Genomic DNA, 72,089 nt, shown 5'->3' with positions numbered 1-72,089 from the left:
GATTAGTAAAAAAAAAATAAAAAAAAAAATTAGTCTACATGTGAGTTAAGCATCTAAGCTCTTGTAGTCACATAAGATCTAGTTAATACAAAATGAAAGACTGCTCTATTCAGCTGACTCTCAAGTGATCACCTAATTTCGTCAGCTCAGTGGATCTGATCTCCATTGACTAAGTTCATTACCTACCCAAGTCAGAGAAACATTGCCTAAGAATTGACATCTAGAGACATTTTAGATACCTTTGAACTTCAGTAGTACTTGTGTCACATTTTCCATTCCAACATGAACACTATGGATATCTCAGGGTGTTTCAAGTGACATTAAAGTGGCGTATTTTCAAGCAATCATCACAGTATAAGTGTCAATATTAATGTGGAAATCCGACCATAGGACCAGCATTTTGCAAGACATTGCCCTTGTTTTGAAGGGTTCATATTGAATTACAGGAAATAAGTAGTGATGTGAGAAGAGGAGATTAATGTGACTTGTCAATAGCAGGGATAAGTACTTTCAAGCTACACAGAGCTATGCATATTTCTTACTATTTGTCCCTTTCTTCTCCTACCCCTATTTGCTTAGCAATTGTTGCTGAATGCAAGCTGAGCAATGATTAACATGACCACAGGATCCTCTTTCTCAGAAGCAATGTATAAATGTCTCAAGGCATCGCACTTCACTTCTATGGGTCAACTCTGCTGAAGGTGGATCTCTGGCTCATTTGTTTCTCACACGTAGATCAGTTATGTTATCATTGCTTCTAATGGTTGAGCATCCATTTTTGACTGGATGCAGCAACCATGCAACCATGATGAGTCACCAACAAAAGCTGGTTATGCCTAGCCTTTAGTACAGCAGTGAGTGTTTCAAAAGTAATTTCTTTCCAGTTTTTCTTTTTTTTATTTTACCCTCCTTGTTAAGTAAAAACAACCTGAGGAGAGAAATAGCTGTGCAGGTCTGTGTTTTCCCATTGAGAAAGTAGGTCCTGCAAAACTTTGTTGTATTGGTTGAAGTCAGATAGGAATATCAAGCGACATTTTCTTTCTTGTCTCCATGCAGCTTTCAGAGGGAATCAATGCAGGCCAAGGACTAGGTATCGAAATCATTGCTACCTTCCAGTTGGTGTTGTGTGTCCTTGCCACCACAGACAGGAGGAGGAATGATGTCTCGGGATCAGCACCTTTGGCCATTGGTCTCTCTGTTGCCTTGGGACATCTTCTTGCTGTAAGTTTTAACTCTCACAGTTGAAATCTGCAATATTATCCCACCTCAGGATGGGCCAGTGAGGGCAGGAACATGATTGGCAGATGATAATTTCTCCCTTCTTCCACTTCAGAGAATAACTTTTTTTCTGCAACATTCTTATTTGGGCCATGTGGCTATGCCAATAAGCGATGATGTTGCACACCTGGGAGGAATCACTGCAGTAGGACTTGTTTCCTTGGTGGGACAGGACAGATGCATGGAAAACAGTCTTTCCCCCTTTTTCTGAGGGAGAGTGGGTGGGATGAATAAAACTGTTGTGAACATCTGAACCATGCTGTAGGCAGCTGCTTGCTCTCCTGCGCAATGAAGGTGCCACATGTGCATCAGTGCTTCACCACTGTCTCTCTTTCCACCTCCTAGATTGATTACACTGGTTGTGGAATTAACCCAGCCAGATCTTTTGGCTCAGCACTGATTGCCAACAACTTTGAAAATCACTGGGTAAGTTGAATAACTTTGTTTAGCTTACGTTATTCTGCATATGCATAGTCTACAAGATCAAAAACCATTTGAAACACATACCATCAGCACCAAGTCAGTGAATTGTCATTTCAGTTTCATTTAACAATCATCCCTTTTTGCTCCTGAACAGCCTCAGGGGATCACAATATCCTCAAGCTGAGTATGTATGTTCAAAATATGACAGCAGATTTTCTGTGGTTATTTCCTTTTATGTTTATTTATTTCAAATATTTTAAATGTTAAAGCCTCATTACACAGAACCCTGTATTGAGTATTTATTGTTTAAACTGAGTTTGTAAAGTACTACTGCTTAATCTGGGAAGACCTAATTTAGGAAGATTCTTAAGCAGGTTTATAAACTGAAATGGATGATACAACATCTGGAAGCTAATAAAATGTCCATCTAAACGTTCTATGTCAGCTTATGTGCTTTCATGGATAAGTGTTCTGGAAACACTATAAACTTTAGACTATTCTCTGTGGTTAAATGTGGCTAAAATTAGAAACTTTATGAAAGTTTACTTATTTCACAAAAGTTCAATAAAGACGGCTGGTATAAAAGCCCTAAATGAGTATGTGTTCTTTAATACTTAAAGTGTAGCTTGTTCCAACTCTCCTACTTAACGATTTTGGCAGACAGTTGCGGAGGCATTCGTCAAAATTTGATGGTAGTGCAATAGGTTGTGAAAATGTTGGACATGAGTATAGTTTTACTCTAAACACCTAAAAGAAGGACACTGGCAAAATTTTGCCATTATCTCCTACTTAAATATTACATAGGATACTAAGGTAATATAACTAAGCTAGTAACTAGCATTTTCAGAATTTAATAGAAAATTATATTTTGTTGTACAGTGAAGAATTAAAGGTAATAATTCATATTCAACCACTGATACTGATGAATAAAATAAAATGTGTTTTCAGACTCAGGAAATTTTTGGCCACCCCAAGCCCTCAACATCATCTACTATTTCTAATAAAATCAGCCTGTCTTCTAAAACACTTTTATTACTTCTCTTTCCAGACCTTACTTGCCTTAAGAAATTAGACGAGTACAATTTTAGCAATATCACAGGCTACATAGCGGCCAGCAGCAAATTAAGCCCCTTATTAGGTCCTTACTAAGTATTACTTTCTAATTCATCTGTCACTGAAAGTTAGTGGAAAAATGGAATCTAACACCCTTGTTGCTTTTAGAAATAATCTTCCCCTGCTAAAACTATCTGGAGAAACAGTGATGTTTTACCAGTAGATTCCTAATTTTAAATATCAGAACTTGACAACATACAGTTACTAATCCCTGGGGCTGTTGCCAATTCATGGTGAGAAATTCTTGGTTTCTTGTCCTGTGGTTAAGTAAATAATCAGGTGATAGACTGTAATTTTAATGTTTTCACTGTAAATTTCATGGTGGAATAATACCTGATGTATTAACTCGGCTGGGAACTGTGTTTCAGATCTTCTGGGTTGGCCCAATCATTGGAGGAGCAAGTGCTGCCTTGATTTATGACTTCATTCTGGCTCCCAGAAGCAGCGACCTGACTGACCGCATGAAGGTGTGGACCAGCGGTCAAGTAGAAGAGTATGATCTGGAAGGAGATGATATGAACTCCAGGGTTGAAATGAAGCCAAAATAAAGAAACACAAGGAAAAAAAGAAAAAAAAAAAAAAAAGCACATTGGTTTCAGAAGATTTTATCAGTGTTATAGACTCTTTGTAAACCTGCAAGCAGAACTTTGTTTTTTAATTCAATATGGTTTTTCATTTTTTGCCCCAATCTTTATAGCATTTTTATATCTGGGGTTTTTCAATTACAAAATCTGCAGGCCAAAAAGTCGTTAGACACTTTTGCATAGGCTAAATAATTTGGGCTGAAATTTAACCTCTTCCTCACAACAAAATTTTCTGGTGCATTAAGCATATGGGGTTCTCCCAGCACCTCACTCAGTAATGAGAAGTAGTTCAACTGACTGGTCTGTCTGCTGAAAGAATAGACTCCAAGGGCAGAGAACCATCTGCACCAGTAATAAGGGCCTTATGCCAGAAAAATTATTTATACAAATATGCAAGGCTGGTATCAAATGCCAGCAGTGCGCGTGAAAAACTATCTATCTCAAATCATTGCCCAGAAGCACCTTTTGGAAGAAAAGGCCACTAAAAATTACTTGTTATGTAGAATTAACCATATTTTTTTAAATGATTTATAATCTCTGAGGAAGAGGGTCAGAAAAGTTAAACTGGACAAGAATGTCCAGAGTCCCAGGATCCATTTAGGTTTTCTAGTGTTTCATTCTCCCTGAACCTACATCCAGTTTATTGTGAGAATATATGACGAAAAATGTGTAGATATATTAATTCCTGGGAAGTAATAACTAGAAGTCAAGTTGGAGAGTAGTATTAACAATGGCAACAAGAACATGGTGCCAATATATAAACAGGATCTGATTGTTCCTGTGACTACTCTGCTTTTGTTAATCTTATGTAATTTAAGTGTATGTTTTAAAGCAAAGCAGGAAAAAAAAAGAAAGCCCCTTTTTTCCTGAGCCCCATGCTAGTTGACACTGCTGTGACATTCAGGGACAATGAATAAATATACACACAGTATATTTTTTAACGAGGGACAAATATGTACTTGTGTGTAAGTCCATTCTGGGGTTGTTGCTTTGTTTTTTTTTTATATATATATATATATAAATGTTTATATATATGTTTTATACAGAAAGCCTAGTATACTGTTTTGTAAGAAAATAAGAGCATAAGACAAGTGTAAAGACTTGCAGCAGTGCTTAGCATAATTAATGACACTGGAAACTAAAGAAAATTAACACTCTCAACAATATGGAAAACTATTTTCTGTTTTCATTTTTGTGTGCGTGCTACTTATGATTTCCCAAGTAACTCAAAGCATTAGCTGGTCTTACCTACTAACTATAGAGTATAGTTAAACCAGATACATGCTCTTATACTTGTTCTGCCCTAAACAGTTTTACATAAGAAATGAGGCCCAGGGAACCTACATAAAAAGCTGCGCACTTTATCATTCAGACAATCACTCCAGAGGTAATAGGATGTCTCCTCTTAGAGAGACAGTGTGGAGTTGAGAGAGGGTCAACATGGGAATCCATGTAGGTTGGATCATTTCATGAAGTTGAGCAGATGTATAGTGGAAAAGATATAAAAAGGAAAATCACCAGCAAAATAAAGCAGTGCATATCTTTCTTGTCTACATTTGGTGTGCTATCCCATGTATTGGCTATGTACGTACAGCATGATTTTTGGGGTGGTATAAAAATAAACAAATCCAGTTGTGCTAATACGTGGAATGTTCATGATTGATTCTTGATTTTTAGTTTGCCTTGTAACACAATGCGATTTCATTTTCTACACCATTCTTCAGGTGCTCACCTGTAAGACTGAGAGAATTTCCATGTTTCTAGTTCTGGCTGCTCCTTTGATTTGATGCTAGCCTTGCAGAAAAGAAGCTTCTTTCTTTGTATGGCAGGCAAAGCAGACCCTCACCTAGAAGCAAGCTCTATCTAGACTACACTTAGAAATGAAGCAGGATATCACAAACTTGTTCTTACTTTCCAGAATCCTTTTTTTTTAAAAAAAAAACAACTTTATTTGCTGGTACCCAATGCATCCATTGACCCGATATTAACCCTTTTTTGCCTTACAAAATCAATGAGCCAGAACTCAAGTTGCAAGTTGCCCAGAGTTTGTTTTCACAAGCTTGACAAGCTGAAGTTACCTCAAATTGATACCTCTATAGTGATAGAGAAAATGTGAGATTTACAATTTGTTCCTTAGTCTACACCCTCCAAAGAGCACTATATTGCTCTATTTCCTATGCTTCTACTTTGAAGAAAGCAATACAGCCTTTCCTTTTGGTGTGGAAGAGGACTACATCATGTTAGCTGCTCTAGCTGCTGCTTACATTTACTACAATAATAAATAAAATTGATGAAAGGTGTACAAAAACTGTTTGTTAATGAAGAAGCAAAGAACAGGTAAAAGTAAATGATACATAATTTGTTGGTGTATTTATTCATGGTGAAAATGTTTAAACAATTTACAGCAAAATAAGTGAAAATGTATTTCAAAGGAATTTCAGGCATAACTACCTCACTTCTTAAAAAAGGAAAACCTTAGTGGTATATTTAAGGTGTTTTTGTAGTACTTAGATCCTGAGCTCAGAACAACAGGTTCTAAGCAAAAACCAGAGCTGCTAGTGGTCTCCTCACTCCTGGCACAAATGGTTTCGCTTTGTGCTCGACAAGCACGCTTAAAAGTTATCATCATCTCATTAGACTATTTGGAAGATACCCAGAAAAGGAACTGAAGCATGAAACAGCAACTACTGAAACCCATTAGCAAATGTCAAGTGGGAAAATATATTTACTTGCCTGTGGTTACCCAGAAACTCAAGAAAATCTCCCAAACATCAAGAGGAAGTTTAGAACACAGCTGTTTAAAACAACTCCCATAATGTATGTACTAATAGATCCCAACCTATGGACAAATAGATCATGTCTGTGCTCTGGTGATTCCCAGTGACAAACCTCTACATTTATCACACATTCTAATAGGAAAATATGATAAGGGGTAGATGCTTTCATAGATTACCTAGGGACTCTAACATGGTCTCTGTAGCCACCTTGTTGGGTAGCTCACATCTTACCAAAACCCCACAGAAAACGGCTATACACTAGTAAATGTAAAAGCACAGGGCAATATTCCCGAGTTCAGCAACACAAAGTTGTCAGTGTCTGTATGGCCCATCCCAGCTAAAGTACTCCCAAACCTTTTGTGAGTAAAACCGAGCAATGCAAAGATGAACCACTTTTGTCTGGGGGCCAGTTGTAGATGGACTCACTCTGTCGTTTAGACAGCTGACAAAGTGCTGCCTCATGTTTCCATACATGAGCACAAGACAACTTAGCAGAAGCCTGAGGAAGGTACTTTCAATTCTTTCCTGGAGAAACCCCTGCCTCTGCATTGATTCTATAGTCAGTCTAAGGAGATACGGGTCCTAACTTAAGACATCTATCTTTAGAAGTAAATACATGTTCTGCTTCCCCATTGTAATTCTGGCAATTTAATTTTAGATTTCATGCTGGTAGACTCTACATAGTCTTCTAACATGTGCAAGGAAAGAAAGGCGATTGAAACACAACATAATGACAGCCAATAAGCCAGGAAGCTTCCATTGTCTTTCCACATCCACCACCTGCTCCAGTCACAATTCACAGCTTAATGTTTATAAAAAATTAAAATAACACAATGATGTTAATAAAGAGTTTCTCATAGTACTTCAATGTTTTCCCTCCTTTTACGCAGCTGAAGTTTGGATGTGACAAGAGTCACACAATAAAATTATATTAAGAATATGGCTGTTACGATTCAGTTGAAGCCTTACCTCTAACAAACATCTGTGTCAAGAATGGTTCTGGGTTTCATTTTACTGAAGCCTGATGTCCTTAAAAGGACTGTATTTTTTTGTATAGAAACTTTCTGATATTACAGAAATTGCTTAGCACAGAATTCCTTCTGGGAATAAATCCATTATCTTATAGACTTCCCAAAGCTAAATTATGAAATCAAACCTCTGTTTAAAGAGGTTCATTGATAAGTAGACATAAGCCATCTATGAGATCACACTGCTTTAGGTTCTTGAAATCATATGCCACATAGGGCTCTGAATAATGTTCTCGAGAATGCACAATTCCTGTTTTCTTCAAGATTCCCTTGTGCTTTTGTGAAAATCTAATGCATTCAGATTTACAAAGAGAGTTACACTCAATTCTGACATGGCTTAGGATGTCTGCCCACTGCTATTCCTTTTCTTCTACACTATCTCTAGTCCTGCAGGGAGATATAAGCAGGTAATAGCTATTATCAGAACCAGTTACCTACCTCAGCTATAATGGAGTTTAGATGTGGACATCAGCCCTATTGCCTGTAATACTGTGATAAATTGTTGTGTTCTTCAGAATTTGGTGAAAATACTGACAACTAAATAAACACAGGAATGAAGAACAGATGGAGGGATATGTCCCACCACTGATTTGTGGATTTTATTAGTATTCAAAAGGATTCATTCTCCTTTCATGTTGTAGGGAACTGTACACCCTACTGCCCTTGAGACATGCCTGTTTGAGCAAAAGGTCTTTGACTTTTTCAGTCATTGTGTTATGAGATTTATACATTTTTATAAAAAAAGAACCCAGAAACTCAATACACTCCCTTTTTCATGATCTCCTGAACTTCCTGACCTGCCATGCTCTAATATTTGCCATGAATTGCCCTCATTGTGCCATTTCCTCTTCTTTGTTTCTATTCTTGTCTTAGAGCAGGAATTAAGAAGCTGGTGGAAAATTATCAATATAGTGATGCTATTTGCCTATTTTGGTATCATTTCTAGTAATTTCTTTCCTTTTCTTCCCCTTTACACTTAATTTTCAAGGTCATGAGAAGGAGTACTAACAGTTAAAGGTGATCCCTCCATTTAATCTCTTTTCCCTTTAGCTTGTGGCTAGTTCCCTTTTCTAAGGGATGTAAATTTACTCCTAGTCAAAAACCTGGAGGGACCGTTTATGAATTTATTTTTTTTGTTCTCATTGAAAACAAGCAAAACAATGTTCCCTGAAAGCATGGGAGCCAAACAGAAACTCTTTGCCAAAGAGTGGCTGTTAAGTGCAATTGCTGGAAACAGTCATGCCTCTTTTTTTCTTTTTTTTTTTATTTTCCTGAAAAGTAAATGGAACACTTGCAGGTATAAATCTATCCAAAATACAGACGTGACTATGAAAACTACAACATACAGCACACACTTGGTTTCCCTTAGGGGTTTCCAACTTTTTCGTGTTTCACAATTGTGCATAATTACTTAATCACAAAGAACCTGGCATGAATTAAAGGGAAGAAGGGAAAGTGATGGTCCTGCCTGATTTTATATCCTATAAGTGCTGCGTGGGAAGAGAGGTCACTTGTACTGTGACTGTATTTTCTGTCTTGGAGCCAGATCTGATTTACTCAGAAATGTTTCAGCATTGTTCAGGGAGTGAAAGAAGAGCCAAATTATATTCCTATCTGGCTTCACAGTGTTTTGTGTTGTCATGGTAGTGTAAAATGTTGTGATACTAGGGAGTGGACACTAGGACTTCCATGTCTGCTATAAGAGATCTGATATCAGCTCTGTCTGATCATTAGCCAGGCATGGGAGTGAATCTCAAACAGTTATTTCAATCTGTAATAGCTAGAAAGGTCTATGAGGTGCTAATTTGATACACTGCCTTTGTGTCTCAACAGCACTAACTCATCTGCTGCTGGTGGGGAACCCTGAAAAACCCTGACAGCTGTGTGCATTACACAGTGAGACCCTGATTTCTGTGTGTCTTATTCCTTGCTAATCCATGTTAGTTCTTTTCTGTCAATCTTCAAAGTGTACTTCAATAAGCCTTTCTTTGTACAGGTTATTGGTGAAAGAGACATGATCTGACAGAATGAGATTTATTTCCCTAGGTTGTTCCAAACATGTGGTTTGGACAAAGCCACCTTAAAACTGGGAAGAGCAGACTTGTATTGTGACAAATCATATCATACTACTTGCTTTTAGGCCTAGCACACAGTCACTGGATAATTTTATTTACTAATACAAACATCCTGAAATAACTAAGTATGCCTTGGTGACATTTTTAGGATGGAAGTACTTGTTCCCCGTTTTCACTTCTTTCTGTCCACTGAATGCACAGAAATGAGCTTTCAGAAAACTGAAAGCAAACAAGGTGACGGACACCTTTGGTAAGACTCACATCCTCTTGATCTGTATGGAGTACAATACAGAAATTAATGTTTTCAGAGAACTTGGGGAAATTGCTGATTTCTGACTCATGGCAGACTGGAACTGTTCAGAACTTGAACTTCGGTCTTTGAGGGACTAAAGACAACTTAGGCTCTGTGTAGACATCTAAGTTTACTGCTAGGTGTCCCTGCCCATAGCAGGGGGGTTGGAACCTGATGTTCTTAAGGTCCTTTCCAACCCTAACTATTCTATGATTCTAAGTGATTTAGGGACTTAAGTTTTACGTGTTCAAGCTCTCTGTCAAGTACTTTAGCTTGTCACATGAGGACTTCTCACGTGACTTTTCAAGCACTTCGTGCTTCTATTGAATCTGACCTTTTGTCAAAACTTTAAGAGTGGTTAATTATTATGCTAGGGTTTTCACTGTATGAACAATAACCTCTTTCTTTCCTTAAGGGATTGTTTGTCAGTTATTCAGTTTTGCCCAATATTGTTAAGAAGCCTTGACTTTGGCTTCTTGAAAAATAGTAGCTGTTTCCTGAGCCCATTCAAACACTGAAATCATTGTTAAATTTTAATAATGGTCTCAGAAAAACTGTAGGTTTCACCAGTACACATTTATTCAAATACAAATCAGTGTAAATGGTTTCAATGATACCCAGTCCTATGAGCTTAGCTTAATAAATTCACTGGAATATTTTGCACTCATAAAGAAAATTAAATAGAAATGAAAGAAATGCAAGATATGGAGATTTAATTAGTTGGCAATGTATGGGATTCAATGATAGCTGAGGAAAACAGCCTGATCACACACTCTGTTGTGGTAGCTGAACTGTGCCGAGATAAATTCTCTGACTAGTGTGTATAACCTGCATATGGCTCAGTAAAAAGTGAGTATGTGTAGGTGTACAAACTTTTGTGCATGTAGTCATAGAATAGTTAGGGTTGGAAAGGACCTTAAGATCATCAAGTTCCAAACCCCCTGCCATGGGCAGGGACACATCACACTAAACCATATTACCCAAGGCCTCTTCCAACCTGGTCATGAACCCTGCCAGGGAGAGTTACCTAAAATTACTAATGAGTCTGTGTAGAATACGCTTTCCCAACTCCTATTATTCCAGCGAATAAGTAACACAGTTCTTGGGTGACTTTCGATGAAGATTTGGATTGCAGTTCATATTATATTCATAGGAATGATTTGGACAGATCTGTTTTACTGCTTTGATTTGGAATATTTTTGTTTTGTTTGGGGTTTTGGGGGGTTTTAATTCTTGTGCTTTTATGGGGGGGGGATATCTTTTCATATTTTATCCTGCAATGTTTCGAATCACATAATTATTTTAATGATATTGTGATTCAGTTTAATTCTTTTATTCCAGACAAAATTTGTTTTGCCTTGTAAGCCAAGCCATCTAAATTTAAGTCCATGTGTGAGATAATTTTCTAAGCACCTATTGAAGTCACTGCAGGTCTACTGAATTTGGTTAGCAAAACATAGAGCTATTCAGATGACAAAAAAATTAAGATTAGTTGAGCAACTGGAAACTTCCCTGACAATACTGATGAGACCTTGTTTGAGTTTAATAAAGACTAGACTCTTTTGTATATACCTATGCATACATATACAAAGAGAACACCAAGACAGGATACGTAGTTTTAAATAAAAGAAAATAAAAATCCTTTTTTGGACAAAAATAAAAGCGTTTGCAATGCTTGACATTAATCTTTACTGTCCAGTTTTGTACTTACAGCTTAGTTTAACATCCAAAGGGTAAATACATAAATTATCAAAAATTAGATACAATTCCTTGCCAGCATTAATGTGGATCACCAGAGAAGACATTCAATGTAGTCTTGTCAAGAAAGCCTGTCTGATGAAAGAAAAGGTTTTTATATTCAAATGTGTCAACTGCCTTCCAATTGTATCTAGATTTAGATAGATACTATTTACTTATACTGTAAGAGAAATCCAGAAAAACACTAACATTTTAGGTAATAGGCTGTCTGATTAACCTGTGCCTTAGGCTGGTGGGAGCAGTTGATTGCTCTGTAAAGATTTTCAAGATCTGTCTTTCATGTGACACGGAACAGAATAGACAAGTCAAACTTGGGCATTTCCTGGGAATGCTTGAAGCCAAAACCTGCTCTAGTGGAGATGCAAATAGGAAGGGCAGACAGTAGGCTGCTCTACTATAGCAGAAACCTTGAACTTCCTGAATAGACAGCTTTCTCTGTCTATGTCTATAGTCTTCAACAACCACATAAAGCCAAGAAATCTTTCTCTGAAGGTGACACAAAAGTTCCTTTTTTTCCACATCTTCCTTACCCAAATTCAGCTGGCAGTTCACTCAGTTGGTCTAACTGCTGCCTGGTGGCTATGTACTTAAATGTGAAGCGTCCCAGCCCCCTGGAGTTGAGATTTCATACGAATGGCTCTTAAATTAAACATCCTTATTTGCACAAGATCAGTCCTGCCTTCTTTTCTGCTGCACTTCAATCCCTCAGGATTCCAAGGATACTAACAGGGGGGCTTGCTACTTTGTGCAGTTCTGTTTAAGGCAATCCTCAGAGGAGTGGTAGCTAAAGAAAACTGTCTGCAACCTGGAGTCTTAAAAATAGTAGCAGATGGCTGGAACACTGCAACCAGCTGGGCTGCAGTTAGCAAAAGCTCGTGAAAGATTTTAAGGTCAGGCCTGTACTGTGGGAACAAGGAGGCTGTGGTACGTTTGAACTGCAGACTGAAAGATGACCCACAGCGGGAACTGTTCTGATTCTGTTCAGAGAGTTTTAGAAAGGTTGTTCTGCTTTGTTTGCTCCCTTGTTCCCTTCAGTCAAACAGACTGGAGATGGGACTACATTTGCCACATTACGAGTAACATCCCTTGTCAAAATATTACTGCTTTCGCATCTTTTCCTCTTCCCACACCTCATAATATTTCTATTCTTTTTTATTTCAGATCTTCTTCATTAACTTTTACCCCAGTATGATTTGACCCCAGTCCCATTTTTGCTTAGTACGTGGCCCTGATGATGATGTATTTCATAACTGTGTCACTGCCTTAATGGAAATTTGTTCTTCCTGCTCTCCTCACCGAGTTTCAGAGCAGGTGTTCGTTGTTCATCAGCACACCACAAAAATGTGAATTGGGTTACTCAGGGTCTGTCCTTCTTACAGGGCTTCTGGCACCTACTATATTTCAGGGTATAGAATCATAGGATCAGAGAATAGTTAGGATTGGAAAGGACCTTAAGATCATCAAGTTCCAACCCCCCTGCCATGGGCTGGGACACCTCACACTAAACCATATCACCCAAGGCCTCATCCAACCTGGCCTTGAACAACCCCAGGGATGGAGCATTCACATTTCACAACCCATTCCACCACCTCACAACCCTTACAGTAAAGAATTTCCTCCATATATCCAATCTAAACTTCCCCTGTTTAAGTTTTAACCCGTAACCCCTTGTCCTACCACTACAGTCCCTAAGGAAGAGTCCCTCCCCAGCATCCCTCTATGCCCCCTTCAGACACTGGAAGGCTGATATGAGGTCTTCACGCAGACTTCTCTTCTCCAGGCTGAACAGCCCCAACTTTCTCAGCCTATCTTCATACAAGAGATGCTCCAGTCCCCTGATCATCCTCGTGGCCCTCCTCTGGACTTATTCCAACAGTTCCATGTCCTTTTTATGTTGAGGACACCAGAACTGCACACAATACTCCAAGTGAGGTCTCATGAGAGCAGAGTAGAGGGGCAGGATCACCTCCTTCGACCTGCTGGTCACACTCCTTTTGATGGAGACCAGGGCACAGTATCTCCCTTGCACACTCTGTATACTCTGGACTTACTCCATTCTGCATAAAATGCTTTTCTGAAATTGAAGCCTCTTCTCCTTCTTTCTCCTTTTTTTCAAATTCTAATCAAAATAAAAAATAGAATCTCTGACCATCACAGAGACTGGTAATTCCAGCATACTCCTACTTGGCAAAGGACTGGAATATATATTGGATTGAAACCTGGACAGCTGAAAGGAGACATCTGGGAGGAGGGAAAACTAGAAGTCAAACATTAGATTAGGAACCAAAAGGAAGGATAAGGATGGGTGGCACTTCAAGAATCTTGGCCTGAAATACAGCCAGCCTTCATGAAGCAGCCTGATTAGCATAAGAATTCCTAGGTAGCTGGTGACTTGGAGAGGCATATACTTATTTATTTATTTATCTTTACCTTTCTTCCAAGCTCTTTCTTTTAATGTTCTTAATTTGCTGGGTATAATGCACCCCCAGGTTTCTGACTCCAAATTCTCACTAGTCACCTCTATGAGAGATACATGAAGTGATATAAGGGCCTGAGGAGTCCTGGGAAATGAAAGGTGGGACTCATAAAGGGAGACAAGCAGCAGATGGAAAAGTACAGTCTAAATTTGGATTCTGTTGAGGTGTGAAAGAGCAGCATCTGGGACTAACTGGGGTGTAAGGCAGTGCAAATAATTGTCTTGAATCCAGTCTGGTCCCGTTAGGCTAGTTAACATATACTGTCCTTTGAGAAACACCAGTTATTGTCATATAAATGAAAAATGATTTCACCTTACATTTAAGTTGCTGGTTTCTTGGGACCATGGTATAATTTTGTGCTATAATATGGCTATTTCAGCGTGAAAAATCCCTCCTACTTCCTTCCTTCTGGAAAAAAAAAAAAGGTTTTATAAATGCTATCTGATTATTAAAGGTACAAGATGCAGTGGAGAGACAGTGGAGACAAGATGCAGAGGAAAGAGAAATCTAAAAGGAGGAAACTAGACAAACAACCTGCTTTGAAGGCAGGAAGCAAATAACCAAAAGCTTAAATTTGTTTCTCTTAGTTTCTCATGTGTTCCATAGAGCACACAGTACATGCCATCTGAGTCTGCTTTGCTGTAGACATTTTTTGGTGGTCCTATGCATTTATGTGTCCTGGATCAGCCTCCTCTCTCATTTTCCCTGCTGAAAAACCCAGCAGCATTCCCAGATGTACAATTTTGACTAGAACCATAAATAATGGGGTCTTTTTTTAGTTTCTATTATTTCCTTTACACTGTCTTTTGCCACAGAAGAAAGCACCCTTCCTTAAATATATCAGGTTTGAAAAAGATGCCTTAAAACATTACGTATAGCTGCTTTTACTTCTTAATTTTTATCTAGGACTTTTTCACAGCACACTGTAGAAATTGCCAGCCGCTTCACAGGTGGCTGATAATATCTGTATGTCCTGTTCCATTTCTTGCTTTTACCCCGCTATCGTTAGAAATTGAAGCGCCTATCAAAATTAGACTGGTAAACAAACAGAGACATAGCAGAGGTTTAACTACCCAAAGGCAAAGTTCACATCTTGTCCATTGAGTGACAAGCATTCAGTGACATTGTGGTGGTGAAGGACATGCAAGTAAGCCTTTTGCCGATGGAAGTCTGCAGAACATTTTTGTGGAACAAATCCAAAGAGAAAACCACATCCCCAATCTGTCAGGACAGGAATTAAAACCTGTGATTTTTTTGCAGATTGTTACTAATGAAATCTGTGGGCAATAGAAAGGCACACTGTAGGGTGAATAGATTATTTTGTTGCTTGCTGGCAGTATGTGACTGGGGAATACACTTTCTTGTCTGAGCTAAAATTTGAGCAGGAAAACTAAACCCAGTATTTACTCCAGCAAATGCAATCTGCAAACACTTTCTCCTTGGACTGAGTCATTTCAAGGGCTTTTGAACTCGGTACAGCTTTGTCAGTTTAAAAAATCTTTGTCTGACATAGGGCCAAAAGACATGATGACTGCTAGGCTAGGTCACAGGTGTGGCTGAGACGCTGACAATGGTTGAGGTGGGAGAGGAAGGCTGGAAGAATGGGACCAACAGGGAAGTATTTCTGCCCACACAGATAAGTCATTTGATGGGAAAACTTTGTCAAGCGAAGACTTACTGTAGTGGAAAGTGTATTGTATTCAGACTTCATGGCTGCTGTGTGTCCGAGCTCTGAGAGACAACTGATCTCCTGCATCATGGAGGTTTGTTACATTAAGTTCCTTTGGGTGCTTCTTGAAAGCTGTGTGCAGAAGAGGGAAGAACAGAATGTGCTGTGATTCAGCAGAGGAGAAATGCTCTTTGAAGACAATCAGAAAGCATACTGAAGATACTGGGAAGGGATAAAATCTGTAAGGCTTGTCAAGATTAATTACTATGATGTTGGCTCAAGTGTGTTGAACACAGGTGATGTTTCTCCCAGGAGCTCTCCCTGTCCTCCCTGACAAAGTCCAATTCTTAATCTACCAGTGTGACAGAGGCAGTTTTGGGATGGATATTTCCATCCTTCCTCTCCCATGGCTGGCTCCGATGAGGTGCAGAGACCCTTTCACAACTTGACAACTGCTTTCAGTGACATCCAAGAGCATTTCTCAGTTAGGCTCTTCTCTCTCTGAGCAGGGAGGACAGCCAATCTGCTTTACAAAGTGGCTCTGTGTTGTCCCTTTGGCATCCGAAGATACAGCTTTTTACTAGTTTGAAGGGCTCTGTTCTTTAAAATAAAATAGGTTCTGCAAACAAACAGAATAAGGAGACAGTGAGACTCAAGTGACTTGCCAGGATATTTAGGTGGGTGGGATGTACAGTGTGTTTTCTCCACCCCTACTCACAAGAAGTTGGAAAGTAGGGCTGCCTGCCCTTAATAAATATTGTCAGTGAAGAAAGGAGCTGGGGAAGGAAGACTTGTGGTCAAATAAAATTAAAAATAATGATTTTAAAATTTAAAGATTTGGAGCAATTCTCATGTATGAAGTCCCTTAATGCTGGTCTCTGAAAGGCTTTGGTTGCCTCATAGCCACCGAGAGTGGGAACTGGAGTTTCAAAATGAATCAAAGAGGTTTTTACATCTCAAATAAATTTTCAGCTTCCATATGTCTTTCTTCTAGGGATTTTCTAGTCTCCTCTGTCACTGTTATATCTCAGTGCTTGAAATAGCGTGCAGATGTGCGTGTGAGGGTGTATGCTCATGTGTATATAGGAGTGTTTGTATGTGTACCAATCTACAAATATGATTTCCTAGCCAAGACCTAGAGTGCAGACTGCCAGCTTGGTGTTAAGCCAATATTGTCGTGTTCTGGGAAAACACACAACGAGAGCTTGTATTTGGGTTATGATAAGAGTTCGATTTAATCACAACAGAAGCCAAGTCATCCCAAATTACAGCTTAATGCAGACTGTGATAGCAGTGAAGTTGCAGCAAAGAATATGAGCTTTTCAAAGAACATGAGCTAATGTCTAGAAAACAGGAGCGAAGGAAGGGCCCTGGATTTAGATCTGGCCCAGCCATCAATTCTATTTCTGGTATCAAACAAATTATGTTAGGCAATATTTGCTATCCCAAAGGAAAAAGAAGCAATATCCATGTAAGAGCTGGCAAAAAAAAAAAAAAAAAAAGGAAAAAAGAGGATATTTGCAGACATTCAGAGTATGTTAGTGTCAAACTCTAGCACACACCTAAATATAGGTATGGAAGAGCAACATCAAACTTTGATTTTTTTTCCCTTGAGGTGAGACTTTCAAATTGGACTGAATTAGGAACTCAAATCTCAACGCTATTTTCTGGGGAATTCTGTTCCAAATTCACTCATATTTCTGAAAAACTCACTTATGATATGTCATTGCCTCAGTTTCCCTCCCTCTGACTTGGACAGAACCATGCTGAAGCCAAAGTATGCATGTGGAAATCAATTGCCTGTATGTATCCAGTAATTATGACACTAGCAGCAAGCCCCCTTTAATATTTTAATATTAAAACTGCAAAATTAACTTTTTATTACAAAGGTTCTGTGAAGTTTAATTACTTACTGACTTGCAAATACTCTGGGGTACAGTTTTCAAACGATTTTTATTGCCATTATTTTATTGACACAGTTACACAGGATGAAGTTATAGACAGAATTTCTAGTTTAATACCGGTCTCTGGTTTTCAAAATCTAAACATGGTCCCTGTTGCACTGTAGTTCTAAGGGTGGTTTTAATATTCTAAAAAACCTATGACAAATATCAATGCAATGCCTTATCAAGATGTTCATCATACAATATAATGCGTAACTCACTGGAAGAATACTCTGGTGTCCTTCTTGGTCTCTTATTTCCCACCCACATTGGGCAAAATTTATTTAAAAAAAAAAATCAGGTATCTATAATTATTTTTTTCCATTACTCAAAAAGTGTCATGTGTACTGGCTGTAGACAAAAGATCACAACATTTTACTTGCTGAATGTTGCATTAACTCTTCTCGTGAGAGCTATTATTGAGGTAGGGAAAAAAAAAGATACAGTAAAGTGCTGCCTCGAAAAAGTATGTAGCTGACTTACTCCATTTCCTTGTCTGAGCTGGAAAAGAAGGATAGATGTCATATATTTGAGTATTTAAGATTCCTTTCTCTGATAGAAGTGTGATCAGGCACTTCTTCCTTCTTGAAGTCTTTCGAAGATGTATTCAACAACTGTCTCACTTTCATAATGTAGCAAGTGCTTGGAGCAGGTGAAGATACAAGTTATATTGTTTTGTTCTTTTCAAATACATTTTTTTAATTCCAACTCACACATTTTTACAGCTATGATGGGACTGTTCTGATCTCACCAATGGTTTATAATAAACCATGTTGCATAAATAGCTCTCTCTTCTTTCAGCTGTTCCTCTTTACCCTTTTGAGAATTATTGCTCAAACTCTTGACTTTGGTCAGAAGTCTGCCTTTTTGCTAGAGCTGAGTGGAGTGAACTTGTGACCATTTCAAATGCCTAGTAGATCCTGTAGAAAGGGACTTAAGCACAACCAGACACGTTCTTGTGAAATTGGCAGGGTTGCATATTTGTCACCCGGCAATTAGTAATTGCCCACGTATGTACTGTTAGTGTGAATAAGATAAACACATTGAAGGCTGAGTTACCTTGCATTCATAGCTGGTGAGAACAGAGCTACCAGATTGGAGCATGAACCAAAGTCAGTGAGCACAATTACATTTTACGCCATGAACTAGAGCTTAGTATGACAACTGATGTTTGAGAACCTTTTCTGCTAAAAAAATATTGGCTTCCTCTTAATTGGTGACAATTCAAAAAACTCTGTGACTGGGATATTCTGAGATATTCTCAGCCCTTATGATAGAGCTGCGAGTCACTGATAAGAACTAAGAGCAAATTTCCACCTTTTTCTATCAGTGAATGAACACAAAAGCAAGAGGTGTAGCTTATCAGGACAGCAGATGAAAGGTCATCTCTTGCTTTCTTTTAGGGCAAAGGAGATTCCCAGAGAGAGAGGAAAAAAAAAAAAAAGGAAAAGACAAAAAGTTGTTTATTCTATATCAAGTGAAAAATAGGCTTGAAAAATGTCAGTAGTAGTCACATAGACTTTTGAAAAAGGTTCATAAAGTTGTATGGCCAATGTATACTATGATAACATCTCAGCAGAAAAAAAAAAAGAGTATTTCCTTAAAAAAGACAACAAGCCAAAATCCAGCCAAGCCCTTCCTTCTCCTTTGCCCTCCAGAAAAATACTGATTATATATGTACTGAGGGAAAGGAGGAGGGAAAAAAAAAAAACTAGCACCAAAATCAAACACCAAACTCTTCACCTGGAAGTTTTTCGAATTCTATATTGCACATTTTACTACCTGGAGACAACTTCTTTCTCTGATGATACTCAGAATTTGAGTGGTACCAAATGGTCAGAGGCGAGCAGCTGTCTAATAACCATGGTGAGATGCTTGCTGTCAACACCAAGGTCTACACTTCTGGAGACACTCATTCCAGTTAAGACATTCAAGTGTCCTGTCATACTAATAAAGCTGTTGTTGACACTTTACCCTCTTACCTTCATCCAAATTTCAGATCATGTAGTCACTTTGGTGTGATAATTGCATGTAGCTCTTGTGTAAGGACAGAGTGTCAAGAATGATTTCACTGCTTGAAACTTCCCAGGAAATGAAATACAGTACCATTAAGTGAAATGGTGAATCAGTCTAGAGGCAGATTTCTGCTATTTCCTTACTGTTCACATAAAGGGGAAATGTGTTTTTCTTTGCACTCATGAGTAGTACATCTCACTGTAACTACTAGCTGTTCAAAATGCTGTTTATTGTTATGACACAATAAATGCTGAATATTAAATTACTTAATTATCATGTTGATTACCTCACCTCATTGCTATGTGTCATGCAAGACAGATAAATAAGGAAAATTTTGAGCCTCCTTGCTCATCTTCCAATAACATGCCAGAGGAGAATCACAATTGCCACAAGTTCTGCCATCCATATGTCCTATGCCAAAAATTTCCCAGAAGTGAACTAGATTTATAAATGGTTTCCTGATTCTGACAAGACTGAGGTAAGTTTACAACTCTGCTTTGTTTGCAGTTTATTTCTTCCTGTACAAGTCTCTGCCCAAACCCTTGTATGAAGTGGTGTTTTGCTAGCATGTGGGTATCCTGACATAAAGAGAGAGGAACGAGAGAGGGAAATTACTACACTTCCCCCTTTCTGATCAAAGAACAAATGGGAAATTTGATGACTTTTGCTGTTTCAGAGGTCAATTGGTCACACTGTCCATTCCCAGTACTATGGTTCAGTCATTCTCTACCTCTCCTTTTGTCTTCATGAGGAACTCGGAAAACCACAAAATCAAGATAATGCCTGCAGTTTTAACTTCCTTCAGGCTTTTGATCAGATAGAAGAAAGCAATGGTAGAGTCACTTTCTTTACAAAAAATACATAAAATCTTTCCAGACTACATACTGATCTGTAAATCCTGTAGTTCTTACAAATACTGATCACTTCAGTGAGCAGGAGAGACCAGGGAGCTGCATAAAAGCAGGAGGCTTAAATCAGCTGATGGCCATTATGCTACAGGTATGGCCAGCTGACCTGCAGATCTGTTGGCTGCAAGCCCCAGATGTGATAGGGACTGAAATGAGAGAAATTCTTTTTGGTGGAGGATAGAAGCTATAGATCCTACCCAGGCAGGGTCTTTTCAACCACACCTTGCCTGGAGCAGTTAAACTACATCCCAAATCCCTACTGGCATAGACATTGCAGAGTATATGGCATTAAAAGAAATAAACTGAGGCTATATCTTACTTCTTTTTTGAGCATTTAGTCACATTTAAGTCTCAATGAAAAAAACCTTTGACATGATGCTGGGTTTTACATGGCATTCGAAAGAAATTTTGAATTCTGTTTTATTTCCTTTGTGTCACAATATAAACACTACAAGTTTGCTATTAAATAAGAGTGACCAGAGGGAGCTCAGAGAAAGCTGCTGGAATAAAGAAGTTGGGCAAGCAAGGTCCCAGAAAGAAACCTTAAAGAATTGAGTATGCAATTCCAGAGAGAAAGGGAGATAGGTGGTTAACTGAGGATGGCTAAAAAAGATGCTATTTAAGAGACAAGCATAATTTATTCCTTCTCATCATTATGGGCAGAAGAAATGGCTTTACAACAGGGAAGAATTAGATTTAATATTAGGAAAAACTTCATAACTAAAAGAAAAACTAGGCTGTGGAGCTGGTTGCCAAGGGAGGATGTGAATCACTGTGTGGATCTTCATAGTTAAACAGCCATCTGTCACAGAATTAAATCTTCACTGCTGTAGCAATAGATTAGGGTTAAAATACTTAGCTACCTCAGTTGTTATAGCTAGAGCGAGTCTTGCAAAACTGGTACTTGTAGTAATGGATTATCCAAGAAAAACCTAATTTTTTTTTCTTGTTTGAGGTTTTTTATACTGTCTGGGGCTTTTTGCTTTTAATTTTGTTTGTTTGGTTCTGGTTTTTTTTTGTTTTGTCTTTTTGTTATTGTTATTCCCTGCATCTATGAAGGACTGTAATAAAACAACTGTTGTTTTCTGGTTTTCCTCATATTTATCCATCATTCAAAGCCATCAAAATATGGCAAATATAATGGAGTAGATGGAGAATGTATTTTATAATCATTTCAGTAGACCTCCAAAATTTGTTTGCACCCCAGTAAGCTAAGTAAGCTGATACTCCCTTGTAAGGAAAAGAGGTGCAGACAGTCCTTGTTAGTCTAAATGATACTGGAAAGAAGTGTCATGGTGAGGTGTCCCTTCTCTGTTTATCAGCGGTTATCATCTAGTAATGTTCAAATAATCACAGTGTGACACCATCGTAAGAGAGGAAATGTATGTGTGAGATGAAAAAAGGCTGATATGCCTTACATCAATGTGCTAAGATATGATACAAAGAGGCTCATCAGGTGTGGGACAACTAGTTTTTGAGAGATTCACTTAGATGTGACAGTTCAATTTTGTGGAAAAGACACATGGCTTAAAACTTCTCCATGGGCCGATTTATTGAGCTAGTTTCACAAGTATCACTATTTTGAAAGCTATCTCTTCCTTTCTTCTCTGTTGTAAGTATGGATATTTTTTTTCTTTACTCGGTGCTTTAGTCTAGGATGATACATACTTCCGGAAGGTACCAGAAGCTTTGCGGAGTAAGCAATAAGAAGAATATTGACCAAGTCTGATTTTTGAAGATAATCATAAAGAGTGGGAAAATAGAAAATTTGTAAAAAAGCCCTCCCAATTTCTCAACGAGAAAACCTTTGAGTCTTTGTAAAGTCCTGGTTAAATAATGGAACTAGTCTGCGGTCAGACTCAGTATTAGATCACAGATATCCTGAACTCTCTGAAAAGGCTGCAGTGGCTAAAAGAGAGACTTTGTTCATTGGAGTAATCTCATCTTTAGTTTTTCTACTGAGTCCTGAAGATAGCTTCAGCAACCTAAACACAGAGTCTTAAAACTTAAAATAAAACATTGAGCTATCTAGAATGGCAGTTCAAACCTGTATGTGAAAAGACATTGTATCTGATGGCTAGTTAGAAAGCAGTCAGTCAGTTTATTATCAAAAAACCCTTGTAAATTTATTGTAATCATCATAGTTTAACTCATTTGCACCCTCATGTATAGGTATATATATGTATATGTATGTGTATACACTTTTATATGTATATATTTCTTCTTGTTTTCCTTCAGAAGTTATTATGCCAGTACTTTCCTAAGGTGAACAAATTGTCTGAGCTGAGAACTATTTCTACAGTACTTAAGTTTGTGAGGAGAGATTACTTCCATGTTATTATGTCATTTCCTCCAATAAGGAAAGATAGAGTAGTTAATTACGGTTCCCTTTTCTCTTTAGTCATTCCTGAATTACCACATTGTGTAATTACTCAGTTACTACTGTGTAATCAAAATAATAACATGTTTCTTACTTTTCTCATTACTACTGTAACCAGTGTAACCAGAACCCCTACTTTTTGGCCCAACATTTTACAATGTCAAACTGTCTGCAGAATAACCGCAGGAACAGTCTTATCTGTGGTCTGTGGGCCACCAAGAGTGAACACTTAACTCATCTTGTGCTGCTGTTGACACTGCATCATCAACACTGTGTCTGCCACTTGGATATCACTGACTTACCTATTTGACTCTGCCCAAGGCTAGCTCTTCTTCCACTTTGAGCTTCCATTCTACTAGGCATTGTATAAATACGACTAATCATTTCTCAGTCTCTAGAGATTAAGAACTTGGAGCAAGCAGAATAGGTCATTGAACTCACTCAAGGTTTGGCACTTCTTCTGGAGGTGAAATGCTTTCAATTTATTCTAAAGGCAGCATGCCATAAATAGACTTTTAAGTTGGAGTGGTGGGTTGACCCTGGCTGGATGCCAGGTGCCCACCAAAGCTGTTCTATCACTCCCTTCCTCAATGGAACACAGAAGAGAAGATGTAACAAAAGGCTCCTGGGCTGAGGTAAGGACAGGGGGAGATCACTCACCATTTACTGTCATGGGCAAAACAGACTTGACTTGGGGAAATGAATTCAATTTATTACCAATCAAATCAGAATAAGACAGCCATAGAATGGTTTGGGTTGAAATGGACCTTAAAGATCACCTAGTTCCAACATCACTGCCATGGGCAGGGACACTTTCCACTCTACAAGGTTGTTCAAAGCCCCATCCATAATGAGGAATAAAAACTAAGTCTTAAAACCCTAACCCAACCACTCCCTTCTTTCCAGGCTTAACTTCACTCCTGAATTCTCTTGCTCCTTCACCACAATTGCAATTAAAATTACAGAAATTCCCCACTATCATTCCACTTCTCTCTAGCTGCATTCATTCCATGTTTTGCCCATTACCTCTTCCAATTACTGTTTTTATCTCAAATTCCTCATGCCACATGTTTGGCACCAAAAAGAATTGTTCTGAGTTAACCTTGACTGAAGGCCACCCAGCTGCTCTGCCACTAACCATCCTCAGAAGGACAAGGCAGGAGAAAAAATGGAAGAAACCTGTGGGTCAAAATAAATCCAGTTTAGTAACACAAAAGAAAAGGCTGTGCACAGAAGCAAAGGAACACAAAAGATTTATTCCCTATGTCCCATCAGCAGGCCATGTCCAGCCACTTCCCGAGAAAGAGGGCTTCAGTACACGTACCACTTGCTCCAGAATCAAAATGACACTATAAGGAATGCTCCTCCTTTTTTTCTTTTAGCTTTTATTGCTGGGCAGACATCATATGGAATATCCCTTTTGTCAGTTGGGGTCAGCTCTCCTGTCTGTGTCTCCTCCCAGGATCTTGCCTATTGGTGAGAGGGGATGTTGAAGAGACAGCCTTGATGCTGTGGAGCACTGCTCATCAGTAGCCAAAACACTGGGCTGTTCTCAACACCCTTCTAGCTAGCAATACAAAGCACAGCACAATGAGGGCTCCTATGGGCAAAATTAACTCCATCTCAGCCAGATCAAATACATTGAAGGACAAGATCCACACTGAGATTTGGACACCTTATTTTCAGCATCTAAATATACGCATGCAGGAGAATAAAATTCTGACTTCAGTGCTTAATTTAGTTGTCTTAACATGATATCTGTTGACATTTGAAAAATCCCAGGGTACTGAACACACCTATGTTGACAGATCTAGGGAACACCTGTACTATTCCTGCCCAGATGGAAGGATGAGCCAGAACATCTTAGATATCACTAGCCACATATGTTCAGGTAACTGAATCCCATCCCAGATGTCTGAACTCGCATTAAAGTTGATGGAGACCTTTTCAGTGTATCAGGAGGCAACTTTCCATTAGGAAGGGAAAAAAAAAGTTGCTGCCAAAAAATTATATTCAGCTGTCCCTAACAGGCAAGAGCCCAATGACGCTGTTGTTCACTCCAGATCATGAGGCAGCAGTACTCTCTGTGCTTTCAATAAAAAAAGTAAGATTTGTTAATGTGCATCACATAGAGTAAAACAGAACCACATTCTTGCCTTTCCCCACAGCCATGGTTAACTAAATCTGCTTTTGTATGCATAGTACTGAGATTCTGTTCTTTTTCAGATTTACTGATTACCTTAACCTGTGGCTGACTGCAGGATCAAAAGAACATTCAGTGATCTTCCCAAGGCAAAAATAAGCTGTGCAATGGCTCAAATCGAGTTGAAATAATTTTGTAAAAGAATGGGTACTTTACAGTGAAGCTTTAATTGCCAAAACTTTTTCCTAAACAAGAGTAAACAAGAGCAACAACAATCTTTAACAGTGATTAGAGCCTGGTAATGAAATAGCTATTCACCTTTTTAATTAAATGTTAACGCTTCTTCATCACTGATTTTTGCTTATTGCCTGGTCAGGATACCCACAGTTTATTAGGATATACCTAGGGAAAGAATAACTTAACACTGGCTTGTATGAAAATATAAAGGCAAAAAATAGCTGTTTCTGTGGGTTTTTTGTTTGTTATTAACATCTGACTGCTATGATGATTCTCTGTATTGTATGTGACTGTACTAATAATTGTCCTACTCTTTATTAAGCTTTAGCATTCAGTACCTAGAACATCTTCTGTTGTAGGCTCTTCTACCATTATTAACATTAGTCCAAAAAGCCTAATGTAATTATATTTTCTCTAAATATATCTTAATTCTATGGAAAACTGTCTTATTATTTTTCATGTTTTCTATTAATAACATCATATATAAAGGATCAATAAGCCACTTATATTAACACAGAAGTTTCTTCATCATAATGTGACATGGTATCTCCTCTACACTTTTCATGTTCACTATTATTCTCACCACTAAAAAGACGAACAAAGGCACAGATATTTGTGATAGCTGTCTTAGCCCACCATGTAAAGGTTTATGAGTGTAACTGACATTCTTGTTCCCCCTTAACAGCACTTTTTTTCTTCTAGCCAGGAACTGTTTCATTAATTTAGAAGAGTAGCATCATGTTTATAACTTATCCTGATTCCTCTCTTCAGTGAAAATATTTTGTAATTTTTCAAGATATGTAACATTTATACAATGAAGTTCATACTGAAGTTCATCTCAAAGCCATAGGTGGTACTTGCAGCTTTTAATATGCTTTCTAGAAAAAAAACAAATGGAAAAAAAATTTGCTCTTTCTTCCTACTAGCTTTTGAAATTCTTAAAAATAAAAAAAAAAAAAAAGAATTAAAATCTTTGTTGTTTCCAGTTTGATCAGCAAATGAATTAGTGGTGTGGGAAAGAAAATATTATGCCTTCATAAACTGTCTAGTTTCTCTCCTCAAATTCTCATTTGTTTCAAAGGCCATTGACTTTGCCCACCCCTGAAGACAACTCTGTTGGCAGTGCACTTTAAGGATCAATGTCCTGTGACTGTTGTAAGTCCATCAAAGTATAGGGCAACAGGATTTGAAGACACTTCAAGACATCAAACAAGCCAGCCTCAAGGCAGTCTCAGTGACCACTCCCATGGATGTTTGTATGATTTTTTTTCAAAAACTCTTCAAAGACGGGGAAACCACATTTTCTTAATTTGATTTACCAAAGGCTTTACCAATTTTGCCAGAAAGATTTTTCCTGACATCCCATCCACGATTTTCCTCTAGGAGCTTTAGCCAGTGTGTTTTTGTCTTATCTGACATGGGCAAAATTATTCCTGCCTCCTTTCCAAAGATCTTTTTATAATACCAGATGTGTCATATAGCCCCTTCATCTATCTTCTCTTCTGGCCAAATCATTGCTTTCCATCTGACCTTTCCCCTTATGCTGTAGTTTCCTGGCCTCTCCTCAAACCTTCTCCTTGACTCTAGATTATATCTAGCAGATTCAAAGCTTTCTTGAAAAATGCTTGAAAAATAGTTCTCATCATAGACTAGTCAAGTTGTTCTGGCAATCTGACTGGTTACCATCATGAAGTATTGTTCCATGGAGGAAATAAGTAGTACTGTCACTTATGAATCCAGTAATTTTGCCTTTCTCCAGTATTATAATATAATTTGATTTTTTCCATCTCAGTATTGTTTTTTGCAGCTGTTTCTGCTATACTGTACCCATAAATTATTAGTGTGGAAGTGAATTGCTTTCCTTCACTGACGTAAGGCAGTGGTGAAGTATAACCATCAGATAATGATGAATCATGAATGTAAGGACAATTTCAAGATCCCTCAAAGGCTTAATGAGAAAATGATTAAATGAGAATTAAAAAAGAGAGACATTTTGGACCACAGAATAATCAGGTTTCTCATCAGGTGGGAAAAGGAATCAATATATGTTAGAAATGAATGTTCTCTTTAGCTCAGACAACCTTTAATTTAAAAAGGAAATAAAATTTATTCAACTGAAAAATTTCAGAGCATTTAATACTGATTCCAGATGATAAATACCTTTGGAAATTAGTGTTTATTACATTCATCTATTGACGTTAATACCAACTAAAAGAGATCAAGAGAAATTATTAAACAATTCAAGGCAGCAGATATCTCACAGAGGATACCAGAAATCTGGAAATTATTATCTGGAAAACTCATAAGATACATTGAGATGCTTCAAATAACATTCTATTTACCTTTTTGATTAAAATATATTTTATTAAAATTTAAATCAAATGTTTTCATATTTTTTGTGGTATGTTGGACAACCAATGGTGAATATTAGACAATGGCTAATTAATCAAATGATTAATGGAAAAGTCAATCAAACTATCATTCAAAGCCACTTCAGAGAAGAATGTCATTCTCACCTCAAATCCAAAGTAAGACTATTAAAGATGAGCAATGTGTTAATTTCTGTTATTTATACGGCAAGAAAAAACTGAAGTTTTGTTTTATGTTTATGTTCAGTGTGGGTTTTTTTTTTGTTTAAACAAAGTATTTTCATTTTACATGCAACTTAATTTTTGTTTGGGTTTTGGTTTGTTTTGGCATTTGGTTTCTTGTTTGTTTTGTGGTTGTTTTTTTTTTTCCATTTTGCCTTCTCTGAAATAGCAAATCTTCATCCTACAAAATTTCTGTTGTCTGTATTAAAAAAACATAGAAACCCTTTTCCAGCTGTGGGTGATTGTAAGAATGCCTGTTATCTAAATTTTATGAAGTGTGCTTGTATCAGTAAGGACTTTTGTAGACTACCTGGCAAAATAAAAAAATTCTTGTTATGTTACTATATGTATACTAACAGCCCTATCATTGAATTACAGCTTGTTTTTGTAACAAGCAGATGGGAGGAAAACCTTTTTACCTGTAGATAAGGAAATCAAGTCAAATATCAATGATTAAACCTTTGACCATACCAAAGACGAAGTCAGTAAGTGTGCATGAGAGTCCACTTCAATCTATAGTTTTTCAGTAATAGGCTGCCATTAAAAAAACCTAAACAGCTTATTTCGATCATTTGTACAGATCATCTGCATGAGTTTATGTGTTCCTATTTTGGCATGCGAAACGTACTGCTTTTTTTCCTCTTTAAGAGAAGTTTTAAATACAGCACTCAAATGACAAGATACGTGTCTGAAAACATCACCTGATGTTCCCTAGGTAGCCGCAAGACATGGTTTCAGGTTTGTTTCCATGCTGCCTGCCCTCTCCTAAAAATGACCCCAGCTCCTTTACCAGGGGCTGCCTTCTCTGTTACACTGACAGCATTTAGGAGACATGGTGAGGTGGATGGGGTAACTGATTCTCCTGGGGGGAGAAGAATGCTTATTTCTAGCCTGGATCAACTCCCCGCTCCAATTACCCACTATGCCCACAAATAACTCTGGCAGGGAGTAAGCATCCCAAAGAAAGTTGAAAGGGAAAGGAAAGAAGTGCTGAAGCTTGCACTGTGGTCAAGTAGCTGTGCCATAGCTTTATTGCCAAGCTAGAAAATTTATCCCAGTAGAAACAAAATCAATAAAGCACGTTGGTGCAAACTCGTAATATACAAGTGTTTAAACAGATTTAACTTAACATAAACAAGAGTACATTTTGTGCTATGTTTAAACAGATTTAATTAAAATTCATCTACTCATTTCAACGCAGTCAGAGCAAAATGATCACTCTTTTACACTGTGTTGCAAAGAATTCATTCTACTGCATAATTATGTCTCTGCATGTTTCTGATCTTCAGTATTTAAATGATAATTCAAAGCCCCCTTTATAAAACTTTTTAAGATCTGGATTGTCTAAGGTTGCCCTGTTTCAAACATTCAATTTTTCCTCAGAAACTAAACATTTATCTGTCACGTCTGCACAACAACAAAATTTCCTATTCTTGGAGCTGTGGTTAAATGACTTAGACCCAGCCTTCCTCTCCCCATCCCCTCCCACACCTTTCCTTTAAATTTCAATAGTTTTAAAGAATTGTCATGGCAATAAGCCTCTGCTAGAAAACGGTGGGGACTGAAATTTCCCTTTATTCCACAGCAGATTTGCCTTCAATATGTCAAAATTCAGACAGTGTGTGCCTGTGCGTCTGATGTTGATAGACCCCATAAGCAGTCCTGAATCCATTTTCAATTTTAACTCTGCTGACTGGACTAGCAAGTCCAAGACAAAATATTAACTGTAACCCTTTACTCAATTCTGAATTTTAATACATTTTTCTGGTCATGAACCTTGGGAAATATGGAAATATGAAGCTGCGACAACATCATATCAGAAGCTTTGACTATTTAACTCAAATTAGTTAGTTATAACTTCGGAAGCATCCTCTTTTATTTTCGTTTTGCTCTGATTTTATGTCAATGAAATAAGTTGTTGTTATTGTCTTTATTAAGTAATTGCTAAGATTGTGAAATGCTTATTTGTAGTATTAAGGTTTCCTCCAGCTTTCAATCATCGTAAGACATTATTAATAGCTTTGGAAATGTTCTTCATAAATTTTGGACTGTTTTGTGATGGCTAGTGTTTCATATCATAGGTCAAATTTAGCCCTGTCACAACCACCCAGCACCCTGTGTTCTAGGATTAGGTGTCCAGCTGTGCATGTTGCTGGAAGAGACAATTTCCTCTCACCTGTTTACCTGTAACTGTGTTTGCATGGTGGTTAAGGTTAAAGCAGATAGATATAAACCTGAATCTTGTTTAAGGCAAATCAGGTGTATAAAAGCACTAGATTCTCAAGGGTATGAAGAGAGCACAAGGGTTATCTAAAATGATTACACCCTTGCTCTTGTTGCCTGGGGAAATCCAACAACTATTCAGAGAGACCATCTACCTTTGGTAGTTTACATTTATTTTTTGTGCTGATTCACTGTATCGTAACTTCCAGCAATCGAATCAGCTTAATTGGGTCCAAAAAATGAAGATTTCCATAGACATTTTCAAAAGTGGTTTGAATAAAATAAGTAGCCACATTTCATCTGATGTTCATATGATTAAATGTCCTTGTAGCTACAATAATGGAGATCTTCCAGAGAAAGAAAAAGTACTAGGAAAAAAAACAAGAGTTTTAGATAAGTTTTGGGATGCTGTTCTGTGTGTAAGAAGAGTGCAGAAACAGGGCTGGCAGGAGCAACAAGCTATTGTGAAATCAGCCAGTATCTTGCGAACTATGCAAGTTGGTAGCACAAACTAAAAGTATTCTGCAAAGAGCAGCCGGAGAATCCTTGAGAGAGCTGTGAAAATGTCAGGCTTTTTCCTTTGGAGAGCCCACTGGGAGAAGCACATTTCCACTGAATATTCAATCTCTCCTTTGCATCTCTGCTGTCCTAAGGGCAAGCTGCAACCACAAGAAACAACTTGGCAGAGGAGCTGCATGCAATAGGCAGTGCGTTAATCATTGAGGCGATGAGTGGAGAGAAGATGTAGTAATTACTGACCTATCAAGTGCTCAGGTGAAGTGTAGGAGTGGACTTGCACGGGTGTTGGTATTCAAGTCTGAAAAACTAGGATAGAACTGGTAGGAAGTGATAATTTTTTCTGCGCCTGTGGAATACTGGTCTTTCAGATGTACTTTTATGGTGAAACTATGAAGCTCAAAGTTCTGTAAGTTACTGAGGCAACTTTTCAGATTAAATAAAAAAAAATAGTCCTTTTTTAAAGGGAAAAAAAGGACTTATAAGCCCTTTAGACTTGTCTTTTGTCTTAACCACAAACAGCTGGAAATTTACACAGAACAGCGACAATAGGAAGAAACTCATTTTAATGGAATGTCTGTTCTGCAGATTGACAGAATAAGGATGAAAATACAGAAAAGCCAAGTTTTCCAAAATGACTTACGGTCATCAGAGTTCCTGTATGATGGCTTTCAGCATGAGACTCCTCTATACCAATGCTCATTCTCCCTGCGAAATGAAAGCCTTCTCAAATCTCTTGCATAGGGCTCTGCATGTGTTCTAGTACATTGAAATGGTACTGTGGTGAGTAAGTAATGCCTTCTGGTTTTTTTATAAGCATGACTTTAACAGCACTGAATAGACACATATAATGGTTCAGATTGGTGGCTGAAATGGAAAATTCTAGGACATATAGCAAAATCTTACTCATAGGCAACATATTTTTCTAATGCATGTACCAAAAAGTGCACCCCCATGAAATGTGAGGTGTTACTCATGATTCATTTTGAAACTCTAGTTGAAATGGCTGCATAATGCACGATTTTTAGACTATTTGTGGGATAGCTTAAAGACTAGTAACCTCAATAACACTGACACATTACAGGAAACTTGATGTGATACATTACAGGAAACCTGATGCATGCTCAGCCAAAGACTTTGATTTAATCTGGAATCTTTTTGGAAAGCAAAGGGGAGGAAATATGTCCGAGTGCTGTAACACAGCCTCTGCTGGCACGAACTTGTGATGGGAGCACCAGTCGCTATGGCTTTATAAGATTTTCAAGAATATAACAATATTAAGTATTTGTAAGACAGTTGAAACTCCCTGTTGCAGTCTTACTAGTGAAAGCACTTTACTTAGTGTTAAGATTCAGGATGTCTACCTCCTCAAATGGTAATATGAGGTAATCATTAAAACACTGGTAAGAACTGAATACTGTTGCCAGACATAATTTTGAAGGCATGTGGTATGGTGAATTGAAACTCTGTAGATTTAAATTATCTTACCAGCTTTTTTCATAACTTTACCTGCTGAAACAATAAATTTAGCACCATGGGCTGATTTTTTTCCATGTTATACCTCTGTGGGGAGGTATAGCCATCTATCAGTTCTTGGAACTCTATAGCTTCTGAAAAAAAAAAAAAGAAGAGAATTTGTCCATGGTAAGTACACTCATAAGTGTTTATTTACAAGGTCTAGAGCTTCATCCTTCTGAAATAAGATGATGAATATTGGAGGGAATGCAGCTCTAATTTCGTTTTAGACAGCCTCATGAAAGCTTGCTTAATCTATGCAAGGTATAAGGCTTTGGAGAAAAATGAAATAAATTCTTATGCACACACTGAAAGGAAAGATTGCCAATTTCATCTCTCCAAAGACACTTTCTTTCATTGCACATACTCAGTTCCATCACAGATCCAATCTACAACCAACCCATGAAGGCTTCATCTCCACAGATATCTCCAAACACAGGAGACTTATAACTGTAGTCTAGGAGCTGGGTGACCCCTTTCCAAGGTTTCAGCATAACCCTACCCAAACTGTGTAGATAAGCAGTATGAGGTTGTTTGATATAACTACAGAAAGATGAGCAGGGACGACGAAAGAAAAGCAGTGTCAGAGGTGATCACAGGGTTGTAGGATGGATCACTCTGGGAGTATGGGAGCTGGCATTAAAAACTGAGTTTGAGGAATGGCATGATATGAAAATGGAAGAGAGCAATATTTGAAAATTATTTCATATTTTGTGTCTCTGATTTTCCAATTTTAACATTTGCTTAATATTAATATAGAATTTGAAGTCATTCAAGGCGGTATAAATTGATATACAAGCTTTCATACATAAACAACAGCTGGAATAGAGCTGCCTTTACGATGTCTAGGCATCAGATATTTAGCTCTGAGTGAGACTGGGTATTTCCAGAGTGGGATTCATCTGGTTTGTCCTAAACTTGAGATGAATGAGCTGAGTGAATATATTTCTGACTTTCCACTAGAGAAGCTGACTAGTTCATATTTAGACACTAAACTATCAGAAGTCTGAAGCAAAGTAAGAATAGCTTGTGGATTTTGCCTGCAAAACAATGTCCAGCAGGAACTGAGCAGAAATTATGTTTGCATACCTGTGAGTAGGTTTTGATTCTGTACTTAAAAATATAGTCCCAAGGTCATTATAAGCCATACAAACACGCCCACATACAGATACACTGAAGCCACACTATGAAATGTGTTTTATTAGAATAAATTGACATTAACATTAACTGTTAGGATAGGGTTTCTATTGTGTCAACCATGTTATTTTAATACAGGTTTAGCAACTTTTGGAGCTGTCCATTCCTCCTAAAATAAAGTGTTGCAAAGAAAGAAACAGGAGGTTTCTTTGCCAAGAGGGAGAGAATTCCCATAATCTTGGGATCAATCACTGAATTCATCCAGTCCAGTATTTGAGCATGCAGCAAAGTAAAAAAGATGGAAAGCAGGTTAAATACAGCTTAGAGAATTGTTAATATTTATTTCCCACTTCACTATACTGTTACGTCACTTCTGTGCAAAAAGATAAATGCTTCAAATCATCAACTGACAAGACAAAGGGAAGTCAAAAGCAGGTGAAAGATGCTAAGAAAGGCTAAAGAAGTGAAGTCTGATTCTTGCTTTGGAACATGAAGTTTAGCACTTTATACCACTGTGCTCTGTATATCCTGAGTCTGGCACTGCTTGTAAGTAATTGCATGAAAAAAAGCTTTTAATTTATTGTTTTTCGATAGTTGTTAGTTTTCTTCTTGGAGCAGATGGTCAGAGGTTTACTTTTTGCATGAGTATCTCTTTATTTGCTTTGGATTCCAGTTAAACAAGGGAAGATGCTATGAAAAGTGTGAACAGTGGCAGAAGGGACACACATTGTAGGAACCAAATATCAATGCATTTCACTGCTTTCTTACCACATGCTCCCTAAGGAGAAACAACATAATTGGCAGAATCCCTCCTTTTTGTGTCTCGGCTTTAAAAGATAAGGACAAAGCAGAAAACAGAGGAAAACTGTTACGTAAAAGCATCTGAGTTTTGCTTAAGAGTTTTTTTAAATTTCAGAGTAAGCAGTCTTATTAGTTACAATTTCAGCTGCCTTGTTTATAGCATTAATGTTATTTAATATGTGAGAAGCTGGGATGCTACAGGTAACAAATGAGTTGAATCAGCAGGGGTACTTATGGCAGAATCAGAAATATCCAAATGCATTAAAAAGCATAGAGGTCTTGCTGATATTTTGCTTTGGACAAAGATTAGTAAACCATCATTCAGAATCACAGAGATAACAGGAAAGGTCTGTGAAAAGTGGGGGAAGGATATTTTCTTTGCTTTTGAGAGTAATTCTATTTTGAGCATCTTCCTTTTGTGATCCCTTTGCTATATCCTTTCCTCTTTCCTGGGAATCTTTTAGCTGAAGAAGCATTTCATGAGCACAGCAGCTTGGTTTTGTGGGTCAAGAGAAATAAAACACTGTGAAATGACTAAAAATACTTTTTGCTGATGTGAAGCTATGATTCCTTTGTATCATCTGTGTGACAAACTCCACTTCCCTCTAGTGGAAGCTGATAAGTATAATTGCTCATAAGTAGAATATCAGATCCAGTCCTAATAACTGTATAACTGAAGGTCTCCATAAGAACTTGAGCCATTTACCCAAGAGACATAGCACCTTCTATAGAATTGGATTGGTTATAACACAATTATGCACTGATCAAAACCAAGTTTATGTGTAAATGTATAATAAAATTCTCCCGGAGTGTGTTACATAACTTTTTATAATAGAGGATAGGTAAACAACTCTCATTTGAGTAGAAAATCGTGGGAAAACTGCCCTGTTTTCATTGTTGGTATATCTTAATAATACACTTTCCCTGGAAAAGCTGAACTTTTGGAGAAGCTTTAAATGTGAAAAAGGCTGACTTGCAGCTTCATAGATCATGATTTTTTTCCTGCCATTGCTTGTATGGTGCCTACTGTAATGTGAAAAGAATGGAAATATTAACCTATTCTGATGTATACGGGAGAAAATGGAGGAAGAGCATCATTCTAGATGATCTTTTGAGGTCCCTTCCAACCCTTGGGATTCTGGGATTCTGTGATTCAGATTTTGTATGCCATTATGAAAACAATGAGAATAATAAAAAAAATAGAAGTTTACTTTCTTACGTGTGCATTTCATGTCCCTCTTTAGAGCCTGATGTGGAAGAGGGGTTTCTCTTGTTTTTGTTGCTGATTGTTTCCTTTTTATTATTATTTTTATCACATTAAGAAGACTTTCAGTAGAAGCCTTCTGACAAGGGCTGATTTTTGGCAGTTATGCTAATTCACAGCTCCGTTTAATACATTAACTGATGGGTACAACAACTGCAAATCCACATTCTATTTGGAACTTATCAGTGTTCATTTTAATTGTAATTTAGTTTTTCTCATTAGCAAGAAAATTTGTATATATTCAAGAGGACAACCTGGAATATTAGCTATGGGCCTCTCAAAAAGATTTTCTATTTTGGCTCCTGTTGTGCAATTCCTATAATTTTTGCCCTTTTAAAATTTTACTGATGTGGCAAACAAAAAGATTTTTATGGAGCTTCATTTCTTTATGGATCCTACAAACCAGAAACACTTGTTTTATTATCAGCTGAGCTACAAGGCAAAATAGCTCTGCTATAATGATCTGTGCACAAACCTGCACAATGTCAGTAGCCGTAATAAGTGGTATTCATCTAACTCAGTTCTGAAGACCAAATTTAAAAGTAACCATGAATTTAACAGTCAGGGGAATCCTAATGAATTGAGTCTAAACCATAGCTCATTCCATGCAGAACTACATGTATGAAATAATTCAACTGATCTATGCACAAAAATGCTAGTTTCTCTCAGTTATCCTCATGAAAGGAACCTGAGATGACTAGATCAGATAATAATGCCTCTGTAGATGTAGACACCAAAGGGAGCTAAATCACAGACATTTATTCTTGTTTTAAAGAATGTCTCATACCTCTATCCCATTATTTGATGATTCCATAAATGAGCAGAAGGGAAAGAGGTAGAAAATGAGATTAAACAAGTAAGTCTATAGATGTTTTCAGAGTAAGCTGGAACCTGATTATATACCTTGTTTGGGAATACTATTCAGAACTGTTTGGAAAATGTAAGGGTCTGATAGATGCAGTCAAATACTCTAGGGGGCTGAATATCTCTAGAACACAGCCTAGTAGTAGAATAAATCTTTTTAGTTTATTTTTCCTGAGTTTCTGTCATAGCAGATCTCTCACTCAGTGTTTATTCAAGCAGCAGTTAGTTCTGACTTGAATATAAACTGTGAGAGGATCTCTTAAGGTCAGGCCTTCCTGAAGGGCGAGGTAATAATTTAAATACCCGCCACTTGATCAGTCTCATTTTTCCATTTGAGATGCATGTGGTAAAGTGTCTTCACAAGTCTGGAGACTTAAAAAAGAAAAAGAAAAAAGGGTTTCCTGGCCTGGTGAATAAGCCAAACAAGCTTTCCTCTTGCCATGAACATTTCAGTAACCTCGAGAGTTTTCATAGGCATAACCTAGTCATTTTTCTGCCAGGAGAAATAATTTAGGACTGTACAAATGGGTACACTTCCTGCCTACTGAGGTTTTTCTGGGCACAGTTTGCTGAACCAAGGGCATGTTGTAAAATATTTTTTCAGTAAATTGGTTGACTGTTTTTTCTACTGACTAATAAAGCTATTTTTTTAAATAGCTACCGTACATGATATGTGGTGAGCTTTTCAGCATAGATGAATTTCATTGTCCAGGGTGAGTATAAGAGAGAAGAATATGTTTGCATCAGAAGAGATATCAAGTGGTCAATGACATTCAAAACAGATGCTAATATTCTGTCATCCTGTCTACAATTGCACATTTTAGCGGAGTTATTGGGCTCCCTATGCTATCTGCTTTTACTGATCAGGGCTGACACCACTGAGGCATTCCACACAGCATATCTCCATCTCCTGGGGCTAAGGCAATGATTGACCTCTGTTGTATCCATTCATAGTTACCTTCCTCTCAAACACCAAACTTTGTGCAGCCTTGAGCATGGGAACCTGCTTTTCATTGCTGCCTTAACTGCAAACCGACTGTCTGTAAGTTTGGCAGAAAAAAACAAGTCCTACTAAAAGTGTATTAAATGGGATGCAGACTATGTCCTTGAAGGGCATACATGCGGACACATGCCATTTTCAGGTGCAAGGCTCCAAACCCCATAAGGCTGTACAATTAATCCAGTATTGCCCAGAAGCCTGAGAGCCTCGATTTTTTAGACAATATTCAGTCCAAATGCTCTGCAGACCAACGTGAGATATGGACATTAACATGTAGGGGAAACACCAGATTATTGGAATGGATACAATCTGCCCTTTGAATGAACTGAAAGACAGGTATTTATTTTTCAAATTCCCTGAATATTAATCATCCCTAGGTGGAATAAAACTGAGCCATATGCTAGCCACCTGTTCACAATGCAAGTCTCATCCTGAGTTTATTTTCTGCTGTGTGTATCTATGTCTCTATATCCATATTCACACATACAGAGCACACTGGCACCAATTGCCAGGGTGTAGAGCTAAGATGAGAGTGTGTCTGATGACAACTGGCCTTCTGGGACTGGGGACAATGTCTACAGTTGTAGAAAGCATATATTTCTTTCTTTGTGAAAAATAGACACATCTACTTCTGCATAGTGGGTATATCAGTTGTGGTGTGCATCAGCCCACTGCAGAATTTGTTCTTTGGTCAAAGTATTTTGGTGGCCAAGGTACTTTAGATGCCTCCTAATTCTATTGTGGTGTCCATCTAAGCACAAGTCTGAATAAGGACTGAAGCAACTAAAAGTTTCTTACTGTTAAAACATTGAGTGCCATTTTTTTTCTTTATACCAGCATACCAAACCAACAAAGGCTTTGGTGGAGAGGTTTCTTTCAAAGGAAGGAATTTTGCCTCCCGCCCTCTGTAAAGAAAAACAGATGGCAGAAGGGAGAGAACAGATTCCCTCTTTTTGGGAAGAAGAGCTCATTTAGAAGACAATTTTGCAGTAATTGTGTGTGGTTTCAAGATATTTCTTGAAAGGTTGGAAGGGGCATGTCTATGCTGAGGACCAGGTGGGCTCTGCAGTATGCCCTTTAATGCCAGGCTTTTTATTGTTAAGAAAAGGAGCCTCCCCAAGTGCATACTGCCTCCCTGAGCCCAGATTTATCAGGGCTAAAGTTAGGGTGCAAACAAATCCTGCTCTCAAATACAGGCCCTAGCAAAGATTCCTTTCCTTATAACATAGAAACAGAATCTTACAAACTTCCATGTACAGAGCTGTAGCTACCATCTTCTGACAGCTATACTACCAAATAATTTACTCTTATGTAAAGTAGCACAGCTCAACTGCCTTTGACAGAGTTCAGCTGGGCTCATCTGCAAAACCACTGCAATCTGTGCAGAGACAGTGCCACCCTTTGACTGCTGAACTCAAAACTAGTGTTCTATGTCTTTAACACAGCCCTGTTACTTGCAAAATTTGGTCCAGAGATAAAGGCTGGGCTCAACCCCTTCTTATTAATCATCTGAAACTCCTCTCTCTGTAGGTTGCTGGGAATGTCCACCCAGAATGTGATTTTATGACAGAGCTGAAGAAAAAGGAGGCTGAATGTCTAGAGGACCCAGAAGAGCATGGAAATGCAACATCAGCAGGTATCGATGTGTGAGAGAATAAAACTGAGAGAGAAACAACACCTTACCAGAGTCAGAAGACAACCATGCTGCCAATGTGTATGTCCAAGTGTTTTACTTCTTGTCCCATATCCTTGTCCTCTGGCCAGCTTTCTTCCGTCTACTCCCAGTCATCATTCACTTTCAAATCTTTTTCTGAACATTTTTTTTCAAAATCAAAAATGGATGGTCAATCCATATGAGTGAATCCTTGCACCCTTTTCCTATTCCTTTCCCAACTGGATGCTATCATGGCATCACACTTGCTCTGTGAGGGCAAGTGGATCTTTAAAAATAGTGTAACCCCTTAACAAATACTGTCATGTGGCCTTTCTTCCAGCAACTTTTGTCCCACAATACATTTCCACTTGTTGCATTATGTATGAAAACCCACCACATTCTTACACAAGGGGTCTAACTAAAGCAGATTAAATAGTCCCCTGGATGTGTTTGTTTCTCAATATAGAATCAAAATTGTGGCTAAATTATTTTTATAAAATATGTAAGGGGTGGAATGTCAAGGTTTAAAAAGGTTTGGGTTTTTATTATACTCAAATATAATTATGTTCAAAAATAAATTTTGCTGTCTACCTGAGGTTGCAAGAGAGCTTGGGACAAATTACTGTGCTGGCCAGAGGCAGATGCTGGAGACACTCTTGCCTTACCATGTCCAAACATCCTCTTTCACTTCATGAAGGATCCAGGTGAGGTACTATCATGGATGTACTCCTAATATTGTGTTGCATGTCTGGCAAAAGCATTTCTAAAAATGGTGGGTGAAGGCAAAGAATTGCAAGTTCCTGATCTCTATTTGGATCAGAACATTACTGCAAAGATTTCAGTAGGATCTGAAGGAGCTTATCAGTTCTTTTCATATTTTAACTGTATACATAACTGGATACAATCACAGTCTGTGATGAGGTTGTGAGCCAAAGAAACTGAAATCAATAAAGTGATTTCTATTGGTTTCCGTAGACTTTGGGATCAGCTTCTTGCACGAGTTCTCCACAGATCTTGTACAGCGGTAGTTTAAGTCAGAACTTAAGCATAGGGCTTTATGAAATTTATGCTCTGATTAGTGTGGGATGAAATGAAAGGCAGAAGAAAGAATAATGTGATTGTTCTTTAAAACCAAGCAGATACAAAGCAGAATTTTGTCATTGAAATAGCATATGTGTTAGGTCAAATGCAAGACTGCAAACTAATGCTCTTGTGACTGCTTACTGTCTGGGTGAATACGGCTAGGAGCAAACTGAAAGCCCATAACAAGGAAACCATCTTCCAGGAATAACCTAGATTTGGCAGTTCCACAAGGAAAAGAAACTGCAAAGCCCAACCTCTGCCTCACCCAGCACATGCTAGTTATAAAAGAGGGATAAGGAAAATCCTTTTCATCTGTGCAGATTCATTTCCTGCCCTGAGATTCTTTGACTTACCCTTCATCTGACTCATTAATCTTTTTATGGAAATATGCTATCCTCGTAGAACAAACTGCTTATTCCATCCTCTCATCTTCAAAGAAAGGGTAAGCCCCAAAGAAGGTGGGAGTGAGAAAGGATACATTAGAGGGTGAGTGCTGAAAAAAGCAGAATTCTGATGGAGCAGTGCTGCCCAATCTTGTTAAGTAGACATCTTTGCCTCTGATGTGATTTCTTTTTCATTCCTTCCAACTTCTACTTCTGCTACCTCATTTCTCTCTGTTCTTCCCATTGCTTGTCTCCAGATAAATTAAATAAATTTCTTTCTGACTACCTGGATGTACACATGCAAAATGTCCATCAACTCAGTGAGACACTAATGGAGATGATCCTTTCCTCCTGGTATACCCTTCATAAGAGCAAAAGATCTTCTAACTTTTTTTGTTTTCTGTGTTGTGTGGGTCTTTGTCAGAAAAAATAAGTGTTTCTGTTTCAGCTGGGATAGTAAAAAGGAACTGCACAAAGAAAGGCTGGTCTGACCCATTCCCTCCCTATCATATCGCTTGTCCAGTAGAAGAAGAAATTCCACTTGACAAAGTAAGTTTAATTAAATAAATATATGCAAATGGTGTGCTGATGTTAAAGGATTCCTTTCTATTCCTGGAGACCACTGTGGAGGGATATTTAGCTAAAGTTGAAATTTCTTATCAAGTGTGGAATGCAATCATAATTTTTGTCTAGTTACTTTTTTTTTGGAGAATTACTAAGGATATTTTATTATTCAGGAGTACTACTGTAACAAAAATTAAGCCAGCTGCAAATCCCATGCCATCATGCAGTACTATTGAACTTGCTTGCAGCTATAACAGCTAGAGATATATCACAAAATGAAAATATGATTTCAATAATACCAGTCAGCAAGATGATTTTGTGGCATCACAACATCAGTACAGCAAAGGTGCTGCTATAACACCACTATTTCAAACTCGGAAATATCTCAGGATGAAAGCGATTTCTGGTTTCTCATCCTGCCTAGCATAAAATACCTAATGCAACAAGGAAAAGAAAAACAACAACACCTCTGTAATGCATTCAGAATTTGACATATTTCTTCAGCTAGGTTTGCACAATTGTTGATATTTAGAGGTTATATGTACAGGAAAATATTGTGCTTGATCTCTCATAAGGATACAAACATATTGTATAGAACATATTGTATAGATGTACTTAGCATCCTGTAACTCCTCTTCCAAAGAAAAAAATAGACTAGGGCTAGTCAGAAATGCACACAACATGAGTGTAGGATCCTCAACCCCAAAGGTCTTGCTCTGCTAAAGCAGACCTATCAACCTACACTTCTAAAGGCAGGTGTGGTGACAGAACCTTTTACTTGCTGGCAGAAAATGATAAGGTCTCCTTTTACAGTGAGTTGTATTGTCTTCTGTGAGTGCTTGTCTGCATTCATTAACTAGAAAAGAAACAAAACAAGAAGGAACAGGTTTGTGTTAACAATTAAACAGTACAGTTCTGTGGCCATGCTCTCATACAGCTTGTTTTACTATAAACTCATCTGCTCATACTTGGGCAGCAAACTTTTAAGCACCTAAATAAATGAAATTAATCCTACATCATACCAGACTTAGAATGCCTTAAGTTATACTTACAGCTCAAAATGAGTATCTGCCCTTCCCCACAGGGAACTGTACCAACACACTGCATAGCTGCACAGAATTTAGGATATAAAAACATTGAAACAGGACCTACGAGAGAGACCATGTTAGGTTTAAGGGAAAGATTTGCAGCCTAAAGCCTATTCCTTCTATTTTAAAATCATAGAATAGTTAGGGTTGGAAAGGACCTTAAGATCATCAAGTTCCAACCCCCCTGCCATGGGCAGGGACACCTCACACTAAACCATATCACCCAAGGCTTCATCCAACCTGGGCCTGAACACTGACAGGGATGGAGCATTCACAACCTCCCTGGGCAACCCGTTCCAGTGCCTCACCACCCTAACAGGAAAGAATTTCCTCCTTATATCCAATCTAAACTTCCCCTGTTTAAGTTTTAACCCGTTACCCCTTGTCCTGTCACTACAGTCCCTAATGAAGAGTCCCTCCCCGGCATCCCTATAGGCCTCCTTCAGATACTGGAAGGCTGCTATGAGGTCTCCATGCAGCCTTCTCTTCTCCAGGCTGAACAGCCCCAAGTTTCTCAGTTGATCTTCATATGGGAGGTGCTTCAGTCCCCTGATCATTCTTGTGGCCCTCCTCTGGACTTGTTCCAACAGTTCCATGTCCTTTTTATGTTGAGGACACCAGAACTGCACACAATACTCCAGGTGAGGTCTCACAAGAGCAGAGTAGAGGGGCAGGATCACCTCCTTCGACCTGCTGGTCACGCTCCTTTTGATGCAGCCCAGGATACGGTTGGCTTTCTGGGCTGCAAGCACCCAAGTGCTGGCTCACGTTCATTTTCTCATCGACCAGCACCCCCAAGTCCTTTTCCTCAGGGCTGCTCTGAATCTCTTCTTTGCTCAGCCTCTAGCTGTGCCTGGGATTGCTCCGACATTTTCTTCTTCCATGTGTAATAATTGAAGTCAGTTTATTTTCACTCAGCGATCATGTCTGACAGAGTTGCCATTTAAATTGAAACGGATTTTGATTGACATTCTGACTGAGTAACAATTGAGCTTGGCAGCAAGAAAAAAGAGTGAAAAAAAAGACCAACACCATGAAAAAACACAGTTCAGAACACACAAACACACACACACACACACACACACACACACACAAAGAAAAAAAAAAAAGGAAAGGAAAGGGAGAATAAATGGCAAAACATAAATAAGGAAGCAGAGTGAAGAAATTTGGAGACACATAAGGAAAGGCTGAAAGAATTCTGTATTCATCATGCAGACAGCTGCCAGAAAGATCGTCCTGTTACTGCTGTGGAGAAAACATGGTATAAAATGCAGTGCTTATAAAAATGCATAAGAATTTTTACAATGCCTTCTTGCTTTTTTAAGGTTTTATGAATGAGCTTCAAACCACCCTGATTAATACATGTTTCTTTACCAGACTAGGCTATGGGATGGGTCTTCAGAAAAGAAACAATGAGTAATTTCAGTTGAATTGTGCTGTGGGGTTAAAAGGCAAAAAAAACGGGGAGTCAGGAATGTGAGCAGATTGGAAGCACTGAACAAAGCAAAACTACCAGAAACTGTAAAACAGCTGTCATTTAGCTGCAAGCTATGTGACAAATAATTTTATTCTTTTATAGAAATCCTACTTTTCTACTATAAAGATCATCTACACTGTAGGGTACAGTGTATCTATCACCTCACTCATTATTGCCGTGACAGTTCTTATTGCATTCAGGTACGTAAGGTTATTCTCTAACCTAGATTCTTTTAACAGTTCTTAGTATCTTGGGCTATGTGAGACAGCATTAGACATAACAAAGTAATATTTATAGGTATTCAGAAGAATAAAAATAAAATATTCTGTCCATATTGATTCAAATATATCAAATTGAGGCTAGAATCAAAAAGTGACCAGGCATAGGAAGAAGAACAGGGAAATAAACTCTTACTGCCTATTGGCAACTCAGTTTGATACTAAATAAGCGGTAGTTATTTTTTCTTGCTTTAGTGGAATGAATGTTTTACAAAACTATGTGTGTTTGCTTTTTATGGCTTCAGTGAATTTTATATTAAGAAGAAGAATATACACAAATAACTTGATTCTGAATAAATGTTCCTACAGCACTGCATACACTGAAATATTTACAACCAAAGATATATTTTGAAAGTCAGGCACTCTACATTTGGAAAGATTTCTTTCCAGCTACTAGATATTTTCAGATATAACTTAGGTTGTCTAGAGTAAAACAAATGCATTATTTTCCCATTTAATGTATATTTGTTATTTACTGCCATATAGGATTTATTTTATTAATCTATGTTTATTTCTTGTATATCCTCAAGACAAAAAAGAACAGTGTATTATGCTGTGAGAGTCATGTTTCTCTGGGGAAAGTTTCTTGACCTCTGCTGGTTCCTAGTTCATGTCTGGAAGGGAACAGATACATTTATTGACATCCATTCTGACCTCAGGGAAACAAACCAGCCTAAATGAGGGGAAAGAAAGAAACAATGGGCATAAAGAGACTTATCAATATTGAGGAAAAAGTTATAGTTAACAATGGGGTTGGCATTTGAGTTCAGTAATAAAATTCTGCACACTCAAAGTGAGCTTTAAGATTAGGTGATTACTGAGATTACTGGATCTGGATGCCATTCAGCTTTTAAAGGAACTCTTTGCTTATGAGGTAAAATCTTCAGCTTCAAAGGAAAATATAAAGTTGATGCTTTATAACTCCTCCAAGAGCTTGCATTTAATAAGAGTAAAAAACTAATCTGACTGAATGGAGAATGTAAAGTAGATGTGACAAATTGTTTTAAAGCTCTCATCTGCATTCATTTAATTTGTAAGAGTAACTCTGGAGAACTAAGGAAGAATTTTTTATTTCTGAATATAAGGCTGCCTACACGGGTTTAATGCAGTTTAACTCACCCACAGCATAAGGTGTAGAAAATCTTGCTAAGTTTTACTCTGTTCATTGAGAAAACTGTTTAGTTCGGGATATCTCTGCATGCTTGCTCTTGGGAGTGGTTTAGAAACAGTCAGAACTGTAGCAGTAAAGATCATTCCTCAAATGCAGGTTTCTCTTGGCCCAAAATTAATGCCAGCCGAGGACTGGCTCAGGGATACTAAGCACAAACTAAAACTGAGATTCCTGGAATTTGGTAGCAACATCACCAGATCACAACCTAATAGCGAAGTTGGTTAAGATGTGAGACTGTGAGTGAATTGCTTTACATGAGGAAGGTTTCCAACTCGTCCTGCCTGTAAAGACAGCTTAGTGGATGAACGTGTACTTTCTATACATGCCTGCAAGTAACTGAGATTAAACAAGAGCTTATTGCATATTTTAATTACTGCCAGCGCAAGTCAGTTAATTGATTCAGAAGGACCTCTCCTTTTCTTGCAGGAGGCTTCGCTGTCCCAGAAATTATATCCATGTACAGCTCTTTTTTACTTTTATCTTGAAAACTATTGCCATCTTCATTAAGGATGCTGTCCTTTTCCAAGAGGAAGACATTGATCATTGCAGCTTCTCTACAGTAAGCATATGAAAAGCAGGATACTGTGGTACTTGATGTTTTTGCATACGGTCTATACATGGTTTCACTTTTCATGGCTTTTTCTACTTACCTTTTTTTCCTTCTAACCAGATAATGAAAATAATACAATACTTTTATTCAGTATGTTTCACCTCCATAAGTGTGTACCTCATGTCCTTCAGTGTTCTGAATGCATCAATTTATAATCCTGTAGTTCTTTACATCAGACAGATTTTGCCATAGAAAAAAGTAGTATCATTACACTGTTCCACTTCCATAACTTAAAGCTTAAAACTGGCTATCTCTGAGTACCTCATAGCACGAGTTTTAAGAGATGATGCTTCTGGAAACGTTTGATTTCATGTTCTGAATAAAAACTCTGAATTATAAACTGAAAAACATGCAAGGCACTAGGCTATCAACTTAGCTTTGATCCAGCCACAGATACTGGCAATGGTTTTCAAACAAAGGTTTATGGGATGATTTTTCTACATTCACAAAAATTTAGAACTGAGCATAAGTAAGAAAGTGGGTCCTTGAACATTTGTTGAAGGCCCATGGAGTATTTGTCTCTACTCACACAAGGTACACTGGAGGCAGTGCATTCATGGGAGAAATCACATGCTATATCTCTAACATAGAGACACAAAGCAAAATGGAGATTCATAGGTATTATTATGGTTAAAGCCTTACTTTTCAGAAAATCATTTTATTTTAAGCTCTCCCTTTAAACATGCATGTAATTGTGAGATCTTGTTCTTTATAGATCTCAGCCAAAATTACAGATGACTACTACAAATCAAACACATGTAACCACAAGTAACGCTTATATTATAAATTTGCTGTTCCTTAGACTGAATGCAAGATCTCAGTTGTTTTCTGTCACTACTTCATGATGACCAATTTCATGTGGCTGCTAGTAGAGGCTCTTTACCTAAACTGTCTACTACTTTCTTCACTTTCTCATGGAAGAAGATATTTTTGGTGGCTTGTTCTCTTTGGCTGGGGTAAGTAAAGCTTTTACATTAGATTAATAAAAGCCAAGATGTTAAACAAGGTTCCCATTAAAAATACTGGGTGTGGAATCTAATCTGCCCAACTGAAGTGCCTACCTTGGCCATTACTTTGACTTTATTTTTACATGTGTACTGGTGAGGAGCAATCAAGATTTTTAAAGTATGGCATTAAAGTTCCTATGAGATAAGTGGAAAATTAAGTACACTTGAGAACCCACAGAGGGTGATTTAGTCCACTTAAACTTCTCCCAGTTGAAAATACAGGTATCTAAGGAGCTATCAAAAACAACAGTTAGGAACACATTGTACCTATTCATGCAAAGTACAGTTACACAGTCTTCATGTGAGAATGGGTCCCTCTGGAGTCATAGCAGGCATTTGTGTAGTCTTAATATTGCTATAGCCCATTTTTTGCTATGGGCAATTTTATGAATAAAGGAGCTCTATCCACTTAATAACAGTGCAGGTATGACACAGCAACACCCCACTCCTTTTTGTTGTAGTCTGAAATAAATCTAATTGTTTAGACCTTTTCGGTAACTTAAAAATCAGAAACTAAGTGGCTGCCAACATAGAGTTGCTGTGTCAAGCTAAAACCAGAAAATATGGCAGGTGAATGCACTTGCCCATGGGATTTTTTTGCTCAGTTCAGGGAGGCAATCATGCATTTTACCACCAAAGGCTAAGGTAGGCCTGGCAAATAAGGAAACTGAATCATTTTGGGTGTTTTAGGGAGACCTCAAGTGCCGTTTGAGGAAGAGTTAAGGTAGACTGCATTATATTCTGTGTTTGTAAAGTGCTAATATTACTATTATTTTAAGATTTGGTAAATGCTATTCCCCAATATTTTGTCATGCAAAAAAACCTTTATTAAATAAACCCAGGGTTTAATGTGCTATCTGCATGCGAGTGCCAACTTTATGCGAGATCATGCAGGTGAATTGCATTCATGTTAGTAAGAGGTTGTAAATTCAGGCCTCTGGCAGAAATACATCATGTACAAAGTGGCTTCTATGTCCCTTTATGTCTCCACAGTGATGCATGATCACCAAAGAGTTAATGTTGTAACTTGTTTCATTCCATCATGGCTATTAGGAGATTTATTTCTAGCTTTCCCCCCATTACATGAACAGGCCATAAAGGGCAGTTCCAGTTCTGAGAAAGAATTACCTATGTCATCACAGCAGAATTTCAGTGGAAAAGTTTTGGATTGATTGATAAAACTAGACAATCACAGTTTTTGTTTAAATGTCTGACAGGTTTTCCAATGCTTTTCACCCTTATATGGATATTAGCAAAAGTCTACTTTGAAGACACAGCGTAAGTCATTGTTTCCTACATTATTCTATACTCTTGTGTTATATTTCTAATTTATCCCAGTGATTGCATGCACATATTTTTCTAAACTTATTGTTGTTTTCTCAGATGCTGGGATATTAATCAAGGCTCTCCTTACTGGTGGTTAATCAAAGGACCTATTATAATTTCTGTTGGGGTAGGTACTTCTGAGTTTGCCAACATTAATTAGAAGAAAAAAACCTTAAAATCTGGTTAGTGTTTGCTGAAGTGTTGTTTAAAACAAGGAAAAAGAATGGTAAAATTTCTACTGTAAACTTGCCTATGTCCGATGCAAACTAAAAAGAGGCAGAGAACTGACAACCCCACAAAATAAATATCCTGAAAAAAAAATAATATTTTCATAAAATTGTTACTATGGTTGAAATTAATAGTAGGTGTATGGCTAAACCATCCTTATAATATTTGAAAGCAAAGTTTTAGCCTAAAAGTCCAGAATCAACCATGAATTTTAACATGAACTTTCCAAGTCAGTAAATTTCTGTTCATAGGTGGTAACAATGATAACTCTTGAGCCTGACATTTATTGAATAAGCTAATGAGCTTTAAATGATTATCATGTATGATTACTTCCGCATGTCTTTAAACCCAAGCAGTGTTCAAGGAAGCAGGTAATGGATGATCTTAAGGTCATCTATAAAAAGCTCAATTTAATCGGAGGACAGATACATACAAATAAGGCATATATACACAAACAAGGTAAATGAAGAATCTCCAGTCGAATTCTGGTCATAGTGTGTCATATATCAACAAAATATTATATTTCCTTCTATTACCATTATTTATTTCACTACTAGTACTCATCTAACATTCACATCTGAAGTGAAGTGATTCAGGGGTTTGCAGTGATGATTTTTCTGCTGGAGTGTACTTGAGGCACCACTGCTGGATAAAAAGAGATTGGACTTTCTGGTAAAATGTGGTAACATTGTTAGGCAAAACTAAGCATTCAGGCTCAGCTAAGAGCTGGTGTGTACAGACACACAAAAATGCATGGGGAGAAACTCTCTAATTGTGGAAAACTGAGCAGTTTCACAGACTTTAGTAAGGCTGTGCCGAATTGCAGTTGTAGAAAATTTGCAAGATAGGATTAACCCTACCTAGCTTTGGAGCTAAGCTAATGCTCCTCAGTTCTCTTTAGAGTCAATAAAGAGAAATATGCACTGTTGGTATGTGATTCGTCTGACTTACAATAGATGCTGCCTTCAGAGGAGGTGATTCATCCCAAACCCCACCTGGGGCTGCATTGGCTGTGCTGGCTGACTCTCCATTGACTACAAAGGGAGAACAGGGTGATTAGCTCTGATGCAGGCATCTAGTTGTACATACCTATATTTAGTCAGATTAATTCTATTAATAATATCTAAAGATAGTACCCATTATTTAATACAGCAATCATCTCAAAAGAGATTCAAAATTATATGAGCTACAGAAAATTAAAAAATCACACATGCTATTGACAAAAGTAATTTCCTTAACAAAGTCAAATTCTCAAGTTTTCATCTTCAGCTGTCTCTCTAAGAAAGAATGAAAACTATTCAGATGTTTGAATGCTTTCAACAGGAATTACATTGATAATTTTATACTGATCTCATTGAAACTGCACAAACTGCATAATAACTGAAATTAAGCACCCAGAATTTTGTTGCAAAGTTTTACATTGGGAAGTAATCTTTTCTTTTCTTTCTCTCTTTCTTTTTTTTTCTTTTTTTTTTTTTTTTCCCAAATATTGTGAACAGGTCAATTTTGTCCTATTTATTAACATCATCAGAATTTTGCTGAAAAAACTAGACCCTAGGCAAACCAACTTCAATAACTCTTCTCAGTACAGGTAGTGTATGGAAGAATAATTAAAAACCCAATTATTTTAATAATAAAAGCGTATATCATCTTTTCCAAACAGAGAAGCACTTGTGTAGTGCCAAAGGCTTAGTTTGGCTAGCATTAAATTTTAGAAATTCACAATCTTATCCCATTCCCAAGAAAACTAGTCAAAGGATGAAACTCATCTTACTTAATATTTGCCATCTAAACATGATGAGTTCAGATGTCTGCCTTCCAATTACAGTTAATGGGGACACTACGAAACCTGTAACTGAATCCATATTAGACCTCTGATGTAGGGCAGGATAAATTACCCTCTGTAGATCTCCTTTCCTGTACTTGGACTATAAGTGGAGGCTGTGTGTTACTTTATTTGTAACTATTTTGTTACAAATAAACATCAAATTTTCAGCGGAATTGATAAGTCAAAATATGTTCTAGTTCTTTGTGTTTTCCTGAATAATAATCTCATTCAGAAAGACAGAATGCCAAAATACCACTAAAAAAGCCATGAACATGGTATAGACAATAAGGCAATGAGCACCAGAAATCTATTTCTAGCTTGTTTCTCATTATGCTTTCTGCCTGGCACTGTATTTCCAACAGATATGAGCTTCACTTGTAAATATTCAGTTCCTCTTTTTAGCTTCTGCTCATTACTGTGGCATATCACATGCCTTAATTTTTACTCAGCAAAATAATATTACCTTACTTCTTCTCATGTCCTAAGCTAGACGTCTCTCAAGGTCAACTCTGCTTCTAATTCCATTATTTGGAACCCATTATATTGTCTTCAACTTTCTTCCGGAATACACCAGCCCAGGGGTTCGGCTTTACTTAGAGCTCTGCATTGGATCTTTTCAGGTAAAATGACTTCAGAGGCTTCCTTAGATTTTCTAAGTTAATCTTGTAATACTAGTGTCCACATGACAACTAGTATTACACAAAAATATACTGGATCCTGAAGGTAGTGTCTCATTACAGAATTGGCAGTTTTTTGCTGAGTTATGATATCTGAAGATGTGACCTATGTTCTACCTGCCTGTAGGCTAGAATATATATTTACAAATCCTGCAAATACAAGACCAAGTCTTTCAGATGCATGTGTAAATTGGGTGATGGGTTGAAGTCGAGCATGTAAAAACTTCTTTGCTACGAGTGACAATCCACATAAATTCTCTGACTTCACTAATAAGATCAAGGTGATTTGGGCTGGAGTTAAACTATTCAGGGGCAACAGAAGCCGTAGGTACAGCCTCCTTGCTGATTCTTTGTCAATGAGTAAATTGATAGGCAAACATCTGAAACTCAAATAGTGCCTGGTATACACATCAACCCCATACAAACTACTGCCCCTAGGAATGCCCCATGAGTTTTCCTTCTGGGTAACCAAAATATTTTGAATGCCCCCAACTGGTATGAGTTGGCACACAGAGCATGGACAACTTGAGGAGGTTGGTGGCATCCAGAACAGCTACTGGGGTTGCTCTGACAGACCCTCCAGGTGGCTGTGCTACCTGAGTTATGAGGAAGGCATCACTCAGTTGCCCCTTGCTTTCCTCCCTTTCCCTGGGCTGTGCCTCAGAGTCTTCAAGAAGCAGCTGTGGACAATCCTACCAAACTTCAAAGACGCATACCTCCCTCTGAATGGTTGGATGGCATCATTTGCCAGAATTCATCGCCAAAAATCCAGCAGTTATGCTGGTATCATCTCCTTGAGGATTTAATCCATTTTGGCAATCCTGTCCAATAAAACCCTGAACATCTCAATCCTGACCCTCTGTACCTGGAGCTGGCCTTCATTTTGTTAATTTACATTGTAAGAAATAAGTTAACTGAATAAAAAGGTGAGGGGTCTAGCTGATATCTGATCACATAGGTCCACTGACCCCCTACAATTTTCCTGGGTTTATCTCAGTTCAAAATCTGAACAAAAGTATTCAGTAGGCCATAATTTGATCTCATACTGCAAAGACACAGAAGTTGACTGAAAGCCGTATGAGCTCCATACATGGACCTCCTTATGGACTCTGTTTCCTTACTGATTTACACCATGTAGAGAATTAGATCACAGTGTGTTTGGCCATAGAATGGACCATACTTTTGTAAGCATAATGTGGGAGAATGTCAATTGACATATTATATGTTATTGTGAATGCATATCATCTTACTGACTTCGGTGAAATGCCACTACCTAGCTGATTATCTGGCTGAGCAGATTTACTGGAGATAAAGATGGAGCAGATTTACTGGAGCAGATTTACTGGAGATAAAGAATTTTCCGATTTATAACAATTCTCCAACATACAGTGATACTCATCCCAAAGTCAGCCAGTGCAGGAGGCTTTTTTAAACTGTGCTAATATTCAACACTTCTATGTTTTGGTTGGTTTGTTTTGTTTTTTTCTTTTTCAGGGGTTTATTGTAGCAGTTCTTTACTGTTTCCTGAACCAAGAGGTAAGGATAAGGAAACTATATTCTTTACAATGTTGCTTTTGATGGCAGATACATAGAGTTAATAATCAGTTTCATACAAGCAGATAATAAAATCTTTTAGTTCTTAGGATTGTCTGTTAATGTGGGAATCAATGAAGATGAATTTAATTTCAATTATCTTCATGGGAATGAAGCCATCTAGCGGAGAAATGAGGTTTTACTACTTTGCTATTCCATCAAGTATTTTTTTTTTTTAGCATTATTTTAGCCCTTCTGCACATTTCTGTACTATAGCAGGGACTTGGAAAACCCATGTTAGGTCCGGATCTGAAAGTACAAGCTGCTGTAATGGTGCAAAGAGATCCCCATTTACTAAAAGTCTATGATTAAATTGGAAAGAATTTAAATTTATGCTGATTGCTCAATACTGAAATATTAGTTATTATTTTTTTTAATATGCTCATGAAGCTTCCCAGTATTACTTTATGTTGATAAATCTGATTTTACATTTTGAATATGTAAGTCAGAATTTTACTGTTAATGGGACAGGAATGATTTAATTTAGCTTAGTCTCCAGATCCAATTATATAGTCTGGATGTTATGGTAAGAATGCACCTTAAATGAATTATATAAGAAGAAACAGTTTATCCTCCATATTTTAGAATGGGTTGGAACCCTGAAATTTCCCTCTCTTTTCTGACTACAGGGTAGCTGAGATGGCTATTTTAGAGTATGACTGAGATTCAGTTTCAGGCTACACTGAAAGTCTGCTGGTTTCTACCTGCAGCTCCTAAAAAAGGAGAGTTCTGATTCATATATACCATTCTACAGGGCATCCCCTAGTGTCAAAGGTATGTTTAAGCTGTGAATCCTACCCCTAGTCATCCCAGTCAGTGAAATTCAAATGACCAAGTGCAGTTGTTTGTGTTAGAGGTAGCTGACCCATTTTAGACTCCATGGGCTGTATTGGCTAAATCTCTATTTTCCAAGTTTAAAGTCTAGGGCTGATTCAGGTTTCAAACAGTATTTAATTGTCTACTTCTGCCATGGTCCATATTTTACTTAATTTTGTCAGGAATTTCTGAAATACTCAAAAAAATCATCTTCAAGTATAGTAACCTTCTTAGCCTTTTGGATTAGTTTATGGCTATGAATTGTTGATGTCTCTAATGATGCTTGTGTTCAGTTAATATTCTTGTTAGTTAGTCTATTAACAATCCTAATCTCTCCTGATGGTAGACCATGGTTTTACTTACATGCAGCTTGACACCTCAGACACACAGCATTTCATATAGAAATTTCCTTCATATTAAACATCTGGGAAGACACATTTCTAATAGGAATCAGATGTGAATGCAGATTAGGGCTTGCCTGGACCCACTGTGTGTTTCTGTGAACATGCCAATAAGTAATTTATCACAGCATAGTCATAGAATGGTTAGGGTTGGAAAGCACCTTAAGATCATATAGTTCCAACTCTCCAAGCCATGGGCAGGGACACCTCACACTAGACCATGTCACCCAAGGTTCTGTCTAACCTGGCCTTGAACACTGTCAGGGGTGTGGCATTTACCACTTCTCTGGACAACCTGTTCCAGTTTATATATATATATATATATATATACACATAAATAAATATATATATATAAATACATATATATATATGTATCTGCCAACAACAGAAAGAAAATTTCTTCTGATTGCTAATGGCTTTCCACCCACCATCTTAAACACCAAAGTAGTATTATTTCTCAGCTTTAAATTGGTGAATGTTAGTTAAGAAACTTGCAGATTATACTTTTCTAGAAGCAGGTGGAAACAAGACAAACATCCTTTAGCAAATGAGGGAGAGCAAGGAATGTGGAGTGAATGTGTTTAATTGTGTAAGCAATGTTAGTGAGATCATTACTAGAATACATTTTCAAAGGCATATTTAAAATAAATGGGAGAAGATATAAAAAAATCCTGAGAAAATATTCCAGTGGTGGAGAAAATGCTTTACAGTGCTAGAGGTAGAAATCTCAAAGTCTTCCCATTTCTCAGAAGAAGATTGAGGTGATGTGACTATGCATAAATATATCAAAATGTAACTACTTTGATGGAAGAAAATTTCTTATTGTTAATAAACTTTTCAGTTCAGTAGAGGAAGGGGAACTGAGGACTACCAGGTAGAAACTGAAAAAGGTAAGTTAAAAACGGAAGTGAGACTGTCTTCATCTATTTAACTATGTGACAGGCTTAATAATTAGCTTCAGTTGTTGGGCCCATGGTCACTAACTAGGAACACAGAAATCACCAGACCCATATAAAGTATGTCCTTACTTCTTATAAGGAAGAATGGAGTTTATTTAATCTTTTCAGTGTTGGAGGCTAACTCTGAGCTAGCCACACCTGATGTTTTCATCAGTGCAGAAGGATCATCATGTTGAGACAGGTCAGATGAATCATACTCTGGAGGATCCTACTTTTCTCTGCTAGCTAGAAAGACAGCCCAATGGACTGAGAAGTCTAAATGTTACCTTTTTTTTTTAGCACGTTTTAGTCTTTCCTCTTTCCCATCAGTCTACTCCCAAGCAGTATTTGACCACAAAATTGCATTCCTCTTTCCTTTTGAGGTCCAAACGGAAATTGGACGGAGGTGGCATGGTAAGAAATATGGACTTATGCCAGTGTGGAGAAGGACGAGATGGACTGTGCCATCCAGTTCTGGAGTAAAAATGACCACGTCTGTGTGCTAAAGATGGCCTCAGGATCTGGAGTAATCATATATAAAAGCCTAATTAGGAAAAAAAAGTAACCAACCAACCAAACTAAAAAACCCACCAAACATAATAATTGCAGTTTATACTGAGCAAGTTGGAGGAAGGTCCCTTCCACAGCAGTTTTTTTTCCACTAGACAAGCATTTCAGTGACAGATTAAACACTGACTGACCTTCTAAACATAATCAATATATTATGCATCACAGCAAACACAAATATCAACTCTTATTGGTTCACTTCCTGTACACTTTCACTGATGAGCCATACATAATATAATGGCATAATGTGTCTAGAGAGTGGACACCAATAGTACCCTCCAATGACACCACAGATGACCAGCTCTGATAACTGGAATTCAATCCTCATGCAATGGGAGATGGAGTCTACACAGCTTGTTCAAACTTTGTCCCTTGTTTTAATTCAGTAGAAATGCAAATAAGAAACCAAATGCCCTGTTAAACAATAGCACATTGACTAAAAAGTCCTCCGATATTGTCATTTTTTTGTCTCTTTAAAAGTTTCAAAGTTCACAATAAAACACAATGCACTTTTATGTTCTAATGTTATTTCAGTAGCTGCATGTTAGAGAATTTTTGATACCAAAGTAGCAGTAAGTAGAAGTGTTGGGAAGGACAAGGCTCTCTAAGATAATAATTGAGGAATTACTGCCTTTTGCAAGTAAGTTGAAAAGCAAACTTTTGCACAGAAAGAGAATGAGACCCATGGGGGATGGAATAGGCCATTGCTAGGAGTACTGCTAAGCACTTTCTTATGTGTTAATGTTTTTGCTCTCCAGTGCTGTAAAACATGCAGAAGCTTGAAAATAAACTCTAGTTCCCAGTATTTGTATGTGAAGGCTTTGCTTATTTGGTTTGCTTTTGTTTGCTTTTTCCCCAATGGTTGTTGTGACCTGTAGATTAATGGTTTGATAAACCTTTCTGATGAAAACATCTGGGCTTGGAAGGGGGTAAAGAAAGCTAAACTGGACCAAACAGTAAGGACCATTACACCAACACACTTTCACTCTGCCTTTCTGGCCATTCCAGTGAGCTGGAAAATCCTATTAAACAACAGAAATTATAACATACAGAAGTGGACTTCCCTTCCTTTTTCTTTTGCTGTATCCAGGTAATTGCAGCTAACCTGAAGAAGTGGAATGTTATGTCATCTAATTTTCATATAAACAAGATGAAGGTTTCTATCAGCTAGAGTGGAGTCCAGAGTAATAGCTTAACTAATATGTCTAAATTTTACTCATCTCTACTCATACATGCTTAGATAGAAAATTTCCTACAGCTGTTGCATTTCTGTTGTATAATTAGGCTTATTAATAATCTGTGAAGTGGCAAAATTACTCTGGAGACCATCATGCTCCGGAACTGGAAGATAAAAGAAGAAGCAATAAGAAAGAAATAATTTTTTTTTTCTTCTGTTGAACAGATCAACCTCGAAGTAGGGGGAATACTTTTCTGTGGGATAGCTGAAACTGGAAACAGAAGTGGCTAAAATCAGAAGATGTCACTCTTGTTACTATATCAATAGCAGTTATGACTAGGCATGATGTGGATATTAAGGTCACATTACATATTTAGCAAATTCAATCTTGAATATAAAGTGTTAAGCACAATTTAAAAACTTAAGTAATTCAGATTTTCAGGAAGTGAACTGCATTGAATTCAGATAATTTTTACTGAGCTCAACACTAACGTAAGAGCATGTGCACACTTATTGCATAAGATCATGTTTCTGCAAATTCGTGCCTGTCACATGCAAAGTTTGATAAAATAAGTATGAAAAGTGTGAGTAACAGAAACTCCTTAACCTTTGAAGAATAAATTTTGCTAAGTATGATTTACTTTCGTTTGGAACGGGGCCAAAGCAATGGAAAACTGACCTGATGATAAAGAATCACTCCCAGGGTGTGCAAACTGCTAAAGGGTTTACACTGCAATAAGTCAAGACAGAAGTAAAATATAGCTTCCATGTGTGACAGCTGTGATTCTCCGTGATCAGGACAAACAGCTAGAACCACACCATTAAATTATGAGTAAGATTCACCTCTAGCTGTAGTAGGTAAACAAGGTTAAGAAATTATGAAAGGGTGAGACAGTGCCTCCCCTGTTCTGCCCAAGCACAAGCTTTATTTTCATAGCTCAGATTGATTTCCAGCCAGATAAAGTTCCTTTATCCAATGGACTGTATCTGCATGAATGCTGGTATATATGAGTGTGGTACCAGCATATAGGAAATTTTAGAAACACCTTTTTTGCTAATAGCATTAATTTTAAGAGATTTTAGAAACTATATGAGCATCCACACCTAATCCACACTGAGTGCACTAAGAGGTTAAAGATTTTCTCCATCTCCTTACTGAACTGCTAAAAATAATGTGTAAACCAGAGCACTGCATCCAAATCAACTTGATCAGAAAAAACATGATATTCTCTTTATATTGTGTTAGCTGTGCTTTTCTATTCAGTAGGGTCTAAAGTAACAAGGTAAAATTTTGTAAGGCAACATGAAAAGTATTTTAAGGGAAAATGAGCAGTGCCAGTCTGGAGGCTGGAGGTTTTTCCTTAGAAAGTTCCATCACTCCATACACGATACTGAAAGCCTTGACAGGTGTGCAAAGTTTGCATAGGTTCAAGACAAGGTCAAAGAAATAACTGAAAATTTGGAGAATGACAGAGATGCAAGTGGGTTGGAACCCAGCTAGGTCTCAGGGCAGAGTATACATCTATCCTATGCTTGCACTCTTCCCAAGGTGTGAGTTTTGGCCACCATCATTGATGAATGTATAGGCTGCTCTGGTGGATGAACAAACAGTGCTGGTCAGAAAGTTGTAAAGTGAACTTTCAAGGAAAATACCTGCCACCTTTTTCAGCAAAAAAAGTTGTGTTGCAAAGCACACATGCTAGAAAATAAGCTGTGAGGGTGGATTAAAATGCCGTATTATTACTCTGAAACAGACCAAATTCTCGTTAGTTGGGAATGAAACCCCTTGGGTGGTTTTCCACTGAGGTGAGAAGGAAGTCACAAACTGCTTAAGAAACAGGGGGCAAGACAACCTCAGTATTACTTTATCCCACTTCTTGTGAGGACATTATAGTTCTGTCCTCAGTTTCATTCCTGTCTAGGCTGCTTTATTTCTTATGACCTGTTATCCAGTAATGAGGCTATTTAACCTACAGATTATAGGTTAGTTCTCTGTTATTCCCATATGTAATCTTCATATATTTATTTTGGTCTAAAACCACATCACGACTCCACTAGATGGCAGCCAGGATCTTCACAGATCTCCCGCTGGAACGGGATTATGTTTTTTGACGGATTCCCTTGACACATACCAATTACAATGTTCCATTCAGTGGATGACTTATTTCACCGTCTTTCCAGTGACACTCTCAGCATTCAGAATAGCACCAATGGACTTCACTACTCATCCTATAGCCAGGACATGATGTTTCTTTCCCTTTCAGCTTGCCTGGTATTGCTGAAATGACCATAAAGGCACCTGGTGGCCTCTCTGCAGAGTAGTTATATATGTTTACACTGGACATACCAAGGCCAACGAGCCCTTGAAGCCAGCCTGTCAAGGCTTTTCTAAGTTGTGAGACTGTAAGTGTGGATTCAGGCATGGATGTAGCTAATACTCATCTCTGAGCGTAGTCCACAGGCTCCTGGACCACCAAACATGACTGGAGAACAGCTTGCAAGCTGTTGGGAAGGCTACTGTTGACTGGAAGCTATGTGGGATATGTATCATTTCACTTTTGCAGCCATGCTGGTGGAAGCATCTGGGAGGATATGAACTTCTGTGGGGCTATTCCCTCCCATTTGGACAGATGACAGAGAAGCAGGCAGATGGCAAAGTTGACAAAGCAAAGGCTGACTCATTTGGCTCTATCAGTGCATTGGAGCTAGTGTCTGAGTGAAACCAACTCCTGCCAGAAGCTGGGTTCTTTCAAGCTACAACCCATCAAGAAGCAAATGTGGATTCAGTGCAAAAGCCTGTGTTTGAGCTACAGGCAGCAGTATTGTTCCAGTTGTATAGAGCTCAAATCAAAATTTAAAATCCACTTCAGATACCAAGAAAAAAAATGCATTAAGTGCTGATATGGGCTAAGTGCCACAGATGCTTAGCTGTTTACAGTTGTAGAAAACTCGTTTGTGGGTGTTCCCATGGTAGTTCAGTCACTTGGTTGTGACAGTTCTCAGTGCAGTTGTACTCAGCTCAAAAATTATATGGGGGACCTTTTTTTAGTATTGTAACAAAATATCAATTGCTTCCTGCCTTTATTTTGGTTTACTATGGCATTTATGGTATGTTAATACTTTATAATGGATTTTAGAAAGAAAACCTTGAAGGCTTGTAGTGACCTCAGTATGAGTTTTGGTAAAAGGGCTAGACCTGAAATGCAGATGGATTCCGATTCTGGTAGGTGGTTGTATAGCTGTAGGGTTCTTTTATAAATAATGCTTTTATTGGGTTTTTGTGGATAGCTGAAAGAGGAAGAATGAATAAAAAGAAAATTTTACAGCTAAATGTATGTTAATAGAATTATTTCCCACATACCACCATCACAGATTACAGAGTTGTCATATTTTATGTGACGGATTAAAACATGCCATTCCCCTTCTGACTGAAAATAGCTTTTTCACTTTCCTTCTGATAAAGAAAAGGCTGCAACAATGAAGGCACTGGAAACATCATCTTTCTTTTTATTTTATAACCAGGGATAGATGGAATATTTTGGAACGTAAATATTTTGTTGAAATATTAACATTTTAATACAGATTTTTACAGTCTCTCTAATGTTTCTGGAGAGACATGGTATTCTCAGATAAACGTCTACACCAGCTGTGCAAACGAGCTCAACCTACTCACATAGTTAATGCTGCACACATACTTAAGTCTCTTCCTGGAATAGACTAACCATATTAATACAAAGCATGGGATTATTTTTTTTTTTATCTTTGTTGATATAAAATTGGCTGTAGTACCTTTAAGCAGGAAATGCAGACAACTACCACCATTAAAAAACACTTTATTGTCAACCTATGGTGCTCCCTTTTGTTGACCATCTCTTTTATTTTATTTTCCTGCTGAAGAGGTGTCTGCCCTAGAAGCTGTGTGTCTTACGGTCTTTGTAATAGAAGAATAAGGCTTTCACCATTAGAGATGCAGTCTCAGTGGGATCATCTGGCCAGCTGCAAATAGATGGGATTCATCTGACATTATTTGGTCTTCTAAAATGTAGGTGCCTAAATTCAGGCCTTGGATGTCTTTACAGTCAAAAGAGAGGAATAGATAATTTTGAGATGTGAATTACCTGATCCATTTTACACATTCTGTATTAAGATCTGCACTGCAGACTCCCCTTGGTAGCTCTCCAGAGCTTATTAAGGAAGCCCACCTAGGTCAGCTGTAGATGCATTGATGTTTAGTGAGATGAACCCTTCCAGCATGTTCTTCTACTTACAGATAAGTAGCAGAAAGTTATGAGCATTACCTGCACTCAGTGCAGTGACACTGTACAAAATTACAGTGTTCAAGACTCCTCAAAGCTGGTTGTTATCAGACCCTTAGGCACAATGTTATTTTATCTGCCCTGGTGCAATTCCTCTGGCTTTTCCAACAGAAATACTTACAAGTGCTGGATCCATTGATGCTCAAGAAACATTTTCTGTGGCAGTTCCAATAGCAAAGTGATAGCTCAGCTGTGTAGTCTGCTCCTTGTGTTGAAGAAGGTTTTTTGACCATGTTAAAAAAGAAGCAATAGCCTAGCCTTGGTCACCAGCGCAATTTTAGGCTTATTAGCAGAGTAAATGTACCCAATGCATTTTCATATCCTGATTTCTCTTACTGAACTACCCAGAAAAACTCAGTTTCTTGAGTACTTAAGCAGGTGATTATTTAATTTGTTAGCATGTAGCATTTGCTTTATTGTTTCTGGCATTTGCATGGGCACATGACAAAATACACTAGAAAACAATCAGGTAAGTGCTATCTACCCTCATCCCTCAGCTTTTTATGCATCTGTTTTCCTGAGTGCAATTTCAGAAGCTCAGTAACAAAAGGAAAGTAGCTTTTAAGTACTGGTTGGATTTTAATATCAGTCTGTCTCTGCTTTAAAAGCTTTGAAAAAAATAGAGTGGCTTTTAATAAAGTAGCAACAACTAGAACACCAGTAATTTTCTCTCCTCCCAGAGACATAGTGGAAAATATAATTTAATTTGATTAATTCACAGCTCACATTTAAAATGTTGAGTTCTTTTTGTTTCTCTCCTTTTCATTTTTTTTCTCTTTTTCCTTTTTCTTCTTCCCCTACTTTCCCTTTGGAATTTGCATTTATCAGCTATTTGAAAACTATTTGGATGCTTTTAGCAGGAAGTGGTTACCTCTGCACCCAGCAAGAAAACTGCCAGAACACTGGTATCTCAACTTCTAATATGTAATGGAGAGGAACATTTGGTGAGTCATATAATGACACACTGAGACAAAAGCAAGCTAAATTCCTCTAATTTTTCTGCTTTTTTGCCACATAGGTGACTACTCAGCATTTGGCCATTATTAGTATACCACCTGCCTTTCTTTATAGACACACATTCAAGCAATGAAATATTAAAGTTACAGTTCCACAAACGTGGAACACTCTTTTAATGATTCCTTGGTTGGTTTTGGTGGCCAGTATGTGTATCAAAAGCCCTTTCTCAAAGACAACAAGATGTTTTGCATATATTATTGACTTTGAAGAAAGATTATCAAGTCCATGCTGAAATGTTTGATCTGTTTGGAAAAGTAAAGGCAAAACCAAGTATCAGACCTGACTGTTTCAACACAATTTAATTCCATGAAATAATTTTGAATGTTTTACTTTTGCATTTTCCTCAGGGCCTCTATGAGCTATTGAAATATGCATTTGCATATATTATTTTTGTTTATGACATAATGACAATTCACAAAAAAAGGATATTCTTAAGCTATTGAAGCTATTTGAAAACATTGATCTGCAGAGTAATTTCAGGGAGACTTTTGGAGAAATGTTAAACTCTTAATTTTCTTTTTCTTCAGGAAAAAAATAAAAAATAAAGGGGCTTTTTCTTCTTAGCAGTGAAAATAGTCCAGAATGCACACAGCCACACAAACACACCATCACACAGACACACACATACTTTTTCCAGAATTGTCTTGCTCAGTGTTGTTTTTCCCTTTATAGAGATGTTGGGGGTATTTCCTTTATATTTACCCAGCTCCACCTCTTCCAAATTACTGTTCCTCTGCATGTCTGTTTACCTGAGCACTTATAAAATAGCTCCAAAAAGCATAACCACTGGAAATATCTCGATAAAGAGATTGTAACCAGAATCTGTCACAGTGTGTGGCAGCAGCAAGAGGGGATATAGGCAACACTGAAATGCTGTCTGATAAAAGATTCTCATAAAAAACATGTCCTCTCTAACAGGCTTTTGAGATTTGGAGTGCTGAAAAGCTTTTTTGATGAGCCAAACAAGGCTTTTAGTAGCAAAATTGGACAAACACCAAGTAGCTGATTTCACATTGGGTAAACACGTGCAGAGGAAAAGGCAGCAGGGGAGAACATGGCCTTTGTGGGTAGCCTGTGTTTACCCTGTAAGTGAAGGAGTTGCAGAAATTGACATGTGCAGGGTGAAAACAAAATGTGAAAGCCTATTGCTAGCGGTGTATGCAATAAGGCAGCCCAAATAATAACCAAACACAGTGAGTAAGTCACAGACAGCTTTGCTGTAAATGCTCAGCTGGAGAGTGGGTATGGGGCATCTGCAGCAGGGGAGCAAAAGGGATTTTGGCAGAGGAGGCATGGGGGCTAGACTCAGACGTAGGGAAATGGTTCGTGCTGGTGAGGAGCTCCATTCTGCATGGGGTGCTTCTATCAAGTCAAACTGTGTCTGAGATACATCACCAAAACCTCTAGGAAAAAAAAAAATATATAAAATCCAAGTCTGAAGAAAACTGCTTTCACATTTTCAGTAGAGGTGCATCAGAAATCATATGAATTAATCTCTAAGGTTCAGGTTTGAGCTTTGAGCCAATGTATAAAATATAAATGAGATCAAGCCTAAGAAGTAGAATGCAACTTGACCTTTTCCTGATAAAAATCAGCCCGATAAGGTAGCTGAAAAGTACATGCCATTCTTCCCTTTGTAGTGGTGTAAAGTTTAAAAGTTATCACCCAAGACCTCCTGACTCATGCATTCCCTTTACTGGTTCTCTTGTCAAAACTAAATAAAAATGGCTAAACTTTGATAACCTTTAGTAATAATTGTTAAAAGCAAAATTTGTCTTCAAGCAGAAATACTGTACTATACGGCTGGTTCACCAGATCCAAACCGAGTTGCATGTCATAGGCTTCGTCTAGTCAACAGTCTATACAGGCACCTGCAGGCAGTGGGTATTTTTTCCTAAGCAAAACATGTAAGAGAGTGAGATGAAGCACACTGCAGGCATGGTATCACTCACCAGTACCTTTAAAAGGCTTCTATGTTCAATTTAAAATTTAATCTTTAGGTATCTAAGGGTCTAAATTACAGCATATGAGTCTCAATTCTAAAATAAAAGCTGAATTCTGCCGCTATTGCATGGATTTGTAAACATGCTTTGTTTTTTAACCAAATTTCAGCTGAAAGTGGGCTGAATCTTTTCAATACCACATTGTTTTCCAAGGCTGAGAAAGGAAGATAAAGGAGAAACAGAATGAAAAGCAGGGGTGCCCTGTGAGATGTTGCAGGCACAGGAAATGGAAAAAAAAAGATAGCAAATGGAGCTGCTCACAAATGAAAAGCAGAAGGGGCAGCTCCTACATATTAGACAGAAATTCAGGGCAATTGCTCTGTGGCAGATGAAATAAAGTGAACTTGCTGAAATGTGTCAAAGCCTGTTCAATTGCCCCTCTTGTTTTCTACTTCACAGTCCTCGGCAGGAGACTCAGGAGACACCCCTGGATACTTTCAACAGGTAAAATGTTTAGTTTATTCTTCTCACTTCTTAAATGTTAGGCCTTTGAAGAGGAGAACCCTGCTGCTGCATGTTCTGATTTTTTCCAGAGAGCAAACTGAAACTGCCAAATACATCTGCAATATGGTCCTTAGAACTGATTTTTCCTATCTGCTTTTCTATACAACTCTTCTTGGTCAGTGTTCATGAAATGGAGTTTACATAAAGCAAACAAACAAATAAAATCTTATTATCTGCTTTATTATTTCTTCAGGAGTTTCATTTTCAAAATTAGACATGTAAAATTGTCAGATTTGCAGCTGTATGATTTCTGTTATGCTCTGCACTGAACTTGCCTCAGGGAAAGATTTTTCATACTAGCTTTCCTATATATTTCAAGTATGAACTGTGTTGACCCATACTCAAGTAATTGCCATATAAAATTGTAATGGGTTTGCATGGCCCCATGGGGAGAGGAGCCCAGGCTGGGCCAGGTTTGCCGTCAGGACTTGTGACCCACCAGGGGCCCACAGTGGAGCAGTCTGTTCCTGAAGGGCTGCAACCATGAAAGGGACCCACACTGCAGCAGTTTGTGAAAAACTGCAGCCTGTGGGAAAGACTCATGTTGGAGAAGTTCATGGAGCACTGTCTCCTGCAGGAGAGATCCCACACTGGAACAGGGAAAACGTGTGAAGAGTCCTCCCCTGAGGAAGAAGGAGCAGCAGAGACAACATGTGAGGAACTGACCACAACCCTCTCTGCTGCTGTTGGGGAGGAGGTTGAGAATTCAGGAGTGAAATCGAGCCTGGGAAGAAGGGAGGGGTGGAGTGAAGGTGTTTTTCGAGATTTGGGTTATTTCTCTTTATCATACTCTGATTTGATTGGTAATAAATTAAATTAATTTCCCCAACTCAAATCCATTTTGTGTGAGATGGTAATGCTGAATGATATCTTCCTGTCCTTATCTCAACCCATAAGTCTTTCATTATATCTCCCCTGTCCTGTTGCGGAGGGATGATAGAGTGGCTTTGGTGGGTGTCTGATATCTGACCAGGGTCTACTCACCACAGTAATTCAATACTTTGGGTAGGACTTATTTACCTTAACATCAGAGTTCTACATCTACACTAGTCAAACAAGGCTTCCATGGATAATCGAGAGAATTAGGTATCTTTCAGAGAGCAGTACCTTAGGTGCAGTATCTTGAAAATAAATAAGTAGTCCTCTGGCGATATCACTTTCTCTAAATCTGTAAAGGCAGCTGAGTGGACACTTACGTCAGACATAAACAGCAGCCTTTCAGTACTGCGTTAAAGGAGACAAATTCTGTCCTGCATTCTGAGGTGCAAAGAATTTTCTTCTTACTAATTAATTATTAATAATATGTTATTATTAGCACTTATACCTAGCTTCAGAAAAAAATGTAGGTGTTAGATGATATCAAAATCTGGGACTGGTATTAGCAAAATCTAACTTGGTAAAAACAGGTAGATTAAATTGTTCACAAATAGCTACTGCTGTTTCAGATGTCCCAAGATGCCTCATATACCTACATGATGCTAGCAACTGTAATGTAGGAGCTGCATGACACATATGGCCTTCTGACAAGAAGGGGAAGTGGAGGTATATCTGATAATGACAGCTAATTAGGTAATGTTTTAAGATGTTATTCAGTTGCCCATAGTCATCTATAACAATGAACATTATACAAGATACTCATATGACTGACAGATGGGATCCAGGTCAGACAACTGACACCTGAGAACAGATAGAAAAATTCTTCACTTTTACTCAAGCATTACTTATATCCCATAGACACATTTAAATGCCTGTATTTAAAGCTAAATCCCACCACTGAAAGTAGGAACATCAATATCAAGGACTCGATCCACTTGTGTATACAGAGTACTCGGGTTGTTTGAGATGCCTTGGATTACTCAAGGTTCTACAGGAGATCTGTGTTCTTTTAACCATCTGTTATAGGCCTCGTGGGATAAGAATTTCAGGGAAGATGAAGGACCTGTGCACAAGTTTCTTGAGCTGCCGGATTGTGTGATAGCTTAAAGTGTGGATCATACTGACTTCAGCTTGAAGCATAGGTATAACTATCATTAGTTTTTACTAATTTAGGTCTTAGGTTTTATTTGGTGTCATGGTTATTTTTTGAAACAATACCCTAAGAGAGACTGACATCGCTGATTGGACTGCTGTCCCTTGCTGTATAACAAAGTAGTTTTAATCTCCAGCCATGCTATATGTTAAGGCAAGACTCTACCAATCAAATTGAATGGGGTCTGTGAAGATTGATCATAGCTTTTATCCAGTGGCATTGTTGCTACCATGGCAACATGGTTTTGGTGTTGCAAGTTTAGGGAAAAATTACTTTATTGTCTGTCTGGAGGTTAGAAGCTACAGGCGAAACTTCATTCTAGTCTCTCACTATAGTGTATTCTCAAGAGAATAGAAAGGAAGTGTGAAGACTTCAAGCATTTCAGAGTCTCAGGAAGAACAAAGACTGAAAGAATGAGAACAGCAGAAGTTGAAGAAGCAGCAACTTCTTTTATGAAATATTTATGTTAAAATTTATGCAAAGAATATACTGCAAAGGGAATTGAACATAATCCCAAACACTGATGGCAGTGATCAGACAATGAAGGCAAGTTGTTTAATTAGGTATGCAAATTGCAGAAGAATTAATCAAAATTCATGGCCCTACAGAGCATCATTGTACAGTTTAGTCCTCTTAGACAATAGAAGGCCTGAAAGGAGAAGACAATCTTTGTGTATATTATTGCACAGGTGGAGGGAGAAATTTTTCAAAGGTACGTAATGGATTTTGATGCATAAATCTGACTACTTGGTAATTAAACCTCATGGCTAATTACAGTGCACAAGCTTAAAATCTTCAATTTAGATTGCATTGTAACTTCTAGATATTGCCCCAGGGGAGACTCTGGGAAATCAGGGCAGAAAGAGTAAGTGAAGGAAGCCTTCATAAAGATATAAGAAGATTTAGAAAGTGTTGAAAATAAATTAGTCTAAACAAAACAAGTAAGCAGGTGAAGTTCTTTTACCTTCTATTAGATATTTAGAAGTTGGAAATCAAGTCTAAGCTGGCTGTGTAGACCACCTCTATAGTCAATAAGATGAAATCCACAATTTCCCACCTCTAATTTATCTAACCTCTGCTAGCCACACCTGAAGAGAGACTGAATTAACATCTGGAAGTGTCAGTGCATTTCCACTGACTGCCAGAAATTTAGCTTGGAAAATAAAACAGAATGTTTTCCTTTGGAAGTGACCTACAATGATCATCTAGCCCAACTGCCTGACCAGTTCAGGACAAGACACTTAGCTTTTTGGTAAGATAAATTCAGCTTCATCTGTCCGGCAAAACAAGAAGGTCCTTTTTTCCAAAATTATTGTTCATCAACATGTGCAATGCGCAGTGCATGAGAGTGGCACACACAGAGCATGTGATCACTTCTAGGTACCAGAAAGTATGAATGCAGAAATGAGTGGATGACTTCAACTTTATGGATTGCTTTCACCTTCATAGAATCATAGAAACATAAAATCATACAATCATAGAATCATATAACCATAGAATAGTTAGGGTTGGAAAGGACCTTAAGGTCGTCAATTTCCAACCCCCCTGACATGGGCAGGGACACCTCACACTAAACCCTATCACCCAAGGCCTCATCCATCTGGCCTTGAACACTGCCAGGGATTGAGCATTCACAACCTCCCTGGGCAACCTATTCCAGTGCCTCACCACCCTAACAGGAAAGAATTTCCTCCTTATATCCAATCTAAACTTCCCCTGTTTAAGTTTTAACCCATTACCCCTTGTCCTATCACTACAGTCCCTAATGAAGAGTCCCTCTCCAGAATTCAGTTGATTGACATTTTGTTTCTGAGCTTTCACAGACCTTAAATTTCTATTTCTCTTAATAAAGAAACCCTTACACTTTATGTAGATTGAGAGTTCTTTAAAAGCTGGGAAATTCTGCCTTCAAAGGACAACCAAAGGAAGATATATACATAATTTATTTTCCCCTGGGTAACAGTATGAACCAGATCAATTACATTTCATGAGCAACCACTTGCAGATTGACCCCAGATATTATTATAGTCATTAAGTATCTGGGAGGAAAGTAATCAATCAGTTAGTCTGTTAGACTTGTAATCTTGGCATCTGAAACAATCGTGGAGCAGCAGATCTATTCATCTGCCTGCCTATTTTTCTACCTATTCATACCTTCCAGATTTCAATATCTATCATCTATCTATCTATCTTTCTACCTATCTATCTATCTATCTATCATCTAATGGTCATTATTTTGTAAGACACATTCTCAGCTGGTAACAATGTAGAATTGTCAAATCAGCTGAGCATCAGCAGTTTCCTCTCCCTGATGGGTCAGCCCAATATTATTTCCTCTCTGTAGAATGAAAGTTGGATGAAAAGTAAAGCAATTAACATTCAGATAAACTGAGTTGTGGACAGTTGGATCAAAGAAGCATAACAGAAACTCAGCATAGGAGAACTGTTGTCTCTCCATCTCCAGAATATTTCAGATATTAAAGATAAGCAGTTTATTTTGCATTGCGATCAGGTCTTAATTACAGATGCAGTTACTAATAAATATCATTGCCAACAGCTGTTTCTGTTAATATATTGCATAAATCATCTCTATGCATTAATCAAGTGGATGCAGTTCTTCTCAGAAGGGACCCTTTCTACCACCTTTCTTCTGCCACTCCTGTTAGACCTATTATCTTTAAGGTTGCCTTTTGTGAAATAAGAGATCCTTCAGTGTAAGGGTGGCCAAAGAACACAGAGAAAACCTCAATGACTGTTCACATTGTTGAATGCCAAAAAAGCTTTTGCAAGTGCTATTAATTCACAAGAGAATGGAGCCATTTACATGCATGTTTATCTGTAACACATACTGCTTCTGTAAATCAAGCAGTTCTCTGTCAAAGATCTTCCAAGTTGCCTAAAAAGAGCCAATTTATTTGTTCTGTGCTGTTAAATAATTGAAGAGACTAACAGAGGAATAATAACATGAGTTTGGTAGCTCATATAAAAATGAAATTTCAATCTACAATGATCCTCCAAAATTGTTATCGTGCATTTTGAATCATGTATCAAGAACAAGTAATTCAGCTGGCTCTGTTTTGAAGTTCTCTGTACAGCCTGTGTCCCAATTTTGTTCAATTTTCTCTCAATGAAATTCATGTTCTGATAGACATGCTCCCTTTTTCACTGCAGATAAGCACAAAACCTAAAGATCATTGAAAATACAGCTGGTAGAACAAGAGGTTGCCTAGCCTATATTATTTTCCCAAGTGAGGCCCTGCTTGCCAAAAAAATATTTGAGATATTTATACAGTTTGTTCCTAATGAAATCCAGAAATGAGAATATTGCAATTTGTCTGGAGATACTTTTTGCTAGAATGCTTTATAACTAATGTCTTTATGATTACCTGAAACACTTCTTGATGAGATTTAAGTCTTTTATTTATTTGTTTTATCCACAGTAGATTGAGACATGAATGTACAACTTTCATTTTGATGGATGCATATCTTTAAAAGACTTATATGGAAATTGTAGTTGAAAAGAAGTAAGTATTATTTCCTTTGTTTTACACAGGCTTAATACCCAGGACGTAACAGATAGAATTGGAAAATCCTGTAGATTAAGATACCAAATGCCAGAGAGAGGAACAGCTGAGACACACACACATGCAAAAAAAAAAACAAAACACCCAAAACAAATAAAAATATTTCTGTGTTATACTGTTATTTTTAAGTGACTGCATAAATGATGGAAAATAAAGTTCACAAAACCCAAGAGTTTCACATTTCTTTTTTTTCCTGTTTTTTTTCTCAGTTTTGCAGCTAAACATAAATCACAATTTACTATGCTTCCTCAAGCTATGTAGAATTGTTAGAAAAGAGTGAAGTTTTTAAGATAAATAATCATATAAAATGGTAGGAACGATTATGTTTAAGAGGTTTATAAATCAATAGTGTGATTTTGTAGAGTAGAAAGAGCTATAATTTTACAGTTCTGTCTGTCCGGTATCGTGGTCAACCTGTAACCAGTGATACAATGGTAGTCTTGGTAGCAAGAGCTCATATGACCATAAATGGTGAAGGGTGTATGGGTGAATTTAGAAAGATATATTGTGAAATTCTATCCAAGCAGAACCTAGAAATTAACAGAGGTAGCCAAGGAAAAATAGAACAATGCTGGTGTCCACATGATGGTTGGGATATGTCCAGAGGACAAAAAGGTGAAAAGAACAAGCCGAGGAAGACTTCTTACTTCATCCGAGGAAGACTCCTTACTTCATCAGGACGACCACCAGAGGGGGGCTGCGCAAGCGCAGAAGAGGCTGATGTCATAATAGACTGATGTGGCAATCCTTAATGCATATGTATTAGTGAATGATGCAATGTATATCGAATATGTATAAATTGCGAACGTGATGTGACGAGACCGAAGCCAGATTTGGGCGCGTGCCCCTGGTTTCCCAGCGCTGCAATAAAGCACCTCATATAACCATTCCGGTGGTTATGTGTCAGTTCCTACGCTAACAGAATGACTTAGGTTGATATGTTAATTGACCATAATATTAGAATGAGAGGTCTCAATTCGGACCACTTTAGTAAGCAACCACTTTAGTAAGCAAATTCTTTAAAGTATTTTTGCCTGAGGCCATACTTAAAAAAACATGCAATTCACCTCACATAATTATAAATATTAAAAATTTACATTTCTGTTTATATTAGTCTCCTTTTACAGTCACTGGAAAGAAATAGGGACCTAAGGAGGTAATTTTTATCTTAGAATTAGACAGATCCTCCTATTGCAGTTTTTATTTCTCTCCAGTGAATAAAAGAATGACTAAATCAGGCTATAACAGTCAACCTGCATACCTGGAATAAATAAAACTCACCTAAGAGTAAAGAAAGAAATATGAAACAAAGTAAATTAAATTTAATGAGGCTCTTCAACCGACCAAGATGGAATCAAAAGGGGATTTACTGAAAACTATGTCAGAGGCAAGAATCAAACCCAGTTCTCCAGAGAGTCATACTATTGTAAAACAGAGACATCACAAATTTTAAATCCCTGGCAGTATGATTGGTTGTTTCTCCACAGTAAAAAAGTGAGACAGGATGAACTGAGATGAGAATTAGATGCTAGTGTTTGGTAAGTATAAAATTTCAGGAGCTGTTGCCAAAAAACCCTCCACTTAAACCAGAAAGTGAAAAACAAAAAGTGACTAGAAGAGTAGGGGAAATGTTCTCTAAGAATCTTACTTGTCTCAAATATTTGTATATCTATCACATTGCCTTCCTTCCTTCACTACACATTAGAGAAATCTTGTAGCCCTCACTGTTACAGATTCTCCCAATAATGTACCATCTGAAAGTTATGGTCTGGAATACGCAAAGCAAGACCTTCAATGCTCACATCCTGCCCCTCTTGTAGACAACAGCAGCCATTATTTCAAAATCAGAGTAACTTGTTCTTTGTGTTTTATTGAAGAAGGAAATTGCTCATTTCAACTCCAAAGAGGCTAATGGTCTGCAAATATTTTCCCAGTTGAAAGAAGACAGGTTGAATTTCTGGAATCTTTATATATAAACAGTATCTTGTCTACAAGTGTGTGCTGTGTCCAAGTCCCTGCCCCCATTATTGATTCAGTTGTGATAACAGAGATATTAGGTCATACTGGAGGTACCCTAGAATGTCTGAGTCATCTGTGCTGTGACTCACTGGTAGCCCCAAGGGACCAACAGAAAATCAAAACCAACTTGCAGTGGTAAGTGCTGGAAGGTACATCCTCATGTATGGTCCTCCATTTGAGTGGAACAGCTTTTCAGGCTCCACAGTATTGAGCAGACCTTCATTGACCATAATGACCACTTAGACACTTTGCACACATATAGCTATCTATATTTAGATAATTTTATTGGTCTGTTTTAATCTACACATTGAGGTCCAACTCTAAGGAGTAACTCAACTTCTAAGTATATAGAAAGTACCTAGGATTCCTAGCATGCAGAAGATGAATGAACATATATGTTTATAGCAAGAACATCCCTGATTGCTTGAAAGAGACAGATATCTACTTGCCCAAAGAAAGTTTTTTAAAATAAGGTTCACTGCAAACAGCATTCACATAATCTCTTGGCAGATGGATTGCAGTTAATCACTGACCAGATAATTTAATTGCCACCCAGACTCAGATCATTCCTCTGTGAAGCAGTCTATCAAATATATGAAAGGTTTCTGAGATAACTGATACTAATTTTTCACCAACAGTTTCTCACTTCAGTAGAAAAAGGGATATAAGGAAAGGGACACAAAAATTTTACTTAAAATTTCTTTCCCAATCCTTCTAGCAATGGAATTGTTTGGTTTTA

At 37.7% G+C, this 72,089-nt stretch overlaps 2 protein-coding genes across 2 annotated transcripts in view; both read left to right on the top strand.

The window, feature by feature from the left end:
• Positions 1-5,054, top strand: part of AQP1 (aquaporin 1 (Colton blood group)) — a 19,994-nt gene extending 14,940 nt beyond the window's left edge. The window contains exons 2-4 of the mRNA XM_061354754.1: positions 1,057-1,221; positions 1,624-1,704; positions 3,183-5,054. Of these exons, the coding sequence (XP_061210738.1) occupies positions 1,057-1,221; positions 1,624-1,704; positions 3,183-3,362 (426 nt within the window). The 3' untranslated portion in view covers positions 3,363-5,054. The remainder of the gene's footprint in view (positions 1-1,056; positions 1,222-1,623; positions 1,705-3,182) is intronic.
• A 28,518-nt stretch (positions 5,055-33,572) lies between these two features.
• Positions 33,573-54,751, top strand: GHRHR (growth hormone releasing hormone receptor). The gene is made up of 13 exons (XM_061354730.1): positions 33,573-33,629; positions 38,543-38,648; positions 39,263-39,370; positions 40,581-40,681; positions 43,364-43,461; positions 45,137-45,269; positions 46,123-46,276; positions 47,545-47,605; positions 47,711-47,780; positions 49,381-49,472; positions 50,200-50,329; positions 51,881-51,922; positions 54,518-54,751. The coding sequence occupies exons 1-13, from the start codon at positions 33,573-33,575 to the stop codon at positions 54,638-54,640; spliced, it is 1,275 nt and encodes a 424-aa protein (XP_061210714.1). The 3' UTR covers positions 54,641-54,751.
• The last annotated feature ends 17,338 nt before the right edge of the window (positions 54,752-72,089 follow it).

The sequence above is a fragment of the Neopsephotus bourkii genome, unplaced genomic scaffold, assembly GCF_033783945.1.
Source record: "Neopsephotus bourkii isolate Nb327-2 ecotype Australia unplaced genomic scaffold, CSIRO-AGI_Nbou_v1 NB_745, whole genome shotgun sequence".
NCBI classification, from domain to species: Eukaryota; Metazoa; Chordata; class Aves; order Psittaciformes; family Psittacidae; genus Neopsephotus; species Neopsephotus bourkii.
The sequence above is the reverse complement of the archived record's forward strand: the minus strand, read 5'-3'. Positions and strand labels throughout refer to the sequence as shown.

Bases quoted from the DNA above. Each gene is read 5' to 3' on its own strand.
- GHRHR (XM_061354730.1), top strand. From the start codon at position 33,573: ATGAAGTTTAGCACTTTATACCACTGTGCTCTGTATATCCTGAGTCTG. The intron at 47,606-47,710 runs GTAAGTCATTGT...TTGTTTTCTCAG, and splicing joins GTCTACTTTGAAGACACAGC to ATGCTGGGATATTAATCAAG. The intron at 51,923-54,517 runs GTAAGGATAAGG...TTTCCTTTTGAG, and splicing joins ACTGTTTCCTGAACCAAGAG to GTCCAAACGGAAATTGGACG.